The sequence below is a fragment of the Macaca fascicularis genome, chromosome 9, assembly GCF_037993035.2.
Source record: "Macaca fascicularis isolate 582-1 chromosome 9, T2T-MFA8v1.1".
Classification (NCBI taxonomy): domain Eukaryota; kingdom Metazoa; phylum Chordata; class Mammalia; order Primates; family Cercopithecidae; genus Macaca; species Macaca fascicularis.
This window is the reverse complement of record NC_088383.1, coordinates 142,718,730-142,790,579: the sequence shown is the minus strand read 5'-3', so window position 1 is coordinate 142,790,579 and position 71,850 is coordinate 142,718,730. Positions and strand designations below refer to the sequence as shown.

Genomic DNA, 71,850 nt, shown 5'->3' with positions numbered 1-71,850 from the left:
CTAACCCTAACCCTAACCCTAACCCTAACCCTAACCCTAACCCTAACCCTAACCCTAACCCTAACCCTAACCCTAACCCTAACCCTAACCCTAACCCTAACCCTAACCCTAACCCTAACCCTAACCCTAACCCTAACCCTAACCCTAACCCTAACCCTAACCCTAACCCTAACCCTAACCCTAACCCTAACCCTAACCCTAACCCTAACCCTAACCCTAACCCTAACCCTAACCCTAACCCTAACCCTAACCCTAACCCTAACCCTAACCCTAACCCTAACCCTAACCCTAACCCTAACCCTAACCCTAACCCTAACCCTAACCCTAACCCTAACCCTAACCCTAACCCTAACCCTAACCCTAACCCTAACCCTAACCCTAACCCTAACCCTAACCCTAACCCTAACCCTAACCCTAACCCTAACCCTAACCCTAACCCTAACCCTAACCCTAACCCTAACCCTAACCCTAACCCTAACCCTAACCCTAACCCTAACCCTAACCCTAACCCTAACCCTAACCCTAACCCTAACCCTAACCCTAACCCTAACCCTAACCCTAACCCTAACCCTAACCCTAACCCTAACCCTAACCCTAACCCTAACCCTAACCCTAACCCTAACCCTAACCCTAACCCTAACCCTAACCCTAACCCTAACCCTAACCCTAACCCTAACCCTAACCCTAACCCTAACCCTAACCCTAACCCTAACCCTAACCCTAACCCTAACCCTAACCCTAACCCTAACCCTAACCCTAACCCTAACCCTAACCCTAACCCTAACCCTAACCCTAACCCTAACCCTAACCCTAACCCTAACCCTAACCCTAACCCTAACCCTAACCCTAACCCTAACCCTAACCCTAACCCTAACCCTAACCCTAACCCTAACCCTAACCCTAACCCTAACCCTAACCCTAACCCTAACCCTAACCCTAACCCTAACCCTAACCCTAACCCTAACCCTAACCCTAACCCTAACCCTAACCCTAACCCTAACCCTAACCCTAACCCTAACCCTAACCCTAACCCTAACCCTAACCCTAACCCTAACCCTAACCCTAACCCTAACCCTAACCCTAACCCTAACCCTAACCCTAACCCTAACCCTAACCCTAACCCTAACCCTAACCCTAACCCTAACCCTAACCCTAACCCTAACCCTAACCCTAACCCTAACCCTAACCCTAACCCTAACCCTAACCCTAACCCTAACCCTAACCCTAACCCTAACCCTAACCCTAACCCTAACCCTAACCCTAACCCTAACCCTAACCCTAACCCTAACCCTAACCCTAACCCTAACCCTAACCCTAACCCTAACCCTAACCCTAACCCTAACCCTAACCCTAACCCTAACCCTAACCCTAACCCTAACCCTAACCCTAACCCTAACCCTAACCCTAACCCTAACCCTAACCCTAACCCTAACCCTAACCCTAACCCTAACCCTAACCCTAACCCTAACCCTAACCCTAACCCTAACCCTAACCCTAACCCTAACCCTAACCCTAACCCTAACCCTAACCCTAACCCTAACCCTAACCCTAACCCTAACCCTAACCCTAACCCTAACCCTAACCCTAACCCTAACCCTAACCCTAACCCTAACCCTAACCCTAACCCTAACCCTAACCCTAACCCTAACCCTAACCCTAACCCTAACCCTAACCCTAACCCTAACCCTAACCCTAACCCTAACCCTAACCCTAACCCTAACCCTAACCCTAACCCTAACCCTAACCCTAACCCTAACCCTAACCCTAACCCTAACCCTAACCCTAACCCTAACCCTAACCCTAACCCTAACCCTAACCCTAACCCTAACCCTAACCCTAACCCTAACCCTAACCCTAACCCTAACCCTAACCCTAACCCTAACCCTAACCCTAACCCTAACCCTAACCCTAACCCTAACCCTAACCCTAACCCTAACCCTAACCCTAACCCTAACCCTAACCCTAACCCTAACCCTAACCCTAACCCTAACCCTAACCCTAACCCTAACCCTAACCCTAACCCTAACCCTAACCCTAACCCTAACCCTAACCCTAACCCTAACCCTAACCCTAACCCTAACCCTAACCCTAACCCTAACCCTAACCCTAACCCTAACCCTAACCCTAACCCTAACCCTAACCCTAACCCTAACCCTAACCCTAACCCTAACCCTAACCCTAACCCTAACCCTAACCCTAACCCTAACCCTAACCCTAACCCTAACCCTAACCCTAACCCTAACCCTAACCCTAACCCTAACCCTAACCCTAACCCTAACCCTAACCCTAACCCTAACCCTAACCCTAACCCTAACCCTAACCCTAACCCTAACCCTAACCCTAACCCTAACCCTAACCCTAACCCTAACCCTAACCCTAACCCTAACCCTAACCCTAACCCTAACCCTAACCCTAACCCTAACCCTAACCCTAACCCTAACCCTAACCCTAACCCTAACCCTAACCCTAACCCTAACCCTAACCCTAACCCTAACCCTAACCCTAACCCTAACCCTAACCCTAACCCTAACCCTAACCCTAACCCTAACCCTAACCCTAACCCTAACCCTAACCCTAACCCTAACCCTAACCCTAACCCTAACCCTAACCCTAACCCTAACCCTAACCCTAACCCTAACCCTAACCCTAACCCTAACCCTAACCCTAACCCTAACCCTAACCCTAACCCTAACCCTAACCCTAACCCTAACCCTAACCCTAACCCTAACCCTAACCCTAACCCTAACCCTAACCCTAACCCTAACCCTAACCCTAACCCTAACCCTAACCCTAACCCTAACCCTAACCCTAACCCTAACCCTAACCCTAACCCTAACCCTAACCCTAACCCTAACCCTAACCCTAACCCTAACCCTAACCCTAACCCTAACCCTAACCCTAACCCTAACCCTAACCCTAACCCTAACCCTAACCCTAACCCTAACCCTAACCCTAACCCTAACCCTAACCCTAACCCTAACCCTAACCCTAACCCTAACCCTAACCCTAACCCTAACCCTAACCCTAACCCTAACCCTAACCCTAACCCTAACCCTAACCCTAACCCTAACCCTAACCCTAACCCTAACCCTAACCCTAACCCTAACCCTAACCCTAACCCTAACCCTAACCCTAACCCTAACCCTAACCCTAACCCTAACCCTAACCCTAACCCTAACCCTAACCCTAACCCTAACCCTAACCCTAACCCTAACCCTAACCCTAACCCTAACCCTAACCCTAACCCTAACCCTAACCCTAACCCTAACCCTAACCCTAACCCTAACCCTAACCCTAACCCTAACCCTAACCCTAACCCTAACCCTAACCCTAACCCTAACCCTAACCCTAACCCTAACCCTAACCCTAACCCTAACCCTAACCCTAACCCTAACCCTAACCCTAACCCTAACCCTAACCCTAACCCTAACCCTAACCCTAACCCTAACCCTAACCCTAACCCTAACCCTAACCCTAACCCTAACCCTAACCCTAACCCTAACCCTAACCCTAACCCTAACCCTAACCCTAACCCTAACCCTAACCCTAACCCTAACCCTAACCCTAACCCTAACCCTAACCCTAACCCTAACCCTAACCCTAACCCTAACCCTAACCCTAACCCTAACCCTAACCCTAACCCTAACCCTAACCCTAACCCTAACCCTAACCCTAACCCTAACCCTAACCCTAACCCTAACCCTAACCCTAACCCTAACCCTAACCCTAACCCTAACCCTAACCCTAACCCTAACCCTAACCCTAACCCTAACCCTAACCCTAACCCTAACCCTAACCCTAACCCTAACCCTAACCCTAACCCTAACCCTAACCCTAACCCTAACCCTAACCCTAACCCTAACCCTAACCCTAACCCTAACCCTAACCCTAACCCTAACCCTAACCCTAACCCTAACCCTAACCCTAACCCTAACCCTAACCCTAACCCTAACCCTAACCCTAACCCTAACCCTAACCCTAACCCTAACCCTAACCCTAACCCTAACCCTAACCCTAACCCTAACCCTAACCCTAACCCTAACCCTAACCCTAACCCTAACCCTAACCCTAACCCTAACCCTAACCCTAACCCTAACCCTAACCCTAACCCTAACCCTAACCCTAACCCTAACCCTAACCCTAACCCTAACCCTAACCCTAACCCTAACCCTAACCCTAACCCTAACCCTAACCCTAACCCTAACCCTAACCCTAACCCTAACCCTAACCCTAACCCTAACCCTAACCCTAACCCTAACCCTAACCCTAACCCTAACCCTAACCCTAACCCTAACCCTAACCCTAACCCTAACCCTAACCCTAACCCTAACCCTAACCCTAACCCTAACCCTAACCCTAACCCTAACCCTAACCCTAACCCTAACCCTAACCCTAACCCTAACCCTAACCCTAACCCTAACCCTAACCCTAACCCTAACCCTAACCCTAACCCTAACCCTAACCCTAACCCTAACCCTAACCCTAACCCTAACCCTAACCCTAACCCTAACCCTAACCCTAACCCTAACCCTAACCCTAACCCTAACCCTAACCCTAACCCTAACCCTAACCCTAACCCTAACCCTAACCCTAACCCTAACCCTAACCCTAACCCTAACCCTAACCCTAACCCTAACCCTAACCCTAACCCTAACCCTAACCCTAACCCTAACCCTAACCCTAACCCTAACCCTAACCCTAACCCTAACCCTAACCCTAACCCTAACCCTAACCCTAACCCTAACCCTAACCCTAACCCTAACCCTAACCCTAACCCTAACCCTAACCCTAACCCTAACCCTAACCCTAACCCTAACCCTAACCCTAACCCTAACCCTAACCCTAACCCTAACCCTAACCCTAACCCTAACCCTAACCCTAACCCTAACCCTAACCCTAACCCTAACCCTAACCCTAACCCTAACCCTAACCCTAACCCTAACCCTAACCCTAACCCTAACCCTAACCCTAACCCTAACCCTAACCCTAACCCTAACCCTAACCCTAACCCTAACCCTAACCCTAACCCTAACCCTAACCCTAACCCTAACCCTAACCCTAACCCTAACCCTAACCCTAACCCTAACCCTAACCCTAACCCTAACCCTAACCCTAACCCTAACCCTAACCCTAACCCTAACCCTAACCCTAACCCTAACCCTAACCCTAACCCTAACCCTAACCCTAACCCTAACCCTAACCCTAACCCTAACCCTAACCCTAACCCTAACCCTAACCCTAACCCTAACCCTAACCCTAACCCTAACCCTAACCCTAACCCTAACCCTAACCCTAACCCTAACCCTAACCCTAACCCTAACCCTAACCCTAACCCTAACCCTAACCCTAACCCTAACCCTAACCCTAACCCTAACCCTAACCCTAACCCTAACCCTAACCCTAACCCTAACCCTAACCCTAACCCTAACCCTAACCCTAACCCTAACCCTAACCCTAACCCTAACCCTAACCCTAACCCTAACCCTAACCCTAACCCTAACCCTAACCCTAACCCTAACCCTAACCCTAACCCTAACCCTAACCCTAACCCTAACCCTAACCCTAACCCTAACCCTAACCCTAACCCTAACCCTAACCCTAACCCTAACCCTAACCCTAACCCTAACCCTAACCCTAACCCTAACCCTAACCCTAACCCTAACCCTAACCCTAACCCTAACCCTAACCCTAACCCTAACCCTAACCCTAACCCTAACCCTAACCCTAACCCTAACCCTAACCCTAACCCTAACCCTAACCCTAACCCTAACCCTAACCCTAACCCTAACCCTAACCCTAACCCTAACCCTAACCCTAACCCTAACCCTAACCCTAACCCTAACCCTAACCCTAACCCTAACCCTAACCCTAACCCTAACCCTAACCCTAACCCTAACCCTAACCCTAACCCTAACCCTAACCCTAACCCTAACCCTAACCCTAACCCTAACCCTAACCCTAACCCTAACCCTAACCCTAACCCTAACCCTAACCCTAACCCTAACCCTAACCCTAACCCTAACCCTAACCCTAACCCTAACCCTAACCCTAACCCTAACCCTAACCCTAACCCTAACCCTAACCCTAACCCTAACCCTAACCCTAACCCTAACCCTAACCCTAACCCTAACCCTAACCCTAACCCTAACCCTAACCCTAACCCTAACCCTAACCCTAACCCTAACCCTAACCCTAACCCTAACCCTAACCCTAACCCTAACCCTAACCCTAACCCTAACCCTAACCCTAACCCTAACCCTAACCCTAACCCTAACCCTAACCCTAACCCTAACCCTAACCCTAACCCTAACCCTAACCCTAACCCTAACCCTAACCCTAACCCTAACCCTAACCCTAACCCTAACCCTAACCCTAACCCTAACCCTAACCCTAACCCTAACCCTAACCCTAACCCTAACCCTAACCCTAACCCTAACCCTAACCCTAACCCTAACCCTAACCCTAACCCTAACCCTAACCCTAACCCTAACCCTAACCCTAACCCTAACCCTAACCCTAACCCTAACCCTAACCCTAACCCTAACCCTAACCCTAACCCTAACCCTAACCCTAACCCTAACCCTAACCCTAACCCTAACCCTAACCCTAACCCTAACCCTAACCCTAACCCTAACCCTAACCCTAACCCTAACCCTAACCCTAACCCTAACCCTAACCCTAACCCTAACCCTAACCCTAACCCTAACCCTAACCCTAACCCTAACCCTAACCCTAACCCTAACCCTAACCCTAACCCTAACCCTAACCCTAACCCTAACCCTAACCCTAACCCTAACCCTAACCCTAACCCTAACCCTAACCCTAACCCTAACCCTAACCCTAACCCTAACCCTAACCCTAACCCTAACCCTAACCCTAACCCTAACCCTAACCCTAACCCTAACCCTAACCCTAACCCTAACCCTAACCCTAACCCTAACCCTAACCCTAACCCTAACCCTAACCCTAACCCTAACCCTAACCCTAACCCTAACCCTAACCCTAACCCTAACCCTAACCCTAACCCTAACCCTAACCCTAACCCTAACCCTAACCCTAACCCTAACCCTAACCCTAACCCTAACCCTAACCCTAACCCTAACCCTAACCCTAACCCTAACCCTAACCCTAACCCTAACCCTAACCCTAACCCTAACCCTAACCCTAACCCTAACCCTAACCCTAACCCTAACCCTAACCCTAACCCTAACCCTAACCCTAACCCTAACCCTAACCCTAACCCTAACCCTAACCCTAACCCTAACCCTAACCCTAACCCTAACCCTAACCCTAACCCTAACCCTAACCCTAACCCTAACCCTAACCCTAACCCTAACCCTAACCCTAACCCTAACCCTAACCCTAACCCTAACCCTAACCCTAACCCTAACCCTAACCCTAACCCTAACCCTAACCCTAACCCTAACCCTAACCCTAACCCTAACCCTAACCCTAACCCTAACCCTAACCCTAACCCTAACCCTAACCCTAACCCTAACCCTAACCCTAACCCTAACCCTAACCCTAACCCTAACCCTAACCCTAACCCTAACCCTAACCCTAACCCTAACCCTAACCCTAACCCTAACCCTAACCCTAACCCTAACCCTAACCCTAACCCTAACCCTAACCCTAACCCTAACCCTAACCCTAACCCTAACCCTAACCCTAACCCTAACCCTAACCCTAACCCTAACCCTAACCCTAACCCTAACCCTAACCCTAACCCTAACCCTAACCCTAACCCTAACCCTAACCCTAACCCTAACCCTAACCCTAACCCTAACCCTAACCCTAACCCTAACCCTAACCCTAACCCTAACCCTAACCCTAACCCTAACCCTAACCCTAACCCTAACCCTAACCCTAACCCTAACCCTAACCCTAACCCTAACCCTAACCCTAACCCTAACCCTAACCCTAACCCTAACCCTAACCCTAACCCTCACCCTAACCCTCACCCTCACCCCTAACCCTAACCCTCACCCCTAACGCTGAACCTAACCCCTGACCCTGACCCTGACCATGACCCTAACCCCAACCCTAACAGGTTTGATCCGGTTTGAACCAGTTAGAGCCGGTTTGATCCGGTCTGAACCGGTTTCATCCGGTCTGAACCGGTTTGAGCCGGTTTGAAAAAGTTTGAGCCGGTTTCATCCGGTTTGAACCGGTTTCAGCCGGTTTGAACCTGTTTGAACCGGATTGATTCGGTTTCAACCGGTTTGAGCCGGTATGATCCGGTTTCAGCTGGTTTGATCCGGTTCCATCCGGTTTGATCCGGTCTGAACCGGTTTCATCCGGTTTGAACCCGTTTGAGCCGGTTTGATCTGGTTCCATCCGGTTTGATCCGGTCTGAATCGGTCTGATCCGGTTTGAACCCGTTTGAGCCGGTTTGATCCGGATCCATCCGGTTTGATCCGGTTCTATCCGGTTTTATCCGGTCTGAAGCGGTTTCATCTGGTCCGATCCGGTTTGATCCGGTTCCATCTTGATCCGGACTGAACCGGTTTGAGGCAGTTTGATCTGGTCTGAACCGGTTTGATCCGGTTTCAACCGGTTTGAGCCAGTTTGATCCGGTTCCATCCGGTTTGATCCGGTCTGAAACGGTTTGATCCGGTTTGAACCAGTTTGAGCCGGTTTGATCCGGTTTGAACCGGTTTGAGCCGGTTTGAACCTGTTTGAGCCTGTTAGAGCCGGTTTCAGCTGGTTTGATCCGGTTCCATCCGGTTTCATCCGGTCTGAACCGGTTTGATCCGGTTTGAGCCGGTTTCAGCTGGTTTGATCCGGTTCCATCCGGTTTCATCCGGTCTGAGCCGGTTTCATCCGGTCTGAACCGGTTTGATCCGGTTCGAACCAGTTTGAGCCGGTTTGATCCGGTTCCATCCGGTTTGATCCTGTCTGAACCGGTTTAAGCTGGTTTGAGCCGGTTTGATTCGGTTTCAGCCGGTTTAAACCGGTTTCAGCTGGTTTGATCTGGTTCCATCCGGTTTGATCCGGTCTGAAATGGTTTCATCCGGTCTGATCCGGTTTGATCCGGTTTGAGCCGGTTTGAACCTGTTTCAGCCGGTTTGAACCGGTTTCAGCTGGTTTGATCCCGTTCCATCCGGTTTGATCCGGTCTGAACTGGTTTGATCCGGTTTGAACCAGTTAGAGCCGGTTTGATCCGGTCTGAACCGGTTTCATTCAGTTTGAAAAAGTTTGAGCCGGTTTCATCCGGTTTGAACCGGTTTCAGCCGGTTTGAACCGGTTTGAACCGGATTGATTCGGTTTGAACCGGTTTGAGCCGGTATGAGCCGGTTTCAGCTGGTTTGATCCGGTTCCATCCGGTTTGATCCGGTCTGAACCGGTTTCATCTGGTTTGAACCCGTTTGAGCCGGTTTGATCTGGTTCCATCCGGTTTGATCCGGTCTGAATCGGTCTGATCCGGTTTGAACCCGTTTGAGCCGGTTTGATCCGGATCCATCCGGTTTGATCCGGTTCTATCCAGTTTGATCCGGTCTGAAGCGGTTTCATCTGGTCCGATCCGGTTTGATCCGGTTCCATCTGGTTTGATCCGGACTGAACCGGTTTGAGGCAGTTTGATCTGGTCTGAACCGGTTTGATCCGGTTTCAACCGGTTTGAGCCAGTTTGATCCGGTTCCATCCGGTTTGATCCGGTCTGAAACGGTTTGATCCGGTTTGAACCAGTTTGAGCCGGTTTGATCCGGTTTGAACCGGTTTGAGCCGCTTTGAACCTGTTTGAGCCGGTTCGAGCCGATTTCAGCTGGTTTGATCCGGTTCCATCCGGTTTGATCCGGTCTGAACCGGTTTGATCCGGTTTGATCCGGTTTGAACCGGTTTCAGCCGGTCTGAACTGGTTTGATCCTGTTTGAACCAGTTAGAGCAGGTTTGATCCGGTTCCATCCGGTTTCATCCGGTCTGAACCGGTTTGAGCAGGTTTGAACCAGTTTGAGCCGGTTTGATCCAGTTTGAACCGGTTTCAGCCGGTTTGAACCGGTTTGAACCGGATTGATCCGGTTTGAGCCAGTTTCAGCCGGTTTGATCCGGTTTCAGCTGGTTTGATCTGGTTCCATCCGGTTGGATCAGGTCTGAAACGGTTTCATCTGGTCTGATCCGGTTTGATCCGGTTTGAGCCGCTTTGAACATGTTTCAGCCGGTTTGAGCCGGTTTCAGCTGGTTTGATCCGGTTCCATCCGGTTGATCCGGTCTGAAGCGGTTTGATCCGGTTTGAACCAGTTTTAGCCAGTTGCATCCGGTTCTATCCAGTTTGATCCGGTCTGAACCGGTTTCATCCGGTCTGATCCGGTTTGTACCGGTTTGATGCAGTTTGTAGCGGTTTCAGCTGGTTTGATCCGGTTCCATCCGGTTTGATCCGGTCTGAGCCGGTTTCATCTGGTCTGAACCGGTTTGATCCGGTTCGAACCAGTTTGAGCCGGTTTGATCCGGTTCCATCCGGTTTGATCCTGTCTGAACCGGTTTCATCCGGTTTGAGCTGGTTTGATCCGGTTTCAGCCGGTTTGAACCGGTTTCAGCTGGTTTGATCCGGTTTGAACCGGTTTAAGCCGGTTTGAACCGGTTTGAACCGGATTGATCCGGTTTGAGCTGGTTCCAGCTGGTTTGATCCGGTTCCATCCGGTTTGATCCGGTCTGAACCGGTTTCATCTGGTCTGAACCAGCTTGATCCGGTTCGAACCAGTTTGAGCCGGTTTGATCCGGTTCCATCCGGTTTGATCCGGTTTGATCCGGTTTGAGCCGGTTTGAACATGTTTCAGCCGGTCTGAACTGGTTTCATCTGGTTTGAGCCGGTTTGATCCGGTTTCAGCCGGTTTGAACCGGTTTCAGCTGGTTTGATCTGGTTCCATCCGGTTGGATCAGGTCTGAAACGGTTTCATCCGGTCTGATCCGGTTTGATCCGGTTTGAGCCGGTTTGAACATGTTTCAGCCGGTTTGAGCCGGTTTCAGCTGGTTTGATCCGGTTCCATCCGGTTTGATCCGGTCTGAAGCGGTTTGATCCGGTTTGAACCAGTTTGAGCCAGTTTCATCCGGTTCTATCCAGTTTGATCCGGTCTGAACCGGTTTCATCCGGTCTGATCCGGTTTGTACCGGTTTGATGCAGTTTGTAGCGGTTTCAGCTGGTTTGATCCGGTTCCATCCGGTTTGATCCGGTCTGAGCCGGTTTCATCTGGTCTGAACCGGTTTGATCCGGTTCGAACCAGTTTGAGCCGGTTTGATCCGGTTCCATCCGGTTTGATCCTGTCTGAACCGGTTTCATCCGGTTTAAGCTGGTTTGATCCGGTTTCAGCCGGTTTGAACCGGTTTCAGCTGGTTTGATCGGTTTGAGCCTGTTTCAGCCGGTTTGAACCGGTTTGAACCGGATTGATCCGGTTTGAACCTGTTTCAGCCGGTTTGAACCGGTTTCAGCTGGTTTGATCCGGTTCCATCCGGTTTGATCCGGTCTGAACTGGTTTGATCCGGTTTGAACCAGTTAGAGCCGGTTTGATCCGGTCTGAACCGGTTTCATCCGGTCTGAACCGGTTTGAGCCGGTTTGAACCAGTTTGAGCCGGTTTGATCCGGTTCCATCCGGTTTGATCCTGTCTGAACCGGTTTCATCCGGTTTCAGCTGGTTTGATCCGGTTTCAGCCGGTTTGAAACGGTTTCAGCTGGTTTGATCCGGTTTGAACCGGTTTGAACCGGATTGATCCGGTTTGAACCGGTTTGAGCCGGTTTCAGCTGGTTTGATGCAGTTCCATCCGGTTTGATCCGGTCTGAAGCGGTTTGATCCGGTTTGAACCAGTTTGAGCCAGTTTCATCCGGTTCGATCCAGTTTGATCCGGTCTGAACCGGTTTCATCCGGTCTGATCCGGTTTGTACCGGTTTGAGCCGGTTTCAGCTGGTTTGATCCGGTTCCATCCGGTTTGATCCGGTCTGAACCGGTTTCATCCGGTCTGAACCGGTTTGATCCGGTTTGAACCGGTTTGAGCCGGTTTGATCCGGTTCCATCCGGTTTGATCCGGTCTGCACCGGTTTCATCTGGTTTGAGCCGGTTTGATCCGGTTTCAGCCGGTTTGAACCGGTTTCAGCTGGTTTGTTCTGGTTCCATCCGGTTTGATCAGGTCTGAAACGGTTTCATCCGGTCTGATCCGGTTTGATCCGGTTTGAGCCGGTTTCAGCTGGTTTGATCCGGGTCCATCCGGTTTGATCCGGTCTGAGCCGGTTTCATCCGGTCTGAACCGGTTTGATCCGGTTCGAACCAGTTTGAGCCGGTTTGATCCGGTTCCATCTGGTTTGATCCGGTCTGAACCGGTTTCATCTGGTTTGAGCCGTTTTGATCCGGTTTCAGCCGGTTTGAACCGGTTTCAGCTGGTTTCATCTGGTTCCATCCGGTTTGATCCGGTCTGAACTGGTTTGATCCGGTTTGAACCAGTTAGAGCCGGTTTGATCCGGTCTGAACCGGTTTCATCCGGTCTGAACCGGTTTGAGCCGGTTTGAACCAGTTTGAACCGGTTTGATCCGGTTTGAACCGGATTCAGCCGTTTTGAACCGGTTTGAACCGGATTGATCCGGTTTGAGCCGGTTTCAGCTGGTTTGATCCGGTTCCATCCGGTTTGATCCGGTCTGAACCGGTTTGATCCGGTTTGAACCAGTTTGAGCCAGTTTCATCCGGTTCTATCTAGTTTGATCCGGTCTGAACCGGTTTCATCCGGTCTGATACGGTTTGTACCGGTTTGATGCAGTTTGTAGCGGTTTCAGCTGGTTTGATCCGGTTCCAACCGGTTTCATCCGGTCTGAGCCGGTTTCATCCGGTTTAAGCTGGTTTGATCCGGTTTCAGCCGGTTTGAACCGGTTTCAGCTTGTTTGATCCGGTTTGAACCGGTTTCAGCCGGTTTGAACCGGTTTGAACCGGATTGATCTGGTTTGAACCGGTTCCAGCTGGTTTCATCCGGTTCCATCCGGTTTGATCCGGTCTGAACCGGTTTGATCCGGTTTGAGCCGGTTTCAGCTGGTTTGATCCGGTTCCATCCGGTCTGAACCGGTTTGATCCGGTTTGAACCAGTTAGAGCCGGTTTGATCCGGTTTGAACCGGTTTGAGCCGGTTTGAGCCGGTTTGAACCGGTTTCAGCCGGTTTGAACCGGTTTGAACCGGATTAATCCGGTTTGAGCCGGTTTGAGCCGGTTTCAGCTGGTTTGATGCGGTTCCATCCGGTTTGATCCAGTCTGAAGCGGTTTGATCCGGTTTGAACCAGTTTGAGCCAGTTTCATCCGGTTCGATCCAGTTTGATCCGGTCTGAACCGGTTTCATCCGGTCTGATCCGGTTTGTACCGGTTTGATGCAGTTTGTAGCGGTTTCAGCTGGTTTGATCCGGTTCCATCCGGTTTGATCCGGTCTGAGCCGGTTTCGTCCGGTTTTAGCTGGTTTGATGCGTTTTCAGCCGGTTTGAACCGGTTTCAGCTGGCTTGATCCGGTTTGAACCGGTTTCAGCCGGTTTGAACCGGTTTGAACCGGATTGATCTGGTTTGAACCGGTTCCAGCTGGTTTGATCCGGTCTGAACCGGTTTGATCCGGTTTGAGCCGGTTTCAGCTGGTTTGATCCGGTTCCATCCGGTCTGAACCGGTTTAATTCGGTTTGAACCAGTTTGAGCCGGTTTGATCCGGTTTGAACCGGTTTCAGCGGGTCTGAACCGGATTGATCCGGTTTGAGCCGGTTTCAGCTGGTTTGATCCGGTTTGAACCGGTTTCAGCCGGTTTGAACCGGATTGATCCGGTCTGAACCACTTTGAGCCGGTTTCATCCGGATCCATCCGGTTTGATCCGGTTCTATCCGGTTTGATCCGGTCTGAAGCGGTTTCATCCGGTCCGATCCGGTTTGATCCGGTTCCATCCGGTTTGATCCGGACTGAACCGGTTTGAGGCAGTTTGATCTGGTCTGAACCGGTTTGATCCGGTTTCAACGGGTTTGAGCCAGTTTGATCCGGTTCCATCCGGTTTCATCCGGTCTGAAACGGTTTGATCCGGTTTGAACCAGTTTGAGCCAGTTTGATCCGGTTTGAACCGGTTTGAGCCGGTTTGAACCAGTTAGAGCCGGTTTGATCCGGTCTGAACCGGTTTCATCCGGTCTGAACCGGTTTGAGCCGGTTTGAACCAGTTTGAGCCGGTTTGATCCGGTTTGAACCGGATTCAGCCGTTTTGAACCGGGTTGAACCGGATTGATCCGGTTTCAGCTGGTTTGATCCGGTTCCATCCGGTTTGATCCGGTCTGAACCGGTTTGATCCGGTTTGAACCCGTTTGAGCCGGTTTGATCCGGTTCCATCCGGTTTGTTCCGGTCTGAATCGGTTTGATCCGGTTTGAACCAGGTTGAGCCGGTTTGAACCGGTTCCATCCGGTTTGATCCGGTCTGAACCGGTTTCATCGGGTCTGAGGCGGTTTGATCCAGTTTGAGCCGCTTTGATCCGGACTGAACCGGTTTGAGCCGGTTTGAACCTGTTTCAGCAGGTTTGATCCTGTTTGAACCAGTTTCAGCCGGTTTGAACCGGTTTCATCCGGTGCGAACCGGTTTCATCGGGTTTGATCCGGTTTGAACCGGTTTGAGCCGTTTTGAACCGGTTTCAGGTGGTTTGATCCAGTTCCATCCGGTTTCATACGGTCTGAACCGGTCAAAACCGGTTTGAACTGGTCTGATGCAGTTTGATGCGGTCTGATCCGGTCTGAGCCCGTCAAAACTGGTTTGAACTGGTTTGATCCGGTCTGATGCAGTTCGATCCGGTTTCAACCGGTCTGATCCGGTTTGATCCGTTCTGAGCCGGTCACAACCGGCTTGAACCGGTCTGATGCGGTTTGATCCGGTCTGAACTGGTCTGAGCCGGTCAAAACAGGTTTGAACTGGTCTGATACGGTTTGATCCGGTCTGATCCGGTTCGATGCGGTTTGAACCGGTCTGATCCGGTTTGATGCGGTCTGAGGCGGTCACAACCGGCTTGAACCGGTCTGATGCGGTTTCATCCGGTCTGATCCGGTATGAGCCAGTCAAAACCGGTTTGATGCGGTTTGATCCGGTCTGATCCGTTCTGAGCCGGTCAAAACCGGTTTGAACCGGTCTGATCTAGTCTGATCCGGTTCGATCCGGCTTGAACCGGTCTGATCCGTTTTGATCTGGTCGAAACCGGTTTGAACTGGTCTGATCCGCATTGAACCAGGCTGTTCCGGTTTGATCCGGTCTCAGCCGGTCACAACCGCCGTGAACCGGTCTGATGCGGTTTGATCCAGTCTGATCCGTTCTAAGCCGGTCAAAACCGGTTTTAACTGGTCTGATCCGGTCTGATCTGGTTCGATCCGGCTTGAACTGGTCTAATCCGGTTTGATCCGGTCTGAGCCGGTCAAAACCGGTTTGAACTGGTCTGATCCGGTTTGATCCAGTCTGATCCCGTTCGATCCGGTCTGATCCGGTCTGATCCGGTCTGAGCCGGTCAAAACCGGTTTAAACTGGTCTGATCCGATTTGATCCGGTCTGATCCGGTTCGATCTTGTCTGAACCGGTCTGAACCGGTCTGATCCGGTTCAATCCGGTTTGAACTGGTCTGATCCGGTTTGATCCAGTTGGATCCGGTTTGAACTGGTCTGATCCGGTTTGATCCAGTCTGAGCCGGTCAAAACCGGTTTGAACTGGTCTGATCCGGTTTGATCCGGTCTGATCCGGTTTTTACCGGTCTGATCCGGTTTGATCCGTTTCGAACCGGTCTGATCCGATCTGAGCCGGTCAAAACCGGTTTGAACTGGTCTGATGCGCTTTGATCCAGTCTGATCCGTTTCGATCCAGTTTGAACCCTTCTGATCCGGTCTGAGCCGGTCAAAACCGGTTTGAACTGGTCTGATCCGGTCTGATCCGGCTCCATCCGGTTTAAACCGGTCTGATCCGGTCTTAACCGGTCAAAACCGGTTTTAACTGGTCTGATCCGGTCTGATCCGGTTCAATCCGGATTGAACCGGTCTGATTCGCTTTGATCCGGTCTGAGCCAGTCAAAACCGGCTTGACGCAGTCTGATGCAGTTTGATCCGGTCTGATCTGGTTCGATCCGGTTTGAAACGGTCTGATCCGGTTTGATGCCGTCTGAGGCGGTCACAACCGGCTTGAACCGGTCTGATGCGGTTTGATCCGGTCTGATCCGGTCTGAGCCAGTGAAAACCGGTTTGATGCGGTTTGATCCGGTCTGATCCGGTCTGAGTCGGTCAAAACCGGTTTTAACTGGTCTGATCCAGTTTGATCCGGTCTGATCCGGTTCGCTCCGGCTTGAACCGGTCTGATCCGTTTTGATCTGGTCAAAACCGGTTTGAACTGGTCTGATCCGGTTTGATCCGGTCTGATCCGATTTGTACCAGTCTGATCCGGTTTGATCCGTTTCGAACCGGTCTCACCCGGTCTGATCCATTCTGATCCGGTCTGAACCAGTCTGATCCGGTTTGATCCGCTTGTATCCGGTGTGATCTGGTCTGATCCGCTCAAAACCTGTTTCATCCGGTCAGATCAGGTTTGATCTGGTCTGAACCGGTTCGATCCGGTTTGATTCGGTCCGATCCGGTCTGAGCCGGTCAAAACCGGTTTGAACCCGTGTGATTCGGTCTGATGCGGTTTGATCCGGTCTGATCCAGTTTTATCCATTCTGATCCTGTCTGGCCCAGTCTGATCCAGTCTGATCCGGTCTGATCCGGTCTGACCCGGTCTGATGCAGTCTGATCCGGTCTGAACCGGTCTGATCCGGTTTGATCCGCTTTTATCCGGTATGATCCGATTTGATCCTGTCTGATCCGGTCAAAGCGGTTCCATCCGGTCTGATCCGGTTTGATCCGGTCTCATCCGGTTTGATCCGGTTTGAACCGGTCTTATCTGGTTTGATACGGTCTGATCTGGTCACAACCGGCTTGAACTGGTCTGATCCGGTTCGATCCGGTTTGATCCAGTCTGATAAGATCAAAATCGGTTTGATCCGGTCAAAATCGGTTCCATCAGGTCTGATCTGGTTTGATCTGGTCAAAACTGGTTCGATCCAGCCGCCACCACCTGCCCGCCCCCCTGGCTTCTGGGAGCCCCATCGCCGGGGGGTCAGGCACCCCCCAAGATCGGGCTCCCAGCCGCCAACCCCGGCCCGCTCCCTAGCTTCTGGGAGCCCCATCGCCGAGGGTGCAGGCACCCCCCGCGATCAGGCTCCCAGCCGCCACCACCGGCCAGCCCCCCTGGCTTCTGGGAGCCCCATCCTCGGGGGTGCAGGCATCCCCCCACGATCGGGCTCCCAGCCACCACCCCCGGCCCGCCCCCCTGGCTTCTGGGAGCCCCGTCGCCGGGGGTGCAGGCACCCCCCACGATCGGGCTCCCAGCTGCCACCCCCGGCCCGCCCCCCTAGCTTCTGGGAGCCTTGTGGACTCACAGCCTCTTTCTGATATTGTGAGTAATATCATCTCCCCATCTGAAAATTTTCATCTCCTTCTCAGACGATTGTACACCCCCAGTGTGCACATCCTCAGAGGGAGTAACCCCCTCTGTATTAGGAGTCATATCAGCCTCTTCCTCCCTGAATATTCAGAACAGTATCCCAGGGTTGTTTCTACTTCCAGTGGTACTGATTGTCATATCCTCCTCTCCCAAGCAGAAGTTCGAAACACTATTATGGGGGGTGTACACCGTCTGTGATATAGAAATTAACATCGTCCTCTCCCCGGTGGATATCAGGAAAAAGTCTATTAATCATTAATATTAGTAATTATATTAATATTAATAATAATTATTGATATTAATGATCACAATAAAGAGAGTAAAAATTAATACTGGTTTAAAATGTTAATGATTTGTAACAATAATTATTAGTAATATCACTATTAATAAGAATATTATATTAGCAATTAATGTGACTTAAATCAATACCCAGTGATGCTGGGAATCAAATAATAATTAGTATTAGGAACTAATATTATTTGATGACATTAATATTAATAATTAATTGAAAGCATGCATAATCATGTATTTAAAATCATTATCCATAATTAATAATGGTATCCTATAAATTTTTAGTATCATTCATAATTATTAAACTCGATCATTGATGATTAATAATCATATTCTTGTTCCTAATTCCACAGGAAGTGTAAACCTACTTGTGATGCTGTTCTTAATATCCAGGGATGGAAAGCAGGATTTTAGTTTTTGGTTTTTGTTTTTTTTTTTTTGAGATGGAGTCTCGCTCTGTCGGCCAGGCTGGAGTGCAGTGGCCGGATCTCAGCTCACTGCAAGCTCCACCTCCCGGGTTCACGCCATTCTCCTGCCTCAGCAGCCTCCCGAGTAGCTGGGACTACAGGTGCCCGCCACCTCGCCTGGCTAGTTTTTTGTATTTTTTAGTAGAGACGGGGTTTCCCCATATTAGCCAGGATGGTCTCGATCTCCTGACCTCGTGATCCGCCCGTCTTGGCCTCCCAAAGTGCTGGGATTACAGGCTTGAGCCACCGTGCCCGGCCGGATTTTAGTTTTAATATCACAGTAGGTGTACGCTCACCACGTGATGCTGATCCTAATATAAAGCGGGGTAGAGTATCACATGACTCCAAACATAGCAATGAATGGATAGCTACCCGGTAATATTGCTCCTAATATTCCCAGAAGAAGCCTATGCTATTAGTCCGAATATGGCACTGAGGGTACAGCTCTTCTGAGATACTGTTCCTAGTATGCGGAGGGGGAGAGGATGATAATAATTCGCAGGCTGTGTGCTCCCGCCCAGTGATATCGTAATTACTATCCTGGGAGGGAGAGAATGATATTGCACTCTGTACAGCAGGAGGCGTACACCCAGTCTGGGATATTGTTCCTAATATCCATGGAGGGGACAGGCTGATATTACTCGCAATGTGGCACAGGGTGGACATTCACCCTGTTTCATCCTTCTCAATATTCCAAGGCCGAGAGACTGATATTAATCTCAGTATCACAGACACTGTACAACCCTTTGTGATACTCTTCCAAATATCCAGATCAGGTTCCCAGCAGCCACCCCCAGCCGGCCCCCCTGGCTTCTGGGAGCCCCATCGCCGGGGGTGCAGGCATGACCCCCTATCGGGCTCCCAGCCACCACCCCCAGCCCGCCCCCCCGGCTTCTGTGAGCCCCATTGCCAGGGGTGCAGGCACCCCCCACGATCGGGCTCCCAGCCGCCACCCCCGGCCCGCACCCCTGGCTTCTGGGAGCCCCATCGCTAGGGGTGAATGTCCCCTTTGTCCTTATCAGCATGTAGCTAGCAATATTGTGACATTTTTACTGCAGAGTGAATGATGACTGGGGCATCTTAAGAGGAGTTGTAGGGTGTTTCTTTCTGCATAGGTACCTCTTCTCCCTCCTACCCGCAATTGACAAGTGCCCATCCACTCCAGCATTAGAGATGCTACTAATATGTGAATTTTTGGTGGTCCCTCCAGGTGAGCCTTCCCAGACTTTCCCTTTTCCAGGAGCTCAACCTCCTGTTCATGTCTAGCTGTCTATCTACTCTAACAGAGCCCACTATCCTGTGTCTTTCCCAAAAATAATGAGGGAACAATGAATTGGAAACCATAGCAAATGATATACATGTAGATGAAAACTTTACAACTTACACAAATAATCACTCAAAATCATCCTTACACTAAAAATGCAAGACTATACAATTTCTAGAAGAAACTATAGAAGAAAAGCTATGTGCCTTTGGGTTTGGTAATGAATTTTAACAAATGGCAAAAAAGGTTGATATACCCAGAAGAAATGACAATGTGAATTTCTTAATATTTATAAATATTTAAAGTTTATACTCTGGAAAATACCTTGTGAAGGGAACAAAAAGACATGTCACATATTGAAAGAAAATATTTGCAAAATACAGATCTGAGAAAGACTTTGTATTCAAAATACATACAAAATTCTTAAAACTGAACAATAAGTTAAACAGCCCAATTAAAAATGCACACAGATCTGAACGAACACCTCACCAAAGATAATCTACAGAAGGCAAGTAAACATACCAAAAGATGCTCAACATAGTACATAACTGAAAACCACAATGAGATAGCACAGCTGGTCTATACCTCTTACAACTGCTAAACTCTTTAAAAAATGACAAATTGCTGGAGGAAAAACAAGAACTCTTTTCATTGCTGGTGGGACACTGTGTATAAGACCAAAATATGCCACCCTAAAATATAATGGCAGGAAACCAGAATATGCCACCCAAAAATATGTCCCTTTGGCTTAAGAATTATTCCAAGCTGATTATTTTGAAAAAAAAAAAAGCCAACAAAGGAAGCTCTGAAAACAGAGTAGAAGTTACCCTTGTGTAAGGAAAATTTACATCTATAAAGGAAATCCCCATTTAAAAGCTACCTCTCTCAGCACCAAGAGAAGGGTAACTAAATCACTAAAGAGTCTTATCAATAAGGTATACATGTTTTTAAAACTTTTCTGTTTTTCTCATTTTAATCTGTTGTTTGTTACAGAGGGTCCTATCTAAGAATTCCAAAAACACAGAAAATTGTTTGTCCTCCCCTATTACAAGTTGGGCAGTTTTTTCCAAAGCTAAACAACTCTCACCTTACAATCCAAAAATCACATTCCTAAGTATTTTGACAACTACTTTGATGTTATTTCTAAATAAAAGCTACCATGCAGTTATTTACAGAAGCTCTATTCATAATGACCAAAGGAAAAAAAGAATCAGAAAGTCTTATAGTAGATGACTGTGTGGGAATCCACTCAGACATCAAGAGTTCTTATAAAGATTATTTAAACGAAAACATTTGAGATACTGAAGATAAAGGAAGAAATCTTACCAGAACTTACTTTATCCAATTAAAGCAGAGCTCCCAGAAAAATACAGCTGCCATTAACTCCATCCAAGGAGTTTCTTGCAAATTCAGCTGCCATGAAGACAGTGTACTCTTTTCCATTAGCATTGATAAATGAAAATGAAATCCTAAGCTCCCAACTGACTGAACAGACCAACTCTTGGCTGAGGGAACCCCAGAGTAACGTTCAAAACTGAGTTCTCAGCTTGGCCAGGATGGGATGATGGGGGTCAGATACACCGCGTTATTCCCCCTCGTTTGCTAACCATGATGAGGCTTTCTTCCCTAAGGATTAAACAGAAACCAGCCCTTTCAAAGGTGCCACCACTGATATCAACCTCTCCTTTCTTGCCTAATAAGAGACCACCCATGATGGAGAGGTTCTGGCCTGTGTACAGAGGATGCACAGAGTGAGTTTTCATGTCCTCTGCTTCACCTTTTAATGTCAGAGGGCTGAAAACTCTACCCTGGGATCGTGCTAACACTGACATCTTTTGTACATGGGACCCATGAAGAAGCAAGAAACTCAATTGCACAAGCATGCATTTCTCCTTTCATAAATATTCATGACTCCTCCTAGAGTTTATTAAATATATGTTTTTGCCAATTCCACTCAGCATAAATTACTATTTCCTTTACATCTCCCTTGAAGCATCTGTTTCTGGCTTCTGGCTGGAGGCTATGCTTCCCAGCCTGTGAGAAGGACAATCCTGCAGGCTGCAACTCTTTATAGGAAATAAATCTCTCATTGGGTGTGGTGGCTCATGCCTGTGATCCCAGCACTTTGGGAGGCCAAGGCAGGTGGATCACCTGAGGTCAGGTGTTTGAGACCAGCCTGGCCAACATGATGAAACCCTGTCTCTACTAAAAATACAAAAAATTAGTCAGGCTTGGTGGTGGGCATCTGTAATCCCAGCTAATTGGGAGGCTGAGGCAGGAGAATCGCTTGAACCCAGAAGGTGGAGGTTGCAGTGAGCCGAGATCGCACCATTGCACTCCAGCCTCGGTAACAAGAGTGAAACTCTAAAAAAAAAAAAAAAAAAAAAAAAAAAAAAAAAAAAAAAAAAAAACCATAAAAATAAAGAAATGTCTCCTTTCCAAATTTATGAAATTGTCATTTTGTTAATCATTTTGGATGCTGAAGAACTTGTAATCCAATGAGTAGAAATGTTGGTAGCCCATTTATGGCTGTCAACCTGCCAATTCTCAGGAGTTTGTATGATCCTAAATCTGAAAGAATCTCATCCCATTAGGATTCTTGTCTCCTTTTCTGTTGCCTTTGCCCACTGGCTCTGCCAACAGGGGTCTTTCTTTCTCCTTGGCTATCTTTGGATAGGGGGGCTCCATCTTCTGTACCACCTTAAGGAATGCCTTTTGCATGCATGGCTAAGTCATTGAAAAGCCTACAGTTTCAGTAACATTTTGAGTGAGTACTCTGTGAAGCTGGGTTGGAATCTCAGGCTTCTTTGTCTGGAAGGTAACTCTTGGGATACAAGTTTCTTATCCTAGCTTTGGTTTTGAGGCCTCTGTGTTCTCCTCTTGGGTTGGAAGTTATTCCTGCCTTTTTGTTTCATGGTGTCTCTGTGATCTTGATCTTGCTCTTTTCATGGGAACTTCTCAGTTGACTAAATTCTCCCTTCTCAAACCTCTGCTGACTATGTGTTCCACCAATATGGAGCTAATTCTGTCTACTTCCTTTCCTGTTTGCATGACTTTACTAAGAATAAGAATTATTTAGAACTTAAATGGCTCCTTTGAGAAAATTTTTATCTTCCAAACTGCCTCCTTTTAGATCTTTCCCTTCCCATTTGAGTCTCTCAACTCCCTACAATCACTGAAACTTTAGGCACCCTGCTCCATGCCTTGGAGGCTCTCAACATGCTCAAGAATCTGCAAAAGCAAACACCTGGGGCTGAAAAATAAAACAGAAAAAAAAATTATTTCTCAGCCTCTGTAAGATTGTATGTCAAAACAAAAGAAAATCTGAGAACGCTGCTCCGCCTTCGCGGTGTACTCTGGGTCTGTGCTGAGCAGAACGCAGCTCTGCCCTCACGGTGCACCCCACGTCGGGACCTGGGCTGAGGAGAACGCTGCTCCGTCTTCGCAGTACCCCCGAGGTCTGCGCAAAGGAGAACACAGCTCCGCCCTCGTGATGCTCTCCGGGTCTGTGCTGAGGACAATACAACTCCGCCCTCGCAGAGGCACAGCGTCGGTGTGGCGCAGGCGCAGAGTCGCAGGCCGGGGCAGCGCAGGCCGGCGCAGGCGCAGAGTCGCACGCCGGCGAGGCGCAGGCCGGCGCAGGCGCAGAGTCGCAGGGCGGCGCGGCGCAGGCGCAGAGTCGCGCGCCGGGGCGGCGCCGGCTCAGAGTCGCAGGGTGGAGCGGCGCAGCGCAGGCCGGCGCAGGCGCAGAGTCGCGGGCCGGGGCGGCGCAGGCCGGCGCAGGCGCAGAGTCGCACGCCGGCGCCGAGTCGCGGGCCGGGGTGCAAGCGCAGAGTCGCAGGCCCGCGCGGCGCAGGCGGAGAGTGACGTGCCGGCGCGGCGCAGGTCCAGAGTCACACGCCGGCTTGGTGCAGGCGCAGAGTAGCAGGCGGAGGCGGCACAGGCGCAGAGTCGCACGCCGGGGCGGTGCTGGCCAGCGCAGGCGCAGAGTTGCAGGCTGGCGCGGCGCAGGCGCAGAGTCGCACGCCCGCGCTCCGGGTGGGGAGAGTCGCGGCGCAGGCGCAGAGAGGCACGCAGCGTGGGCCTGAGGGGGCGCGGTGCAGGCACAGAGACACACGCCGCCAGGGGAGCGGCGCAGAGACCGGCGGAACATCAGTAATCTGAAAAGCCGGACTCGGGTGCCCCCTGCTTGCAGCCACGCACTACAGGGCCCTCTTGCTCATGGTACTGTGCCAGTGCGCCCTCTGCTGGCAACTAGAACAACTACAGGGCCCTCTTTCTTACAGTGGTGGCCAGCGCCCCCTGCTGGCTCAACAGTGCTTTCCAGCATCCACTAGAGGGCAGCCACACCCGCGTGTATTTGTGTGGCGCTTGCTGAGTGGTAATAACAGTGCCTGCCAGCATCCACTATAGGGCAGACACATCTCTCTGTATTTGTGCATTGCTTGCTGAGTGGTGATAAGAACAGCACCTGCCAGCATCCACTGGAGAGCAGACACACCCGCGTGTATTCGTGTGGCGCTTGCTGAGAGGTAATAAGAACAGCACCTGCCAGCATCCACTAGAGGGCAGACACACCGTGTGTATTTGTGTGACACTTGCTGAGTGGTAATAAAAACAGACACCCTGCCCTCCTGGAGCCAACCTGCAGTGCCCAGGCCAGTGGCACCAAGTAAGAAAACCTCAGTTTCCATATCTGCATCAGCTACACAGTACTCTCACACAGGAGGCATCAGCCAGTTTTCTCAGTTAAAGAGCCAGAAGCAAAGTGTGTTCTCACTACTTTTTCTATATACCATGTTATCTAATGTTTTAACTTAATTGAATGAATAAACTCCCTATGCATCTGGACACATGCATGGAAAATTCACAAACACAAAAACACAAAATATTTTGCAAGAGAAAATTTCTTTGATATGTAAATTTCACTTTTTTCTACCTTTTGGTGATTTTAATGTAATGAAATTGAGAAGTCTGTGCCTCTAAAAGACTTTTTAAAGAGCATGGTATTTCTCCATTTTGAAAAAAAATGGTAAAATATCTTCTACTATAGATAAAAGTTAATTGGCTGAGAGTAATAAACAGAAGATTTTAAAATGACTTTTACCCCCGCTATTTTGTCAAGGGCTACAGTGAATTACACACCGTGGCTTGGGTTTGCACACTACATGCTGGAAGCCAGCATTCATGCAGGCCATGCTCTCCCACACTTAGAAAAAAAAGCCCATGAGAAAGAGCTCCATCAAGTTCACACAGAATGACCTTCAGCAAGACCTAGAAAATGCTCAGTTCCACAAAACACCTGTGTCTAAATCCTTTCAGCGCACAGCTCTGGCATCAGGTTCCTGTGAGGACAGACCCCGAGATGGATTTCTGGTTGGAGGCTGCTGCCAGAGGAGACAATGTGACCACAGATGGCTCATGCTGCTCCCACGCTGCAGGGACCAGTGACTTGGGGTCCTGCTCACTGTCCTGTTGGGGAACTGCAGAGATTCACCCCAGCTGGGTGGACTCTGCTGTGTCTCCTGTCAAGAAGCTCCTCAGCTTACCTTGGTTTTTCCTTTTTAAAATTCTCTGGTGTTTTCCTCTCCAGTGGGGGCTGAATCTCACCTTAGAAGAAAAGATTTTCCAGCCAGGCGCGGTGGCTCATGCCTGTAATCCCAGCACTTTGGGAGGCCGAGGTGGGCAGATCATGAGGTCAGGAGATCGAGACAATCCTGGATAACATGGTGAAACCTATTAAATATATAAAAAATTAGCCATGTGTGGTGGCGGGCACCTGTAGCCCCAGCTACTCCAGAGGCTGAGGCAGGAGAATGGCGTGAACCTGGGAGGTGGAGCTTGCAGTGAGCCAAGATTGAGCCACTGCACTCCAGCCTGGGCAACAGAGCGAGACTCCATCTCAAAAAAAAAGAAAAAGAAAAAGAAAAAGAAAAAAGATTTTCCAACTAGGGGCTGTCTTGGTAGCTGGTCCAGAAGAAGGTTTCCTCTCTCTGGAGTGAGGTCCAGCCAAGTAACTCCAGCAAGAACTCTCACTGAGTGGGGCTGCATCTGCTCTGTTCTCCTCCCATCCTCATGCAGACTGTGGAAACCCATCCATGCCCTATGTAAAGTCTTGCATCTTTGACTATAAAATGGCAAAAGCTGAATTTAAAATAGATGATTATATTGACTCTATGAAGAAAAGAAAGTTCTGAGGTAAACAATTGGTAAGCAAGCAATTATGTGTAACTTGTTAGAACACTAGGATGTTTATTTGTCTCACTGATTATTTTCTGTTTAACAGGAGGGAGCCAGAGGGAGAGAAAGGTGGCTGGGAATTGAGAGGCATAAGATCACCTCAGTCCCAACAATTCCATGTAAATGATGATGCGAGGTGGGCTACTGGCAGGCAGGAGTCCCTGAAAATCCTCACAATCTCAGCTTTTAACTTCTGTAAAATATTATATCATTTATGATCTCTTTAACAGATAACTTTTTCTAATTATAAAAGTGTATAATCTCTTTGGAGGATCTTTGGTAAATATAAAATGAGTTATAAAAGAAAGAAAAATTCATAATTTTATCACTCTAATTTTGAAAATTATATCCTTCATTTTTAACTAAATGTAGAAATTTTAGATTGTACTATACATTAAATATTGTATCTGTTTTTCATTCAATATTAGATTATAAATGTTTTACATGGCATAAACTATATATGTAAATCAGCTATTTCCACACCTGGATGCTTGATTTAACCCTCCTTATACTGTTAGCCATTTAAATGATTTCTACTTTATCCTATGAATAACACTTCAACCAGTCATTATTCTTATATATAGCTCATTTAGTCACTCATAATCTTGTTGAGCATTTATTTATAATTTAATTGCCTATTACCTGAGTGGATTATGGTTATATGTTTATATGCTTATTCCAAATACAGTGCTAAGATTAGCATTAGAGACAGGAAAATATTCAAGGCTTTTGAAACTAAAAGGAGCCAAACAAATCCATGATCCAGCTTTGCATTCTCTCACCCAGCCTTAGTTCTCTTACACAGAAAGTGAAGACAATGCTGTTTGTCTTGTGGCATCACTGTGAAGTTAAAGGAGACCCCAACTGTACTTGCAGCATTGCACGGACAGCGGGAGGCTGGGCCCCCACCAGCTCTAAGGACGATCACCAGTAGATGCCCCACGATCCTACTCTCAGGATGTTCGTATGCCATATGCCCTGTGAGTGTCACTTACCCAGTGAACACATATTTGTTGATTATAAATTACTCCCATACTCTTTTCTTTGCATGTTCACAAATCTGTTTTTAAAAAAGGTACAATTATGGAATTAAAAGTTAACTAAAGGGGAATGTTTTCATTATCTCTGAAATTTAACCCCCCACATCTAGATTGTAAAGCAAGGAAATGTGTTACAGCCCAACACTTGCCATCAATACTTTTTTGATGTTAGTGGGCAGGGGAGGGTAGTGGAAGAGAAGGAATCAGAGCTCTGATGGGTGCACATTGTCTTCCCTACAAATCCATTTCTTGTCTGGCCTTCCTTCCTCAGTGGGGCTGCTCTATCCTTTTACACATATTTGAACTGCTCCCCTGTGGGCCATTCTCATTTGCTTTACTTCCTAAATTCCATGGGACCAGCATTTAAGAGGAGAGGGGAACCACTCTGGAACTGGAGGAAGTTCGCCTTACGTGATATGCCTGCCTCCTTCCTCTACAATGAATGGTCTCTGGTGTCCCTGGGTGTTCAGTTTCTTTCCATTCATGTGTTACTGACTGTTCAGGCGGCAAATGGCCCATGATCTTTATGGTATTAAAGAGAAAAAAATAAAAAGCTGTGCTTGTTTTAACTTTTTATTTTGGGTTTGGGGGTGCATGGAAGGGTTTGTTATATAGGTAAACACATCTCACAGGGGTTTGTTGTACATGGTCCTGAGTCACACCTGGTGCCAGTCCAGAGTCACAGCTGGTGTGTGGTGCACCCACCCCGCATCCTGATAACAAGAGGGAAGCTGAGCTGAAAGAGTGCACAGGCTGCTTCCAAGTCACAGCCAGTGTGTGCAACGCCCACCCCACGTTCTGAGATTCAGAAGCACTCTCTTCCTCTTGCACCTTAGGCATTGTTTAAAAATCATTAGGGCCACTTCATGTCACCTTCATCACGATAAAAATATTTGAGGTTATTTAGTGCCACTTACTATGTAACAGATTATAGAGGACTTTCCAACAGACCCTTCAAAACTTGGGAATAATGAACAAATTTGTGTGTTTCTTTTCTTTGGCGCAGACCCTGTTGGACTGAACAAAGGGGGATGAATGCAGGAATAAAGACAAAGAGAAAAGAGCATATTTGAAGAAGGGGTCACAGGGCTACTTGCTTCTAGTGAGCAAGGGCAGCCTTGAGCTTCTATAACCCTCCATACTTATTAGCTAGAAAGAACAGGGAGGGAGAGGTAACGGTTGGTCAGCTGCTTGATTTATCACAGGTGCACATAATTGCTTTGTTGGTACAACAGGCTTCAGACGTTCCTATAGATAATCACAAGGAACACTGTGCTGGGGGCGTGACTGCCCTCAGCAATCCTTCTGGCAGCAGACGCAATTTGTCAGTTTTCCAACATCCTGATTTCATGAGAACAGTTTTCTGTTTGCTCACATAGCCTCCAGTGGTATACTGAGTTGGTAACGACCCTCATTCTTTTTGGCCTGTAACATCTCCTCCTTTTTGTTTATGCATTAATTGGATAAAGGTAATTGCAGGTTGTGCAGCTGTCAATTGCCATTTGGTGGTCCAGTTGATTTTGTAGACTATGAACAAAAAACAAAAACATAATAACATTAGTCCAATAATTACAAGAAAGACATTGAAGTGCTGTTTGAAGTAGATCCAAGGTTTAAAGCTCTCTAAACTTTGTTGGTATCCTGCTCAAGCTTTTAAAGAGGGCTGAAATGTTTGAGTCTGCTTAAGGATTTTAGTTTGTAAATCATTACTATCAAAAGTAACAGCTGTGAGAACTCCTTGTAAACGGGCCTTTACAAGGCTCCATGGATATTCACTTTGGTTGTATTCCAAATTAGTTACACAAGCATGAATATGGTTAAAATGACAGTGCAATTGCTGCTGCAACTGCAAGCTTTGTACTTGTTCTCTCAGTTGTGGGTGGAGGATTATCCAGATGCCGAGGCAAGAGACTGAAGGCACAAAGTGTTTCAGTATAATAAAGGAAACAGTTAGAATAAGAATAGTTATAATAGAAATTAGATATAGAGATGATCATGGACATTATCAATCATTAGTATAAACATTATTAATCATTTGCTTTTAATATTACTCTTTGTTGTATTACTAATATAACCAAGGTATAACCCGTGGGTATAGGGTCAGGTGCTGAAGGGACATTGTGAGAAGTGATGAAGAAGACAAGAGGTGAGCCCTCTGTCACGCCCGCATAAGGGCCACTTGAGGACTCCTTGGTCAAGCGGTAATGCCAGTGTCTGGGAAGGCACCCGTTACTTAGCAGACCATGAAAGGGAGTCTCCTTTCCTTGGAGGAGTCAGGGAACACTCTGCTCCACCAGCTTCTTGTGGAAGGCTGGATATTATCCAGGCCTGCCCGCAGTCATCTGGAGGCCTAAACCCCTCCCTGTGGTGCTGTGCTTCAATGGTCATGCTCCTTGTCCACTTTCATATTCGTCCCATACTGCTGGTTCCTCTTGGAAGTTCTTAGAAGACAGAGGTAGAAGAAATAGTGAAAGTCTTTGATCTTTCTTATAAGTGCATAGAAGAAAACGCTGACATATGCTGCCTTCCCTCTCTGCTTCGGCTACCTATAAGGGAAGGGCCCCCTGTCCTGGGATCACGTTACTTGCCTGACCTTATCAATCACTTGGATGACTCACCCTCCTTACCCTGCCCCCTTGTCTTGTATGCAATAAATATCAGCGGGCCCAGCCACTTGGGGCCACTACTGGTCTCTGCGTCTTGGTGGTAGTGGTCCCTCGGGCCCAGCTGTTTTCTCCTTATCTCTTTGTCTTGTGTCATTATTTCTTACGATCTCTAATCTCCGCGCATGGGGAGAACATCCGCCAAGCCCTGTAGGGCTGGACCCTACGTCTGGCACTCCAATGTAGGTTTCTCCCTCCCTGTGTGAAGTTGCACTTTGAGTGTAGGATTCAGCAGAGGACTTTCGACAACAGATTCCACAGCCACAGAACAGCAGTCTTTAACACTGCAACCTCCATTTGTATCTCGGTGTTCATTTTATTTTGAAGCATCCATACCTGGCCAGCTGTGTGTGTCCAATTTTTTACATATTGAGCTGTTTGAATGGAGCTGTGCATTGTTATTGAGGACACTACAGCAGGGTTATTAATGTAACTAAAGGAGAGTATAGCAAAAATTATTATGCCTAAGGCTCTATGAGCATGATGAGTAAGTTGAGTCAAAAAGGAGTTTTGTAAGATGTAAAGCAGGGGTGGCCACCCAAGGCTCGGACAAATTTACAGAAATCCATAATCCAGGAATACAACCCAGAATTATTAGGATGGATATGCTGTGTATTTGTATTGTGCGATATATAAGGCAATGATACAGTTGACAGGAATCACAAGTCAATTGGGCAGCGTCGATCTGGAGTTGGGCGTCTTTTGCTGCTAAAGAAATGTAAGGATTAAAAGCACAAATTGTAAACTGAGTGGTAATGTTTTTTTACAAGAGTAACATTAAAACTGCGTTTAGCACTGTTACTATTATTGAATAGTGATCTGACTCAAATGCTGCCATTCATAAATGCAAGTGCTGCTTTCCATATCGACTCCTGAATTGGACCTCTCTTTCCTTGATAATGCCATTGAGGCAAAGGTGGGCTAAAGCTAGTGCTGTGCCAAACAATTTGCATGGCAGATTGGGATTGAATCCCAGTGTGATATAGCAAAGAAATATTAAAGTTTCACCACCAGTGCCAGCAAAGTTCATGCCATGAGGTCTGATGCTCATCTCTCCCAACCAAAAGACTACAGGGACCCCAGTCAATAATGTCTCCTGTTAACACGGATTGTTGTCTAGTTATGGAGCCAAGACACTGGTCCAAGGAAGGGGGTTAGGATTATCAAAGGGAGGCCACTCTGTATGATTAACACAATTTGGGTGATGTGGCTGGGAGTGATTAGTAACTACACCAATAATATTAATAGAGCTAAGGCCCAATAGGTACATATATTTTCCCTGGTAACTCAACCATGCCTGGGATTGAATTGCAAGGCAACTGCAGTTGAGTGATGTATCCTGGGTGACACATAAAGGAAGTTCCTCCAATGGAGCAGTATAACTGATACCATTCTTCTGAGAGTCTACTTGCTCTGTGTCAGGGGGTTAGGGGTCCTGGTGCCCATGCTCCTTGATCATGATATATCTTAGGAGGAGTGTTGGTCCACAGTCCCGGTCATACTACCAGGGGGTTAGGAACATATGCCCAATATGCTTTTGCCTCTACACAGGGAAAACATACTGCACAGGATATTACAGCTAGCATGGCCATAAACATGGGGTTGGGGGGTTTACCTGACTCTGACACTCCAGCAGTTTCTCAACTTCCTGTGTGGTTTTCTTGATCTGCAAAACACAAGCACACTCTCGTCCCCACATCAGGAAATCCACTGGGTCTTTCCATTGTCCTTCTTTTGGAGATTTCCATAATATCTTTGGGTAAACTTTCCTCTTTTCCTGTAACATTTGCCAATGTCATTCTGCCAAAGTCTTATTATCTGTACCAGGAGTCAAAAATTTTAAAATAAATAAGGCTAAATGAAATTTTGTTTGAGGTGGTAGCTGGTCTCCTACTCCCCCTTTGTTTTTTCAACATATGTTGTAATGTGTGATGTGCCCACTCTATGATGCCTTGTCCTTGGGGAGTGTAAGGAATTCCTGTTTTGTGAGTGATTGCCCATAACTGTAAAAAATTTTGAAAATCATGACTAACATAAGCAGGTCCACTGTCCGTTTTTATTTGTTTGGGGACTCCCATATGGGTGAATGACAGCAGACAATGTCACTGGACATGGGCAACTGTTTCCCCTGTTTGACACGTGGCATGTAGCTTATAAGATTAAGTGTCTATAGTCACATGAACATGGCTAAGCTTCCAAAGGCTGCTATGTGTGTAGCATCCATTTGCCAGATTTCATTTGGAGCTAAGCCTCATGGGTTACATCCTTCTACAGGTATAACACCAGGGACGTGCTGACAAGTGGGACAGTCTTGCACAATAGCTCGAGCATGGCTGCAAGAAAGATGAAACATACGAGTAAGGGCAGTAGTGTTTTGATGCAGTAATGCATGAGAAGCTTGCGCTTGTTGAAATACATAGCCAATCAGTTTATCTGCTCCATCATTACTTAGAGATAGTGGTCCAGGAAGTTGTGTGTGAGAGCGAATATGAAAAATATGAAAAGGAGCAGCATGAGAGCAAACAGCTTGCTGAAGTCTTAGAAGCAAACTAAATGACTCTGGTTTTAGGCTGCTTTTAATAGTGGCTGTCTCAATGTGACTGGCTACATTTACAACATAGGCTGAATCACAGACAATATTAACAGGAGTTGAAGTGGTGAGCTGTAAAATCTGAGTAAGTGCCATTAATTCTGAGCATTGAGCTAAAACTCCAGGGGTTTTTATTGTTTGAGTATGCTTAGGTCCATAAACAGCTGCTCAGCCTTTGGAAGAGCCATCAGTGAAGTAAGTCTGGCACCTGGAATAGGCTTGTGATGAGTAATCCAAGAAGGATAAAAGAGTGAACTTTATAAAATTGCAACACTTTGTCTGATGGATAAAAATTATCTATTATTCCTATGCTTGAGCCAACATTGTAGAGTGATGAAGCTCAGTTCCCACATCCTGACAAGCTTTGATAAAATTTCCCAAGTTTTTTGTACATCTCACAGGTGCCAGTGCATGTTTGCAATCTATGTTTGCATTCTCATAAAGGTTAGCATTTCTCATAAAGGTTAGCATTTCTGCATTTCTCATAAAGGTTCTCATAAATGTTAGCATTTCTGCAGCTGCAGTATGAGGAATCTGATGCTTCACTGCCTCTTGTAATCTTTCAAGAAATTGCACTTAGGGCTCCTGTGACCCTTGCATGATATGTAAAAAGGCTTGTACTGGGACTCCCTCTTCAGGAATTGTGGCCCAGGTACATTTAGCGACCTGTGCACACTGCTGATAAGCAGCATCTGGGAGTGTCATTTGATGTTCCAGGTCTGAATAAGGGCCATTACCAACGGCATATCCTCTGTAACGTTTCTGTGTCCGGCAGCATGATTCTGTCTAGCCTGGTCTGCACACAGTTCTTGCCAATTTAAATTCCATTTCAGATATGCACTAGCAGACAAACAAGTGTGAGCCAAATGTTTTACATCAAAGGGTAGAAGGCACATAGCACCAAATATAGATTCTAGCAATCCTAAAGTGAATGGGCTCTGTATTCCATCATTAACTACACTAGCTTTTAATTCCTTCAACAACTTAAACTCTAATATGGTGTGTTCATGAATAAACTGCTGTGGATTGTTTGGATCAGGCCTTACAGAAATAGGAAAAGCGCAAGGTCCTAAGGGCTCTCTAGCTATGGCAGCAAAGTGTAACATTCTCTGTATCGGGGTCTCTATTTCTGCTACCAAAGGAGGCAGAACAGATATTTCTGCAACTGGAGGGGGTGGTATAGGCCAATTTTTATCCTCCCTTTCCTGTTTTTTATTTTCAATTGGTGCTGTGGGTGGGACAACAGATTCTCTCAGATTTTTAGACTCAGAACATGACTCCTGTTGTCCAGCAGAATAAGAAGGAGATAATGAAAGAAGGACAGTATAAACTAAACTTCAAGTGGAGAAAACAAAAGAATCAACTTTGAGATATTTTGAGCCCGTTTTAATCCTTCTCCAGCTCTGTCCCAATTTTCCACATCGAGAGTGCCTGTCTGTGGAAACCATGGGTTATGTGTAATAACCTCTGCAGCATCTTCATTCATGTGTGAGAACTAACCTGAGCACCAGATTGTTTCAACAAAACTTTAAGCAACTGCACATAATGTTTTTCTTCAATAGACAAATTCTTCCCCATGTTACCCTCATTCAGAAACTTCCCATTCCCAGTACCTCTTTAGGGCACGACATTATAACCACTGCCAGGAGACTCATCCTGGTTCATCTTGTCAACTTCAGTTCCTCTGCTACAGCAAACCTTCTTTGTTCATGTCCTCATGTCCCTGTGTTTGGGCACCACCTGGGCATGGACCCTGTGGGACTGAACAAAGGGGGATGAATGCGGGAATAAAAACAGAGAAAAGAGTATATTTGGAAGAAGGGGTCAGGGGGCTCCTTGCTTCTAGCAAGCAAGGGCAGCCTTGAGCTTCTACAGCCCTTCGTATGTATTAGGTAGAAAGAGCAGGGAGGGGCCAGGTGTGGTGGCTCATGCCTGTAATCCCAGCACTTTGGGAGCCTGAGGCAGGTGGATCATCTGAGGTCGGGAGTTCGAGACCAGCCTGACCAACATGGAAAAAACCCCTCTCTACTAAAAATACAAAATTAGTCAGGCATTGTGGTACATGCCAGTAATCCCAGCTACTCAGGAAGACTGAGGCAGGAGAATCACTCGAACCCGGGAGGCGGAGGTTGTGGTGAGCTGAGAATGCGCCACTGCACTCTAGCCTCGGGAACAAGAGCAAAACTCCGTCAAAAAAAAAAAGAAAGAAAGAAAGAAAGAAAGAAAGAAAGAAAGAAAGAAAGAAAGAAAGAAAGAAGAGCATGGAGGGAGAGGTAATGGTTGGTCAGCTGCTAGATTTATCACAGGTGCACATAATTGCTTTCTCGGCACAACAGGTTTCAGAGGTTCCTATCGATAATCACAAGGAACACTGTGCTGGGGGCGTGACTGCCTTCAGCAATCCTTCTGGCAGCAGATGCAATTTGTCAGTTTTCCAACATCCTGCTTTCATGAGAACAGTTTTCTGTTTGCTCATATAGCCTCCAGTGGTGTGTTGAGTTTGGTCACGACCCTCATTCTTTTTGGCCTGTAACAACCTTTGATACAGCAATTCAATTACTAGATATATATCCTAAAGCCATAATCAGGTACATAACAAAAGTTTTCTGTATAATGATCATTTTCATAGCACTATGTGTGATAGCAAAAAGTGAAAAATAATGAAAATACCCAACGATAAGGTATTGGTTAAGTAAATTATGGTGTATTCACAAAATGAAAAAGTACATGCTAGTTAATAACAGTATAAGAATACCAAATAACCTGTGAACAAATCCATGATACATCATCTAGTGAAAAACTAAGGTTATGATGCAGTGCAATTAGAATATTGTTTGCAAAATGTGCACACACATAAACAGGAAGAGGGTGGCAGGAGACCAGCCCAATACAGTGCAAAACTTTTTTCTGAATGATAGGCTTGCTACTGAATTTTTAAAATTTTATCTTCACAATTACATGCATTTTTCAATAGGCCTGTATTATCCTTCAGTCAAGGAAGCTACTACATGAACATGAAGCAATGGGATGGCGCCTCTGCTCCTGTATCTGCTGTCCAAGCCCGGCAGAAATTTCCTCACCCTCCACCTCCATGTGTTTCAGTGTGATGGGGACCGTCTCTGTGCTGGCAGTAAACAGACTCAACGTAGTACATGTGAAGTTCTCCAAATTAAACTCAGAAGATGGGTTGTGGTTTTCCTGTAGATAATGGAGTTAGCAGTTACATGATTTCATAAAAGGACACTTTTCAGTAACATTTTATTTGTGAATAGGAGATTCCCAATCAAAATTAATGGTGGCTATAAATGAATAACTTTTGTGGTGATTTTTTGGTCTATGTGATTTTCATTTGATGTCTAATTTGTATTCAGCAATGAAATATTGACACTTTGCATAACAGAAAACATCTTGTAAGATGTTTCACTTTTGACAGACTTGTGAAAAGGTAAAAACGGTACATGCTTGTGTACACACAGGCACGCATGCATACAGGCACATGCACACACATGCACAGGCATGCCTGTGTGGGGATAGAGAAGCACGTATTCAACACCTACGAAAGCACTTATTGAGTATCTGTTACATTGCAGGCTCTGTCTGGGTGTTAGGGAAAGAGACAGTTTACACATCAGGCAGCTTACGCTTCATCTTCACTAATGGATTGTGAGCTCTTTGGGGGCACACAGAGTCTCTGTCATGATCGATTTGCCTAGCAGGTGCTCAGTAAACATGTGTTTAATGAGCCAGTTAATGAAAAAGGTAAAACACTCCATTTAGAGGTCCAATGGTAGTAAAACGAACAGTTTCAAGGCCAGAAGGGATTCTACGTAGAAGACTGGTGAACACAGAATATAATTCATGTTAAGTGTGCGTGTGCTGGCTGCTCTCTGCAGAGGTGTGAGAGCAGCGTCTTCTTCTGTCCTGGTGCTGTGGGGACACTTATACTGAGAATGGCACAGCCAGATCCCTGGTGAGGACAGTGTTGTCCGCTTACACCCACCTCCTCCATGTCACTGAGAAAGCAGTCGATATAATCCCCGGGGCTCTCAGGGTCCCGAGTCCCCTGATGCTCCTTCACTCTCTCCAAAATTAAAATTTTTATTTTCTGAACATTTTAAAAAAGATTATGGCTGTCGTCGGGAAAGCCTGAGTCCTGTCGTCTTGCCTTCCTCCCACACAGCATGAACTTCACCACTCGCTCCACCTTCTCTACCAACCACCAGTCCCTGGGCTCTGTCCAGGCGCCCAGTTACTGTGCCCGGCTGGTCAGCAGCACGGCCAGCGTCTATGTAGGCGCCGGGGCCTCTGGTTCCCGGATCTCCGTGTCCCGCACCACCAGCTTCTGGGGCAGCATGGGGTTCGGGGGCCTGGCCTCAGGGATGGCCAGGGGTCTGGCAGGAATGGGAGGCATCCAGAATGAGAAGGACACCATGCAAAGCCTGAACGACCACTAGCCTCTTACCTGGACAGAGTGAGAAGCCTGGAGACCGAGAACCACAGGCTGGAGAGCAAAATCCGGGAGCACTTGGAGAAGAAGGGACACTAGGTCAGAGACTGGAGCGATTACTTCCAGATCATTGAGGACCTGAGGGCTCAGATCTTTGCAAATACTGTGGACAATGGCCGCATCATTCTGCAGATTGGCAATGCCCGTCTTGCTGCTGCTGACTTTAGAGTAAAGTATGAGACAGAGCTGGTCATGCGCCAGTCTGTGGAGAACGACATCCATGGGCTCCGCAAGGTCATTGATGACACCAATGTCACTCGACTGCAGCTGGAGACAGAGATCGAGGCTCTCAAGGAGGAGCAGCTCTTCATGAAGAAGAACCACAAAGAGGAAGTAAAAGGCCTACAAGCCCAGATTGCCAGCTCTCGGTTGACCATGGAGGTAGATGCCCCCAAATCTCAGGACCTCGCCAAGATCATGGCAGACATCCAGGCCCAATATGACGAGCTGGCTCAGAATAACTGAGAGGAGCTGGACAAGTACTGTTCTCAGCAGATTGAGGAGAGGACCACAGTGGTCACCACAGTCCGCCGAGGTTGGAGCTGCTGAGACGACGCACACAGAGCTGAGACATAGAGTCCAGTCCTTGGAGACTGACCTGGACTCCACGAGAACTCTGAAGGCCAGCTTGGAGAACAGCCTGAGGGAGGTGGAGGCCCGCTACACCCTACAGATGGAGAAGCTCAATAGGATCCTGCTGCACCTGGAGTCAGAGCTGGCACAGACCCGGGCAGAGGGACAGTGCCAGGCCCAGCAGTAAGAAGCCGTGCTGAACATCAAAGTCAAGCTGGAAGCTGAGATCGCCACCGACTGCCGCCTGCCGGAAGATGGCGAGGAATTCAATCTTGGTGATGGCTTGGACAGCAGCAACTCCACGCAAACCATCCAAAAGACCACCACCCGCCGGATAGTGGATGGCAAAGTGGTGTCTGAGACCAGTGACACCAAAGTTCTGAGGCATTAAGCCAGCAGAAGCAGGGTACCCTTTGGGGAGCAGGAGGCCAATAAAAAGTTTAGAATTAAAAAAAAAAAAAAAAAAAGGTTGTGGCTACTTCCAAGGAGATAGTGAATGAACCAAGGCCAGAAATTGTAGAGCTGTGAAAGAAATACTCTTACAATACTCTCCCTTCTGTCAACCAGGATGAGAAAAGTGTAATATTGTGTAATATTAAAGGCATCTCTGTGCTAAAGGGGAACATGCTCTCCCCAGCCCCTACTATGGTTTCTAGCTGCATTTTCCTATTATGTAAAGCAACTCACTGGCTGTGCTGCAGGGATCTTAAGGCAGGGCTGCCTTGCACCTTAAAAAGAGCAAGGGGAGCTTGTCAGCACTTTAGAAGAGGCAAGCTGACAGAGGAGAGAATTAACATCCTTCCATGAATTTCAGCTGCATTAAGTAAGTAAACCTGTCGCTTCTCCACATCTGCCACTCCATCTCCTCTGGTGTGCTGGGCTCTGCCCGTCTCCCCACTTCCCAAGGTGGGGCTCTGCACTTGGACTGACCCTTGGCACGAACATTTGGTTAATCCAACAGCCAGACACAGTCATGGCTTTACCTGGGTCCAGGAAGAGTTCAATATTGAAAAATTTTCAGACAACAACCTAATCAGGTAGAGCAAATCTTCATCTTCATAGTCAAAGTGCTCATAGAAGATGATGGAGCAGATCAAGTTGCAGGAAGCACAAGCGAGGACAAGATGGGGTCAGAGCTGGTGAGAAAGTCATTAAAAAATCAAGGAAAACTTTGACATACACATGTCCCATCTACTGTTCCCTTTAAATCAAAATTACCATAAATAGTTTATACTTCCATAACAGAAAAGAGGGAAATTATTTCCAGTAGGGTTGTCACCAGCCAAGGAAAAGAGCAGGAGCAGTGAATGTAACTCCCCACCCAACTGTGCAGTAGGCACTAATTGCAAACCAGTTCTTTGTCTTGGTGAGGGACTCCACCAGGTGCTGGACTTCCTCCTGGACATGCTCCTTAATGCTCCTCCTCCCGGTCCCAAAGTTGTGCAGGATCAGGAGAGTAAAGAGTCGCATCTGCTTCCACCACTCTCCATGGACCAACACGAGGCCTGGAGTAAGAAGCAAATGATAGGAGCTCTGTCATCCACTAAGCAAAAGGTAGGTACAAAAGGCTAGAGAAGGAGGACCACAGGCGTTTGACAGGGACTTGATACTACAGGGGCTGCCTGCAGCTCTTAAGAACTTTCCTCTTCCACAGACCAACCAGCACCATTTACTCTCAGACTAAAGCAGGAAAGTTAGTTTTAAAAAGTTCAGTCTTATCCACAGAGAGTGCTCAAGAGGATGTTGAAGCTGGGGGAAAACAGCTGGAGAGATCTAGAATTTCCTTTTCTTTCTTTCTTTCTTTTTTTTTTTTCCCATGACAGGGTCGCATTCTGTCACCAGGGCTGGAGTGCCATGATGCAATCACAGCTCACTGCAGCCTCTACTTCCTGGGCTCAGGTGATCCTCTCACCTCAGCCTCCCAAGTAGCTGAGACTACAGGCATGTACCATAATGCCTGGCTAGAGTATTGGTTTTTGTTGGTTTGTTTGTTGCATTTTTGGTAGAGATGGAGTTTCTCCATGTTGCCCAGGCTGGTGTCAAACTATTGGGCTTGAGTGATCTGTCCTCAGCTTCCCAAAGTGCTGGGACTACAGGCATGTGCTACCGTGACTGGCCTGGGATCTAGAATTTCAACATCAGATCCCAAGAGAGCTGAGGGGAGAAATGATCTGCCCTGGACGGAGTTTGAGGAAAGGACTTCACCCTCAGACCCATCCTGACTCGATCCAGAGGAGCTTCCAGGCAGGAATTCTTACTCTTCCCCTGCATTCTACAGGAGAGCCTCCAGGAAGAGAAGCCCACATCCAGCTGGACGAATCAGAAGTAAAGTCTGCTATCCTCACTTGAGATTGTTGGCAAAACAGACTTGCACAACTGCAGACAAACCTTGCATCAGCTACGCATGTCAATCAATGGGGGAAAAGGAGGTAATTCACATCACTGAAAGATTTCAAATTACAGTGGTCCCCCTTATCCATGGGTTCAGTTTCCTTGGTTTTACTTTCCAGGGTTCCAGTTACCCGTGGTACACCACAGTCTGAAAATATTAATTAGAAAATTCCAGAAATAAACAATTCATAAGTTTTAAGTGGCATGTTGTTCTGAGTACTGTGATGAAATCTCCTGCCCTCCTGCTGCACCTCACCCAGGATGTAACTGTTGTCCAGCATATCCCTGTTGCACACACTTCTGCCTGTCAGTCCTTCAGTAGCTGTCTCAGTTATCAGATCAACTGTTGCAGTGCTTGTGTTCAAGTCACCCTTATTCTACTCAAGAATGGACTCAAGGAATAAACAGTAAGAGATTAACAATAACTAATATAATAAAACAACTATAACAATATCCAGCATATTCTCTTCCTGTCTAACTTATACATTAAATTTAATCATACGTATTTGTGTGTAGGGAAAAAAACATAGTATATGCAGGTTTAGTACTATCGATGATTTCAGACATCCCCTGGGGGACTTGGAACACATTCCCCACTGATAAGGGGATGTGGGATACGATGAGGTTTCTCTTCAAATAATCTGATCAATCTTTTATTCTTTAATTCATAGTACCACCCCCTTTGTCATTTTTCTCCTTTTTTTTCCTTTTTGCCTTGTTAGATGTCCAGGCATGCCACAGTACTAGGTGTTATCAGTACCAGCTTACATTCCTTTCCTTATTTAGAAAGAGGACTAACTTTCTAGCTCATGACAGACACCCCTTCCCCTTTCCTCTCCACTTTCTTTTATGTACCCACCTTACCTAAAAAAAATTAAAATGTTTAGCCAACCAGGATTAATTTAGATTGCATGACCCAACCCCGGCCAATGGGGAAAGGGCACAGGGGAGGATTTGCATCAGGGATAAAGGCTCGTGTGCCCCTCTGTTCAGGTGTGCTCTCGTGGTGACTGGCCAAGGAGGCGCCCCTCTGTGCAGAAGTAAAATGGCTTTGCTAAGAATCCTTTGCTTGAGTGTTCAATTTCCCTAGGATTTTGAACGTTATTCCCAACAGTGAGAATACTGTAATATCCTCAGACTGATTTAACAGGATCTTAGGACCACAGCAAAATAAAAAGAAGGAACTCATAGAGAAGATTTTTTAAAAGTTAAAAATTGGATTGCCTCTCTTCTATTTCTGGCAATGATGGACTAGGTGATTCAGAGTAACTCTTCTGCTAAGATAAGGTGGAAACGCTGCATGCAATGTATGTAAGAACCTGTATGAAAGCATTGAAAGGCTACCAAGGGAATGAGGAGTTGTAGGGACACTTTCCATGAAGCATTTGGTGATTCAAAAAAGCACAGATGAGAGAGAAAATCTCAGCAGAGCTATCAGCAATTTCAGAGGTCTCGGGAACAAAACCAGGAATCAGAGGTGTTCAAGGAGGAAGGTCTCTGTTAAGTGTTCAGGGCTACATCCTCGGAGTGAGGTGAACAGGAACCCGACCAGCCCCCACAGGGACCACAGCCCTGCTTCAAATCCTCTGAACAGCTTGGAGTCTCTGAACAGCTTGGAGTGGTCATGGGGTGCTGACGCCTAAGGCTGCCTGAGGGAAAAGCAAATCCTCTCTGTAAGAAGGTAACATTATTAGAGCCTCAAATTATATCCGTAATTTTTTTCAGATGAGGCATCTAGAACCTAACAAAAAAATTAGCAGACCTTCAAAGAGATAGTACTACATGGCCCTAACCAAGAACACATGGATTATAAAAACAGACTCATTGAGAATCGATGCAGTGGTGACATCAGTCACGGACTTTAAAATAACAGTGATTACTATGTTCAAAACATCTCAAACTAAAACACAGAATAATGAAATTTAAAATTCCATGAATTATACACAGCTGAAGAGAGAATTAGTGAACTGAAAGATAAGACAAAAATACCTAGGCCAAACAATAAAAGTTAAAATTCCAAAAGAACATAAGAAATATTTGGGATAGAGTGAAAAGACTGGACATGTGTAGTTGAAGTTCCAGAAGGAGAGGAGAGAGGAAATATGGCAGAAGCAATACTGGACAGGATAATGACTGAATTTTTGCAAATCAACACTTATTTTCTTTAATGAAGCAACTAGATAAATACAAATAAAATCAAATTTAGGCAACTCACGTGAAAACTAACGAGAATAAAAAAATAAAGAGATAAAAGCATCCAGGGAAGAAAATATACAAATCACCTTCAAGAGGGCGGCAATAAGATTTACTATGATTTTGTGACAGAAACAATAGAAACCAGAACTCAGAAAAAGGAAATATCTTCACATGCTTGATAGAAAATAATCACTAATCTAGGATTCTATATTACTGAAAATTTCTTTAGAAATTACAGTGAACTTAAGGCATTTGGAGGCAAGAAGTATCACTAACTTTGTCAGCAGAAAAACAGCACAAAATATGTGCTCTTAAAGGTTGTATTTTAGGTAGAAGGAAAATGATTCCAGTATTTCATGGGGGCTTATGTGTTCATTTGTGTCTGAGATAGACCTGGGGATAACATTACTGGCCCAAGGATATTTGTGTCTTCTGCCTTAGCAGACACGGCCCAACAGGAGGACATGTGTTTAAATGCATTCCCAGCAACATTACTGGTCATAATCAAACTGAAAACAATCCAAATACCAATCAATAGTCAAATAGAGAAGTAATGTCCATTGAGTAGAATATTATACAGTAATGAAAACGAATGTGTCACGCCTATGTACAACGTGGATGAATCTCACAGACACACTTTTGCACTGAGGCCAGATCCTAAGGAGTGCCCACTGTTTAATTCTCTTTAAGTACAGTTCAAACCCAGGGAAAATTAAACTGTGGTGTTAGATGTCAGAATATTTGGCACCTATGAAGAGGCAAGAGGAGACTTCTGTTCCTTGATCTAAGTAGTGGTTACACGCGTGTGTTCATTAGTGATCATCCATTGAGTTGTACACTTATGGCTTCTGCACTTTTCTGATTACCTTTTATACTTCAGAAAAGGTTTATGAAAGCTGACTGGTGAGTAAAATGGAACAGAGGCAACAAGGCTTAACACTAAGCTGGTGATCTAAAAGACAAAGTGAAGGACATTTCCCCTAATAGAGAAGTAAAGATGGGGTGACATGGGAGAAAGAGGGAGCACATGAAGGTGTTTATGCATGAGTGAGAGTTAAAGGCAGAAAAAGAGCATGGATTGAATATCCTCCCTATAGTAATTCTAGAAGCAGAGAATAGAGACAATTTGAGAAAAAATCACAGTATAACAGGAGAAAATTTCTTCAAGTTAAAGAGACAGGAGTTGTCAGATTTTAAGCAAATGCCAAATGTCAATCACACCTCGGACACACACTGATGAAATGTCAGAACAGCTAAGAGAATGTTCTAAGAGCATCCTCGGGGAATAAAAACCATGGTTCCTTATAAGACAGCAACATGGGCACATATTGCCCACCAGCCCTTCAGACACTGTAAAATTTAGCAGCAGTGAAGTTGGTTTTGAACCCTGTGCTCACCCACCTAGCAGCTGGGCATGAGGGAAGATGTATGAGAGCACTCAGAACATATCCATGCTTTCCCCAATAGCATCACTAAGATTGCGCTTGAAGTAAAAATCTGCAAGGCAGTATGGGGGTGGGGGGGTGCGGGCACTGAGAGAGCATATCTGAGTGTCCACTCCTTTCTTTCCTTGTCCAGTGCAGGGGCTAACGAGGCTACTTGAAGTTGTCAAATCAATCCAACAGATTTCATCCACAACCAAATCAATAGAGTATCTACCATTCGCTTAGCACAACTCTGTGGAGAGTGGACATGTTAATCTTTCTTTAAAGATGAATATGAGACTTCAGAAAGTGCAAGTAACTTGCACAAACCACAAGTGTAAATGAGCAAGGGTAAGATGGAGCCTGTCGGAGCGACACCCCCTCACGTTCTTCTCCCTACATCACAACCATACACTGCACCCTTGCAGCTGGCCTCTTTTGCCCTCAAAAAGCCAGGCAAATTGGCATGTTCAGAAAAAACGAATGGAAGGGCACAAGAGAGAAAGAGCTGGTGGATCTGAGTGAACAGAGGCACAGTGCCGGTTGGCTGGGCTATGCCAGGGTAGTGATGACTCAGAGTCTGGAGTTAGTGCCTAGCACCACATGCTCCAGCCACACAGGAAGGGCTGTTTGCAACAGAAAACTGAAAAATCTGAGGCCCAACTGAGGAGTGCTGAGGCTGGAGACAAACTATCCTTTGAGGATGTCAGCTAAGATTGGGAATCTCCCTTTGCCTCCGAAGTCGACGGCCTGGCCACAGAGGACGTCCTTCAAGGGTTGGTACCCATGGAGCATGACCACACGCTGGAGCCCAGATGCAGTGAGTACACGGGCCCGTGCTTCTCAGCCAGCTGGGGGGGAGAAGCAAGAGCCCTCTTTTTCATGGTTCACGGGTGGACGTCAGAGGCGTAAACCACTCCCTCTTGCCTCCCCTGGAGGCTGATCCCTCCATCCTACCCACCACCATGGGCTTTGTGCTGAGTGAACTAAGCCACAATGTAGGGCTGCAAATATCTGGGGCCACAGAGGGGCGGGTGGGTGACTGGAGAAGGCCCAGCACATGGGGCTCTTTCTTTTCTATGCTGGGGTCATCTTTCTCGTCTCGTTTTCTCATAATTTGGTTCTATTATCTGAAGTTGAACAAATCACTTATTAAGCATTCAACAAAGATTTCTGAGCACCTAGTCGGTGCCACACGGTATTGCTGACTGGGAACAAACCAGGGAACAGCCAGAACCTTGCCGTCTTTGAACCTACATTCAAGTGTGGGAGACAGACCACTCCACCCAAAAAGAGGATAGCGAGGTGCAGGGCATGCTCATGAGAACTCTGAAGGGCAGAGGGCAGGGAGGTGCTGCTGGCAGGGGCTGTGTTCAGGCAGGGGAGGAGGAGAGGCAGGAGACAGGTCCCACGGAGCCTGCAGCCACCGAAAGATTGGGTCTCCTCCTGTGCGGTGGTCGGGGACCTGTGAGTGCTGAGGAGGATGAGGCCCATCTTCTCCAGAGTCCCGCTGGCCACTGTGTGGCCTGGGCATGGGTGGAGGGACAGGCATCTGTCTGAGGCTACAGCCACAGCAGCAGAGGCAAGAAGTGGTGCTGGATTAGTCAAGGGACCTGAGATGAGTGATTCAGCTGTAATGTATTTAAAAGGTTTCACCAGCCTCCGGTGAAAGGAAGAAAATAGTGACATATGGGTCAAAGGATACAAAGTAGCAAATGTGCAGGACAAAGAGGTTAAGCGATCCCTGTACAGCAGTAGGAATACAGTTAATAACAGTGCATTACACCCAGGAGTTGGAAGACCCAGTGTGCAGCAATAGGACTGCAGTTAATAACAGAGCATTGCACTCAGTACTTGGAAGGTCTAGAGTACAGCAATAGGATTACAGTTAATAACATTGCATTGCACTCGGGAGTTGGAGGATCCAGTGTACAGCAATAGGACTACACTTAATAACAGAGCACTGCACTCGGGAGTTGGAGGATCTCTTGTACAGCATGAGGACTACAGTTAATAACGGTGCATTGCTCTCAGGAGCTGGAAGTTCTAGTGTACATCAGTAGCACTACAGTTAATAACAATGCACTGAACTCAGGAGTTCGAAGATCCACTGCACAGCTTGAGGATGACAGTTAATAACAGTGCATTGCTCTCAGGAGTTTGGCTAAATGTGAAGCTTATATCTAATGCTTCCACAGAGGGGAAAAATGGGTAACTGTGATGTCATGGATATGTTAATTTGTTCTGCTTATAGTAATTATTTTACTACATATATCACGTTGTATACCTAAAACATACACGTTAAATTTTAAAAAGACAGAAAATAAAACGAGGAGGAAATCTCATGTCTAAAAATTAAATAGATAGCAGGTGGCAGAGCATGGACCCACAGGAGCTTTCCTTATTGTGAGAAGACTGGGGGTCCTGAGAAAGGGATGCTGCTTCCCCATTTCTTTCGCATTGAGCTCCTTTACATTAAGTCTCTAGGGCAGGGTCTTCTATGGGAAGCCCCAGACGGAGACAGAACCTTGGCAAAGGCATCCCCTAAGTCCAGGAGCTGCCAGGGAGACTGGACAATGGCTCAGTGAGCAGGCAGAGTGGCCGGACCAGGTTGAAGGTTTGGCAGGTGTTGAAAGAGAAGAATTTGTGGCCATTTAAGAAATCTACCACACCACCTCACACCATAAACATTAACACGTAAATGTGATATGGAAAGATTTAAAAACAGAAGAAAATACAGGAGGATATTTTTATTATGTAAAGATAGAGAAAATGCCTGAAGTAGAGCACAAACCAAAGTCATTAGCTATATTAAAATGGAATATTTTTATTAAATAAAATTGTAAGTGCCATTAAAATATAAGCCACATATAGGCTAAAGAGACTATAATTATATATATGAGACAATATAGGGGTAGGATGCATAATTTATAATAATCTCCTGCAAATTCACAATGATAAAAAACTCAACACTAAACACACACCAAGATTTAAAAAGGTAACTCACATACCGTAAAACCTCCAAGACCAACAAACACAGGAAAACGTGTCCAACGGCACCACTCATCAGGGAAATGCAAGTAAAATAATAGCATAACATTCCTACTCAGAAAATGGCCCAAAACTTCAAGGTTTGTCAATAAAAAATAAGCATGGGAGAAGTGGGCTTATGACCCCCTGGTGGGCATTGACATAAAGGGCCTTTACCTATATTTGTAATAATTTGTTTCCTTGGAAAATCTGATATAAATTTGGCAAATATTAAAATTTGATAAAGCTAGATGGTAGGTACACAGGTATTTGTTATATTTATCTTATACTTGTCTTCACATGTGAAATAATTTACAATAAAATGTTTAAAACATTACAGAAAAAGAGCTAATGTCACGTGCAGTCATCCAGAGCATATTGTTAAAAGAATGAAGAAATTAAGTAGCATCCGTAGAATGACTGCATTTTTGAAATGATGACAATTAGTCATCTGCAAACCTAAATAGCAGAGGGTAAGCACCAAATGGGAGCTGCCTTTTAGTGCTGGGGTTTGGGAAACTTTTCAATTTTTCTTTTCCTTTTTGTAGTTTTTATTTCCTCCTTCTTTCTTATTTCTGAATTTTTAAAGTTCAATTTGTGTTGCACTTTTAAAATTCTTACTTTTTTTCCAGAGTACAATTGCATTCATTGAAAGTCTGTACTGCACCAACCCTTTCTTCCATTCTCAGATTGTAGAGAAAAATGTGATGCTGGAAGTTTCATGTACAAACAAAACACAGGAAACAATTCTCATACAAAGGAAGCAGTTAAATCCTCACATTTATGTTTGAGGAGGATACCCCAAATAAAGGCAAAGCAGAGTAACTGTGTAGCTATAGACTTCAAAGAACAAAATGGGGTCAGTTAGGAAACCAATTTGAGATTAGAAAGATTTCACTGAGATTACTGTAGCAGGGTTTAATTAATTGAATTTGTGGATTTCTGAATTAAAATTGTAATCACATTTCAAGTCATATTAGAGCATTTAACTGGAAGCTTTTATTTCTTAACAAAGTCATATTCTATAAGTGTTAAGGGTCAGCACCTATCAATGTTCTCCTTTGATGCCTGTGCTGAGATAACAGAGTAAGAAAAGAAATTCTCCCTTGCACTCAAATATTGTCAACTTGACTGGATTGAAGGATGCAAAGTCTTGTCCCTGGGTGTGTCTGTGAGGGTGCTGCCAAAGGAGATTAACACTCGAGTCAGTGGACTGGGAGAGGCAGACCCAGCCTCAACCTGGGTGGGTACCGTCTAATCAGCTGCTAATGTGATTAGAATAAAGTAGGCAGGAGAAGCTGAAAAGAGCAGACTTACTGAGTCTTCTGGCCTTCATCTTTTGCCCATGCTGGATGCTCCCTGCCCTCAAACATCAGACTCCAAGTTCTTCAGCTTTGGACTCTTGAACTCACACCAGTGGTTTGCCAGGGACTTTCGGGCCTTTGGCCACAGACTGAAGACTGCACTGTACTGTTGGGGTTTTGGGACTCGGACTGGCTTCCCTGCTCCTAAGTTTGCAGATGGCCTATTGTTGGACTTCACCTTGTGATCGTGTGAGTCAATTCTCCTAATAAACTCCCCTTCATATATACATCTATCCTACTGTTTCTGTCCCTTTAGAGAAAACTGACTAATACAAATTCCCCACCTCAATATGTTTCTGACACTGAAGTGATTGATCCTAGATTGAAGAGCTTTTCAGTAACATGAAACTTACATTACAATTTAATATTAAAAGAAACATATATTTAAAACCTCTCTCTGGCTAGGCATGGTGGCTCACACCTGTAATCCCAGCTCTTTGGGAGGCCGAGGTGGCGAGTTACCTGAGGTCAGGGGTTCGAGACCAGCCTGACCAACATGGTGAAGTGCTGTCTCTACTAAAAATGCAAAAAATTAGCTGGGTGTGGTGGTGGGTGCCTGTAATCCCAACTATTTGGAAGGCTGAGGCAGGAGAATCGCTTGAACCCAGGACACGGAGGGAAGCAAGTCTGAGCCCCAAAACCCCAACAGTAGGGAAGCCGACAGTGCAGCCTTCAGTCTGTGGCCGAAGGCCTGAGAGTCCCTGGCAAACCACTGGTGTAAGTTCAAGAGTCCAAAAGCTGAAGAATTTGGAGTCTGATGTTTGAGGGCAGGAAGCATCCAGCACAGGAGAAAGACATAGGCCAGAAGACTCAGTAAGTCTGCTCTTTTAGCTTCTCCTGGAGAAAGCCAAGGTAGCACCACTGCACTCCACCCTGGGCAACAAGAGTGAAACTGTCTCCAAAACCAACCAAACAAACAAACAAACAAAAACCTCTCTCTGTGAGAATCACTTTAACAATTAAGGTATTCCATGACTTCATGTGCAGGTAGCATAATCATGTGATGATTTATTTATATTCTGGGAAAATATTTATTTTCAAATATTCATAGGCAAAGAAAGGAATCGGTTTGAGGAAAGCTGACCTCAAACCATTTGAAAACTTGTTTGAAATCGGAGGGATCAGGGCGACATCCTCACACTCATGAACAGGGAATGACACAGAGTTTGAAACGTGGTGGGATGCAGTTAAACCCAATGTTTCCAGGGCTGAAGTCGATATCCTTTCTGTCAACGAGAGGCTTCAAATTAAAATGCTGCAAAATGGCAGAAAACAATGGAAACAACTCCATGCGAGCCAGACCTTCTCCAACACACACTCGTTTTCCTAGAAGTAACAATGGTATTGATGAGACACTGAGGGAGTTTCAGAGACACGACGCTGTCAACAGTGAGACTAGGGGAAGCGGGGAGGAGGCTGTGGGCAAACGGCCATGACAAGGCAGGACTCACTCCTCTCTGTCTATTAAAAGAAGCACAGAATGTACTTGAGTGGAAGAATACCAGCGACACTGACTAATTCAGGGACCAGCCTTCATCAACCTCAATTATCCAGAGCTCAATTGCAAAACCCGTGTTAAGTTGGGAAGACAGTGTCTGCCCAGTAAAGAAGCCACCCCCAGTGCTCACCAGTGATGCCTACAGGAGGGAAGTAGGGCCCTGTTAGAAGCTGGGGCCCCAGCATTGGGTGTGAAAAGTATGGAGTTGGTTGTGTGATCTTCCCACAACAATCCCTAAGATGAGGCCCTGGGAAGGACAAGTGCCTCAAAGAGAGTCACTGAGTCACATCCCAGGAAGGCTTTGATGCTTCCTGTGATGATTCTAGGTAACCAAAGCTTAGGTTTTGTTTAGTAGCTCTGGTTTACAATTAGGGAGAACTGGATAATATGGCTTTGAGAGCTTTTCACTAAGTCTTGTTAAAATAGGAACAGAATTTAGCAATGAATGATGTAAAATATCTAGTCTTTGGGGAAAAAATCCACCTACAACACTTCATTCCCAGGATTGCTGCTGAAAGATGTTCCCTGCTGAACAGGGAAGAGTACATGTGGGTCATGTTGTCAATAGAAACAGGACACACAGTGAGGTCTGGGGTGTCAGTGGGTGCCTGGGACGAGGGCAGAGCACACGTGGAGTGGACATGAGGAGTGTGGGCTGCTCCTCTAGGGAAGGTGCTGCCTCTGATCGTTCTCACCTGCGGAAAATGGCTTGAAATAGTCACTGTACTTGAACTTCCCACTTTCATCCAGGAAGTGTTCTGGCTTAAACTTTTCTGGATCAGGAAATTCTTGGTTGTCATACAAAACAGAGTCCAGAGTTGGCACTATGACCGTGCCCTGTAAGAAACAAAGACTTGTCTCAGTGAGTCATGTTAACAAAATGTGGGCTTTCACCTAGAAACCCCCAGTGACGAATGCTGTTTTGAATATTATGCAATAGAGGATAGTATATTTCCAGCTGAGGGAGTTGCTTAGTGAAGGATTAGATAGAAAGCAGTCAGGGGTCAGGTCTAAATGAAGATGAAAGCCCTAATCTCACAGGATTAACCCCAGAACTGGTTGTGATTTTTCCTGGCATTAGAATTCACTACAGTCCCAGACATTAACTGCTGAGGCATTTTCCAGATTTCCTCCACCTCTCTGGTCACCCCTGCCAAAGGGAGGGGTCTTGGGGCCCCCATCCTGCTCCCTGGCATGAAGGCGATTAGCTGATAGGATGGCGTTCATGCTGTGTGCTCCAGGCTCACGCTGGACCTTGGGGATGATGTATCCTCTGAAAATGGTGTCTCGGGTTGCTTCATGGGGTAGGTTGGAGGGCACGAGGGTGATGAACCGCTGAATCTCATGCACCACAGCATCCATGTAGGGCATCTCTTGCCTATCCTTGATGGCAGGGATTCGGCTTGGCCCAATCACCCTGTCAATTTCTTCATGGAGCTTCTCTGCCAGGATATGAATGGGACAAATTTAAGGGATTGGTTCCTGGCCAGTTGGACATCCACCCATCATCCACCCATCTATTCAATCACCCTTTTACCATCTGCCCACCTACACATCCATCCACCCCTCCATCTATCCACCCCTCCATCCATCCATCCACCCTCTATCCATCCACCACCCACCCACCCACCCATTCATCCACCCACCCCACCCAGCCAACAAGCCATCCACCCATCCATCCAACCACCCACCTATCCATCCAACCACCCATCCATCCACCCTCCCATTCATCCACGTACCAGTCATTCATCCAACCATCTGCCCATCCACCTATTCATCCACCCTCCCATCCACTCCCCTACCCACCCAGAAGATACTTATGGAGCATTCTAAGCAGTACTTATGGTTCCCTAGGTCCTTTGAATTACTGGAAAATTCTCCAAAATGTTGGTGAGAGCTAAACTCTATGAGGTTATTTACAGGATGTTTGGCATCCATTATCTTAGTTGATGATGGCTTATTCAGTTCTTCTCTTCATGTCAAGAGTACAGAAAAATGAACATGTTTTGGACATTTCTTCTAGGAGGGAAATCTTTGCATTGGTAACTACCTGCGGCTGGTTTATTGCATGCTTCTGAGTATGAAGGGGGTTTACAGAACAGAATCAGACATGCAGGGTCTACTTCTTGAAGTCTGAAAGTCTCTGTCTTTCTGACAGAGGTAACAGATGCCTTGGGCAAGTTGCCTAGACTTCCCGTGTTTGGACTTTCCTATGGAACGTCATCATACATTGAGTGAAAAAAAAAACAAGCTGTGAAATTTTATGTACAGTACCCAGGTAAAATATTAAACACATACAGCAATAATATGAATGTTCTGCTGATAATTAATAACTGTTAAAGGTGCAAAGCCACACAGCAATTCTGGAACCATCTTGGGGGAAAGAGGTGGGGAGATGTGAGGAGGTGGACTTTGGCTGGCTCTGTAACACGTTTTCTTTTTTTTTTTTTTTTTGAGATGGAGTCTTGCTCTGTCACCCTGGCTGAAGTGTAGTGGTACGATCTCGGCTCAATGCAAGCTCCACCTCTTGGGTTCACACCATTCTCCTGCCTCAGCCTCCCAAGTAGCTGGGACTACAGGTGCCCGCCACCACGCCTGGCTAATTTTTTGTATTTTCAGTAGAGACGGGGTTTTACCGTGTTAGCCAGGATGGTCTCGATCTCCTAACCTAGTGATCCTCCTGCCTCAGCCTCCCAAAGTGCTGGGATTACAGGTGTGAGCCACTGTGCCTGGCCCTAACACGTTTTCTTTTTAAGAGTTCTGACGTAAGTATCACAAAATGTTAATAAATGTTAAGTTTGGCAATAGATATAGGCATGTCAATCATATTTATTTTCCTTTTGTCTATATTGGAACCTCCTCATAAGTAATAATTTAAAACATTTTTTGAGTCCATGGTTCCCCTAGTGCAGAGTAGTCAAAAGTTCTCTTATAATCGCTGCAGATCCATGCAATGATTCCTTCCCTAAAGTTTTGGCTCCTTGACCCTTCACATTTCCATGTGATTGAAAAAGCAAAGGCCAGGGATGGGGCATGGTGACCACACCTGTAACCCCAGCACTTTGGGAGGCCAAGGCAGGAGGGTCACTTGAGCCCGGGGGTTCAAGACCAGCCTGCGAAACGTAGTGACACCCTGTCTCTACAAACAAAAATTTTTATTTTGGAGACAGAGTCTTGCTCTGTCACCAGGCTGGAGTGCAGTGGCGTGATCTCGACTCAGTGAAACCGGGGTTCAAGTGATTCTCTTGCCTCAGCCTCCCAATTAGCAGGGACTACAGGCGCATGCAACCACACCCGGCTACTTATTTTGTATTTTAGTAGAGACGGGATTTCACCACGTTGGCCAGGATGGTCTTGATCTCCTGACCTCATGATTGGCCCGCCTCAGCCTCCCAAAGTGTCAGGATTACAGGTGTGAGCCACCATGCCCAGCTAAAATATTTTTTAAAAATTTTTTAATCAGCTGGGTGTGGTGGTGCACACCTGTGGCCCAGTTACTTGGAAGGCTGAGGTGAGAGGATCACTTGAGCCCAAGAGGTAGAAGCTACAGTGAGCCATGACTGCATCACTGCACAGCCTGGGCAACAGAGTGAGAACCTGTCCCCTCAAAAAAGAAAAAAAAAAAAAAAGAGGAAGAATAAGAACAAAGAACAAGAAAAGCCTAGGGTCTGACCCTGGATCTGTCACATGTCGACTTTCTTGGGGGAAATAACTTCATAGCCTGTAATTCCTGCTTTCAGGAACTGACGAGACTTAAGACCACAAGTGACCATTAGCAGCAGCTTTCTGAGGAGGGCGGCACACACCACTCCGGCTGTGAACTGCCTCGGGCAGAGGCTGCCCAGCCCTGTGTCCAGACCAGCGAGAGGCAGGGGCTCTGGGCCCCCGGGCAGTCTCCAGCCAGGCTGCAGCTCCCTTTCCTGCCCTTTACTTGGAGCCAGCCCTGACTGGCCTGTTTGCATGCGGGTGCCCTCACATCACCTCTACTTGGCCCAGATGGGTGCTTCTCAGGGCACGACCCTCTGCCCACCTAGGCCCAGACCCCTCACACCTCCTCCAGGCACAGAGTTCCAACTGCCCCAGGTACCGCTGGGAGGAGACCTGTGGAAGGAATGACGAGGGTCCAGGGCAGCTGTAGCTGCTTCTTGCTGGACTTCCCTCCTCACATCTGCATTTGAGGAAGATGCCCCAGCAAGGACCCTCCCCTCCAGCTCCAACCTCCCCACCTGCTCTGCCTAGAAGACCAGGTCTTACTCGGGGGAACTGGGACATTATCTTCTCTGTCATAAACAGGTTATTTATGGAGCAGAATGCAGACCCTGCCACCTCCCTCCACTCTGGTGTTGGGATGTTTCCTGCAACCAGGGGCTTCTTCGTGGGGTATGGACCAACTAGTGTACAAGAGTACCAGGTGTCCAGCACAGACAGTAACATCTCCCCTCAAAGCAGTGCACCCAGCCATCTCACCACATCACCGTGAGGGTTAACAAGCAGCTTCAAACAGAAAGCTGCAGCCTAAAATGCGCAAGGCTGGCCATCCAGGGAGATGCATCCGCATGCACAGTGTCCCTCCAGTCACTTGCCTACCTTCGATCTCAGGGTATTTCATGAGAATCAGGAGCCCATATCTCAGAGTGGTGCTGGTGGTCTCTGTCCCCGCAAAGAACAGGTCGGCCACAGTCACGGTGATACCGTCCATTGTGTACAAGCGCTCTGCACTGTGCTTTTCCTGTGATGCCAGAGACAGACAGGAGAAGGGGCTGCTTGTCTCCTTTCAGCACAGAACCAGCCACCTCCCAGCTCCACAGGGACACAGGAGACAGTGTCCAAGAGGCTCTCCCAGCGGAACTGTGACTTGGAGCTGTGACAGACAGGGTCGTTTCCCCCGCACAGCCATGGAAACTGAGGCTCCCTGGAAACCTGCTGAGGGCAGGACAGGGCTCTGTCTCCCTCAACAGCATGAGGGCCACCCTGGGAGAGGCGACATCCCCCTGACCTTGGTCATAGCTCAGGCAGGAGCTAAACGGCTCCTGCTGACCCCTCCTGCTACAGGGCTAGTGTCTGCTGCCATGAGGGGCCAAACTGGTAGAAGAGATGCTCAGACAGTCCCGGGAAATCAGGGTGGGCTCCACATGTTGTTCTTGAGCCACAAGCCACAGGAAAGGACAAGACAAGGACACAAGAAGCTTCTCCAAGCTGGGAAGGAGGCAGGGGATCAGGGTCCTGAGCGGCTGCAGGTGGATGAAGCTGGGGAGGGCTGGAAGTCTTGCACCTGTGCACTTGGGGAGTACATGCCCACAAGGAAGGCTGAGGGCTTCTCCTCAGACAAAATGCAATTCTCAAAGTCTGTGGACTAGAAAGGGTTGAGCAGCGGGACCTGGAGAGGGCTAAGGGGCCCACCCACACCACCCCAAAGCCCCAGGCCAGCTTGGCAGCCAGGCAGGCTGACTTGCGTCCAGTGGTCATGCTGAAGCCAAGAGTGTGTGTGTGAAACTAAGAGCGTGCTGCGCTGGAAGGCCTGGACACCAGCGAGTGCAGGTCACACTGTAAATCTGAAATCGTGCACTCTCTGCCCACCCCGGAGAGCCCACATCATGGGAGGGCCGAGCCTACCTTCTCCATTTCCACAAGCAGGCAGTCGGTGAGATCCCGGGGGCAGTTGGGGTCCAGAGATTGAAGGTGCTCCTTCACCCTTTCAGACACATACTCTTTTATTTCAGCCACATTTTTTATGAATTTTCTATGGCTTCCAGGCAAGTAGTATAATAAGCTGGGGAAATTATTGTAAAGCTAGAGAGGGAAAATATGTTTTACTATTTCTTTCTGGATGCAACATAATTGTTTGTGTTGGACCAACAACTTTCTCCAAACCTGAATTTGTGACTGTAATCACAGTTTATTTGGAATATTTTGGGTCAACAGTGTCCTTCTTGGGCACCATTCTCCTCAGCAGTGCACACTGCACGGCAAATATGCACACACAGGTCAATACGCATCCTGACGTTAGGAAAGGGGGTGCGTAGGGCCCCAGAGATGACTCTGGGAGTAATATTTGGGCTGTCTAATCAAACACCCCTTGAAGCTATGTTCTTTGGCTTTTGCAGGCCTGTCTATCACATATAACCTGAATTTTCCTTCTTTTTCTAATGTAAACTATACAGTTGATGATTGATGAAAGAGGAAAGTGGCTTCACCTGGAGCCAGGGAGTGCTGAGCAGCTGGAAGTTCTCATTAAACAAATACAACAGTCTCACAAACTTCTCATCATTGTAGTCAAAATGCTTGCGGAAGAGGATGTCGGCTATGACGTTGCAGGGCGCACAGCCGATGAGGAAGGTGGGGTCGAAAGGCTGGCCTAGAAAACAGGCAGTCGGGGCAATCAGAAGATGGGCACAAGGAGACTCCTCCACCGGCTCAGTCACCCGCTGAGGTTCACCAAGGCCTGTGAGAAGGTGCCCTGATAACTGGCGATTTACAAAAGATAGTGAATGTCTGAACCTGTTTGAGTTTCCTTTGCTTTTCAACAGTATCTAGGATAAAAGTCACATGTTTAATGGCCACCCTTGCTCCCTGAACTGTGTAGCTGGAAACTAGAGTTCTAAAACACAGTATCTGTGGACTCACGTGACCCTCTCCTTGTCCGTAGTTCCCTGTGGTTCAGATGCAGTCTAGGAGTCCCAGCCAGGGCTCCCTGCTCCCCTGGTCTGCATGAGGACTGGGCCCTGCAGCAGATACGCACCTTGGGTCTTCCTGAGCGCTTCCAGCAGGAAGTGGGCCTCCCTCTGGATCCGGCTCTCGTTGCCCTGTTTCCCCATCCCATAGTTCCGGAGGGTGGTCAGGGAAAACCGCCGGATGTCCTTCCAGGTAGGTCTGTTATTGAAAATAATTCCTAAGGCAGAGGGGACAAGAGAGGGTTATTCCAAGTACCCATTCTGGGGAGAAGCGGGCTAGAGAGGGCCTGGGAGAGCACAGCAGGGTTTGCAGGGGTGTAAACAAGCGACAGAGGGGACAGAGGGACAGAGAGACAGAGGGACGTCCCAGCCTGGGAGCTGCCAGCACCAGCCACTGGTCAGGTTTTGGGGAGGAGCCTTTCTGGGGCCCTCAGTCTGCACTGTGGTTTCTTCATCACATGTAGCCTCTCCTGGGTGCTCTTCTTCATGCTGTCAATTTGCCTTCTTTCTTTTTCCTTTCTGCTGAGTCTTCCCCATGCTACATAAAACCACATATGGCCGCTCCAAAACAACGCCCACCTCTTTCCTGTCTATCAACAACATCCTTGAAAAGCCATTCTGTTCTCACAGATTTTGAACCCTCATACCACACACACCTCAACTTGCAGCTTTCCGACTCCACAGCAAGTTTCTTCACTAAAATCTGACAGGTCACACAAGTCCCTGACTGTGCAAAGCATCAGAGCTGGGAGAACCAAGAACTGTCCCTTCTGCGCCCTTCTGAGCTGCCAAGACCTGGCCCTGCCCTGTCTCTCCTCCCAAGAGTTGCCTGCTGGATCCTCCTGGGAGTATGAACACATTTGGAATCAACGTATCTAAAGCTAAACTTTTTATTATTTGAAACTGTTCACTTATTCCCACCCTTATCTCAACTAACTACAAACCTTTTTATTTTCCCCCAGAGAGGAATCTTGAAATTATCCCTGTTTCCCTGCACACTCCCAGCCACAGCTCATTTACACCTCAGGGGCCCCTTCCCCCTCTCTCCCTCGCTCTCTGTCTTCCTCTTATCCATCATCACTTCCTGGATAAATACATTTTGGGTACCTCCCGCATATAAGACATTCTGCCAGCTCTGGGCATTCTGCAGTAAACAAGGGTCATGTCCTACGCAGCTTCATTAGCTGATTGACCACTGACCACTCCTAGGAGGCGCCTGCAGGGCACTCAGAAAGTGCCTGGCAAAGCTGTGCTCACGTGCTCCAGAAGCAAGGCTGTCCGGCCTGAGAGGAGCGGGGCCACATGAGATAAGGTGGGAGGGGCAGGGGTGCAGCTGGACTGAGGGCTTCATCTCATCCTGAAAGGTGTGGAGGAAGGACTGAGGAGACAGGTGGGGCAGGGGGCAGACGTGGTCATGTTGAGTGGAGGGCACCCCGAGATGACCCATTTAGACAGCATTCAACAGGTTAAAAATCTAGATTGGGAATGAAGCTTTCTCCGTTTTATGAACTTTTTCTGAAAGGATGTGTGCAGTTCCCTTGACACCTTGTCACACAGACTGTGCTCAGTTTTGTGCTAATGAGGAATATTTCCATCATTGTCCCTCAACGGCCAGGTGCAGCCCATGCCCAGGGCTCTGCTACTTTTCCGCCAGTCTGAGCCCTGTGCGTCATGTGAAAATGAAGCTTTAGAGCCCCCAGGCAGAGGCAGCAAAGTCCCCTTGGGCCCGATCTGTGTTGATGTGAGTTCGGCTCCCCGCCCTGCTGCCTAAGACTGTGCCTTGGACCCGTGGGTGGCAGATAAGGGCTCCCCGGAACCAGAACTGAGCTCCTCAACCACAGAACCCCAGGGCCTCCTCCAGTAATGCTCCTCCTGTGTTAACGACAAGGTCTGAGATGGTTAATTTTGTTTTTGGCAACCCCAGAGAAGCAAAACAAACCCACAATGTAAAAGAAGGAAAACCAAATGCCACTAATGGTGATACAACCACCCCGTTGCCCGCTTCCGGAGACAAGGTTCTGGACGCGGTTCTGGCCCAGGAGCCTGAGCTGGAGCCGGACCCCGCCCTCCGCCATCCCGCGCCCCGCAGAGCGCACGCCAGGAGCGCGAACACCAGCGCCTGCTCTGTGCTGACGGCCTTCTTTATCAGTTCGTTTAATTTTCAGATTTGTTGGCCCATTCAATGTTCACAATTTTCAGGAATGTAGACTGGACAACTAAATAGGGCAAGAGCGTGAGCTCACCATGTAAAAATCCCACACAGCATGCCAAAGGTTTTCTGGAGCCTCGTCATCAAAGTTGACTCAGGAGGAACTAGAGGCTTCCATGTGGGACACGTGTTATTTCTAATCTACTTTGAAACCGAGGGGCAGGGAGGGAGGAAAGAGAAAGCAGCAGCAGGCCGGGTCTGCAAGCAGGAAGAGGGGAGCCGGCCGGCAGCCCCGCCTCGCTGGGGTCTGAAGCCAGGAGGCTGGGAGAATGCTCAGATAAAGACCAGCCAGACCTCCAGACCCCAACCTTCCTCTCCCTAGAGAGACAACAGGCCGCTTTCTGGATTTGCTGAACTCGGGGCTCTGGAGACAGGAAATGTGGAGGAGACAGCAGAGGTGAGACTGGGAGATGGAATTTCAGTGGGTCTCTTCCCCCTTCCCGGTCTCAGGACATCCCCCCAGCGGGACATCAGAGTCTCCCTCTCTGGAGGTCACCAGCTGCAGCTGAGCAAAGCCCCGAGGCGCGCAGTGTCCGCAGCTTCCGACGCCTCAGCGTGGGTGAGGGGACCTCGGTGGACGAAGCCACCTGTGCCCAGGCGGTTGAACACGAGGCGAAAGCGCTCCCAGGAGGAGCCTGCGGGCCCAGAGGCGGAGCGGTGGGGGTGCGGGAGGCGACTCCTGCTCAGAAGCAGCCCCGCCCATCCCTGTGAACTCGCCCCGTCGCTGAGAGGCCGGACTCCTGGGCGACTCAGTGCGCCTCCAGCCGCAGGAAACGCGCGGGGCCATCGCCCGAATCCCGGTATCATCCTTCGGATGCTGTTACTGTAACGTTACTGTTAGTTTAGTATTTGGTCATCGCCAAAGTGGCTGGCGCCCGTAACTGTCCCGGGGCGTGGTATGCGCCCCCCGCCCCGTGCCACGGACGCGGACTCACCCCTGTCCCTGTGCGCGTGGAACGCGGGGATGTCGCCTCTGCCCGAGAACTCGTCCTTGTGGTCCAGCAGCACTTCCCTCACCGCCTTGTAGCCGTGCACAACCACCACGCGCCGCGAGCCCACGTACAGCGTGAACACCGGCCCGAAGCGCTGGGCCAGCTGCGGAGACCCGAGGCTGGAAGTCAGGCCCGCGGCCCGGCGAGGAGGTGCGGGGCTCTAAGCCACACCCCTGCCAGGCGGGTATTGCTGTTGCTCTAGAGAACCCAGAGGGACGTGGGGAAAGGCTGCCTTTGTCCAGCCCGAGGTGGGGGAGACCCTCCCCACAAGACGCTGCTGCCTCTGCAGGGCGCGCGGGGGGCTCCAGCTGCCCCGCACCCCACCCGCCTGGATTCGGACAACTCCGCGGACTCCGGCTCAACTCCCTTCCCTAAGGCGCGCCCACCAACCGCCCAGTTGCCCGCTTCTGGAGTCGCGGTTCTGGACCCGGTTCCGGCGCGGGAGCCCGAGCTTCAGCCGGCGCCCCCCGCCCGCCGCCAGCCGGCGCCCCGCAGAGCGCACGCCCAAGAGCGCGAACACCCGCGCCTGCTCCATGCTGAGGGCGTTCTTTATCAGTTCATTTAACGTTTAGATTTGTTGGCCCATTCAGTGTTCACAACAGTCGTAGGCGGCAGGTATTGGTGTCACAGGGGCTGGCCCAACACTTCACGTTTCATCTCCTGCTTTGGCAAACACAGGCTGACGCCCAGCGGGTGCGCATCTGGCCGCCAGCGCGGTTATCCCGGCCTCGCAGCAGCCCGGCCTCGCCGGCCTCCCCGTCATCAGCCCCAGGACGAGGCACCGGCGGGGGCCTCCAGGGCCTGGCACGCGGGCTCCGGGCTCCAGCTGCACCGCAAGCAACACATTTTGAGTGTCGCTCCAACGTGCTATCAATTCCGTTAACTCACAACAGGCTGGTATTGAACAACCACAATTTGTCTGCAAAGCACTTGAATACACACATACCAGATCCAATTCCTGAGTTATTCTCCCTCAAATCAACACTATTTCTCTTACCCGGGTGAAGGACTTGGGAATATTCTTCCATTCCAACTGGAAGAGGTTCCCGATGATGGGAAGTGGGAAAGGGCCTGGGGGCAGATTCCAGCTGCTGTGCACCTGCCTCCAGATGGACACCAGCAGGAGGACGGCCACCCACACCAACAGGGCCACGCTGACTCCGAGGGCAGACATGGTGCCGCTGGGGTCCCGCTGCCAGCCTGGGAGGACAATCCTGTGGAAACGCAGGGCTTTTTATAATGTGTTTCGAGCAGGAGGGTGACCCACCAACCAACGCCTTCTTCCCTCTCGTGTAGCCCAAGTTATTAGTTTATTATTAGCTGCTGTTGGCCATCGTTTCGAAGGCTGATTCCCGCAGTGGTGGCCCCCAGGGTTTCCAGTCAGTGACCTGGTGAGGACGAAGCTGGGCCATGTCAACACCCTGGTTGCTAGCACCTGACAGTGTGCGAGTAAACACATCCAGGGACATGTTGCCAACCCATAGTTAAGAACGTGGGGTGAGGGACTGTCCTGCCCTTTGGACAAAGGGGAACTCCAGCCGTATTGCCATGAATTTGTTTGGAGTAGGGTTTAATGTAATACAAGATCAACCACATGCCAGCCACCTCTAGACAGGGTACCGGCCCTCCTGGTGCAACAGCCTCTTGATGTCTGATGAGGAGGTTTGTCTGAGTAGCCCCCAATAGTACCTGAATCACCCACCTGCCACATGAGTGGGGCCAGAAGGAAAATTCAACATTGGAATTCTATTCCACTTTCTCAAATTCACTGGAAAATTCCATGAAAGAAAAATAAAAGGAAAGAAATAATGGACCAATTCTGTGAAAGTTCATCTCTGTTTTTATTTTTTAGAAAGTTACATATTCTGGCTGTAGAAAACTAAGAAAAAATTATTCTTTGGAATTATTACAAATTTAAATTCTTAAAAAATTACATTAGGGTTTTATTGGATTTGTTTTACATTAGGGTAAATTTGGAAGATGGTTTTTTTGGGTTTTTTTTTTTTTTTTTTTTTTTTTGAGACGGAGTCTCGCTCTGCTGCCCAGGCTGGAGTGCAGTGGCCGGATCTCAGCTCACTGCAAGCTCCACCTCCCGGGTTCATGCCATTCTCCTGCCTCAGCCTCCCGAGTAGCTGGGACTACAGGTGCTGCCACCTCGCCCGCCTAGTTTTTTGTATTTTTTAAAGTAGAGACGGGGTTTCACCGTGTCAGCCAGGATGGTCTCAATCTCCTGACCTCGTGATCCGCCCGTCTCGGCCTCCCAAAGTGCTGGGATTACAGGCTTGAGCCACCGCGCCCGGCCTGGAAGATGGTTTTAAAGATATCTTGTCTTTGTTGATCCCGGGACACAGTAGAGCTCAACATTGACTAGTTTCTTCTTTCATGTATTTATTATTTTCTTCATACAGGCCCTCTTCCACCTTCTATGAAGGTAGTCTGTAGGTAATTTGTGGAGCTTTTTTGTGTGTGTGGTTAGAATGAAGAGAATGTTTTTCATTCTGTCTTCTAACTGGCAATATATAGAAGGTTTTTTTGTTTTTTTTGTTTTTTTGAGATGGAGTCTCTCTCTTCACTCTGTCTCCCAGGCTGGAGTGCAGTGGCGCGAATTTGACTCACTGTAACCTCCACCTCCTGGGTTCACGCCATTCTCCTGCTTCAGCCTCCCGAGTAGCTGGGACTACAGGCACCTGACACCATGCCCAGCTAATTTTTTTTGTAGTTTTTAGTAGACACGGGGTTTCACCATGTTAGCCAGGATGGTCTCCATTTCCTGACCTCATGATCCACCTGCCTCGGCCTCCCAAAGTGCTGAGATTACAGGCGTGAGCCACTGTGCCCGGCCTAGAAGTTCTTAATTCATAGGTTGCAATTTTGTAGTTTTATATAAGCAATGAATATGTATAATAGAAAATATGATGAGAAATGAAGAAAATAAAAGTCATTTACAATCCAACCAAATGACTTGTGGATTTTGAGTTATGCCATTCTATACTTGTATTTATACAAAAATGAGACTCCATACTATATATTGCATTGTAACCCAGTTTTTCTCCTGACAATTTGTTAGCCACATGAGCAAGTCATTTGTTGTGCTGCACCTAACGCTGCACCTCTCCTGAACCAAGGAGGGGCATTGGCCTCTGTTAGAAGCTTCAGGGGCCTTTGCTTCTCTCTGGTTTTTTGTACCCCTCGAGATGAGAACTGACAATGTAGACTCAACCGGCTCGTGGGTGGGTTAGCACATCCCCTCCTTCTGTCTTTCTAGTGGCCAGTGTGAGGTGGCAGGGACAATTCCCTGGGTAAAAACTGAGCTGTCCAGACCCCTGCACTCTGTTCTCCTGTTGTGGGCCCAGCCAGGCCTGGCTGAGACAGACAGCCATTGGGGTCCACAAGTTTCCTTGCTTACTGATTCCTTCTCCTAGTGTTTGAGAGGGGCAGAGTCAGCTCCCCACAGACTGAAATTGAGCCTTGGCTTTGGTGGAGTGAGAACAGGAAGCATCAGCGTGGAGACTCAGAGCAGGCCTCTGGCTCCCCTGGGCTGAGGATAGCCTCATCTGTGCAGCTTACCTGAGTGTGCACATCCCACGTGGGACCCACATGCCCTGGAGAGTCTGTGCCTCACAGGGATGCAGCTGTGGTCTGAGTCCTCTGGCCATAATACTGTTAGATGTCCAACCAACATCAAATTTTAAATACAGGAACATGTTGTTTGAAAATAATGACATTTCTGTGTACTTTTCAGAAGCCAGTGCTTTTATTTGTTTTGCATCTATCCAATTGGCAGGATACTCTAGGAAAAGGTTAAATAATCAGGATGACAGAGTGCGTGTGCCTGTGCCAAGGTTAAATAATCAGGACGACAGAGTGCCTGTGCCTGTGGCAGGGAGTTCTTCAGGCTTCTGTCACTGCTGCTGTTGGCTGGGTGTGGCAAAGAAGTGACTCTATTGGGACACTTTTCTTCTTTCTCTAGATAACAGTGTTTATTAGGGATGAGAGTTGGGTTAGTGAAATGTCTTTTTGATTGAGAGAATTCCGTGATTTTTTTCTGTAGACCTGCTAGTATGATGCTAGATGAAAACACTGTCTCACAATGTACCATAAAATTACCATAAACATTTATGTTATATCATAAAAGTACCTCATAGTTCCACATCACAACCAACTCCTTCATGGAGTGATAGTTTTAACACTCTAAGGATTCAACTTGTTAATAGTATTTTTAGTAATTTTGCATCTATACCCACAAATAAAATCAGGCTATAGTTTTGGTGTCATATTAGATTCTCACACAAAAATTGCAGTATTCTAGAAACCATTGCAAAACTCCTGTCTTCTCTGTGCCTGGGGATACTTTATACTGTAGGGGAATTATCTGTGCTTCAAAATTTTAACAGAACTCACTAGTAAAGCAATATAGAGAAAATTTACTGGAATTAAATAATGGTTTATAAAGATTAGAAAGATAATTTTAATTGGGAAAGTAAAATACCTCCTTTTAACAAATGCAAACAACATTGAAGTGGGTGAAGTGAAAACTGAGAGTCCCAAATTCACCCTACAAAGGCAGCTTCCATATTTTAAACCCCATTGAGAAGGAAAAATTATGCTAATTCTCTTTATTATTTGTAGGTTTCATTTTATACCTACTAAAAAGTTTTTGCACTTACTTTAATTCTGTGTATAATGTGGATTTGAGTTACTAGTGTTCATTGACTTTGGTCCAAGAGACTTCCTTTAGTATTCCTTAAGACAAACTTATTAATTCTCTCGGTTTTGTTTATCTGAGAATGTCTTAATTTCTCTTTCTTTTTGACATTTGATCTTAGCCAAAAGGCTATGTTTTAAATTTTAACTAATTAATTAATGCTGGAGGGTACCAGAAAACCTGCTAGACAAATTCTAAAGAGCTGTAATACTTCTCTCTTTTTGAAAACATATTTTCTGGATACAGAATTCTTGGTTGGCAGTGTTTTCCTTCAGTGCCCTTGTAACAGGACGAGCCACAGACAAAACCCCTCAGACAACAGATTAAAGAAGGAAGAGGCTTTATTCAGCTGGGATCATCAACAGACTTGCATCTTAAGAACGGAGCTCTCCAAAGAAAGAGTTCCTGGCCCCTTTAAGGGCTTACAACTCTAAGGGGTCCACATGAAAGGGTCGTGATAGATTAAGAGCACATGTGGTTACAGTGAGGGGTTAATCTTTAGCCTCAGGTTTTTCAGCTTCTCCTTCTTTTCAGAGACAGGAGACAGTAGGAGAAATGGCCTCTCTCCTCATTCCCCGCTTTGAGAACCTTACTCACTAGGGAGTTCCCACTCTCATCTTCACTACCCAGGTCCTCCTGTGAGACAGCTGGTGGATACTGCTTTTTTATGAACTAAGGTGGAACTAAGGTGGTAATGAAGCCTCTTAGTAACTGGAGAAATATGGGTAACATACAGGGGAGCAACATGCAGGTTCCTAACACTATTATCATTTCTATTAAAAGAGTTTTAAATCCTCCTAGAGCTGGAAACCATTTTCCAAAAAGGGATCCAGGATCAAACCCATGCCAAACATGCATGGGCACATGTGCCAGCTTTGTCGTGTCTCTAACTATCCTCATGCTTCAGCCATGTATGGACCAGTCAGCTTCTGAGGGTGACTGGAGCAGGGCTTGTCATCTTCTTCAGAGTCACTTTGCAGGTGATGTCCGGGTTTAGTCTTGCCTCCTAGGTCTCAGGTGCTGCAGGTTTTACGTGGCTGTGGTGGATCCATGCTGGGATTCCCCCTACCTTTACAGCTGTGGGAGTGGTCAAGACAACACTCTCAGATCCTTTCCACTGTGGCCACAAGGAGGCTACATTCCAATGCTTGATCCACACCTGATCTCCTGAGGAGAAAGGGTGAACTTGAGATAATAAACTAAAGGGGCATCTCTCATTTACCCAGGCTGAAATTGTGTAATTTTCCTTAAAGCCTGTAGCTGTCACTGTAACTCAATTTCACCTAGCTCTCGAGGAGTGTCTGGGAGTCGCCATAGTATGGCAGGGTGCCTATGATATAATATTTCATAAGGGGAATATCCTGTTCTTTTAGAAGGTGTACATCTAATCTCAAACAATACCATAGGGAGAGCTTGTACCCACTTTAATCCTGTTTGTTGACACACTTTCCCTAAACTATTTTTGATAGTCCGATTCATCCACTCCACCTTTCTGGAACTCTGTGGTCGGTAAGCAGTATGTAGTTTCCATGTGATCCTCAATACCTTTGCTGTCTTCTGTACCAAGTCAGCCACAAACACTGGCCCATTGTCTGAGCCAATTCAGAAAGGCAGTCCAAACCCAGGGATGAGATCTCAGAGAAGCACACAGGTTACTTCATGAGCTTTCTCAGTCCGTGTTGGATAGGTCTCCACCCACCCAGAGTATGTACACACTAGAACTAGCAAATACTTGTTACCTCCACATTTGGGCATCTCGGTGAAGTCTACTCGGAGATCTTCGAAGAAGGCTGCTCCATAAGCTTGTGTGCTGGGCAGCACTGTTGGACACTGCCTAGCATTGTGCTGCTGGCAGATGACACACTGCTGTGCCACCATTTTGGAAAGGGTTGACAGATGTGAGATGTAGAAGTACCAGCCCAACAACTTTTCAAGTGACTCTTGGCCTAGGTGGGTGGTCTTATGCACAGTCAGTATGACTGCGGCTCCTAGCAGCTGCGGCACAGCTATTCTTCCGTCCGATAACCAGATCCATCCCTTTTCTATCACCTGCCCTCCCTTTGCCTGGAGAAAGTCCTTCTCTTCTTTGGAATAAGTAGGTACAAGGTCAGGTGCCTGAGGGAGCAGGGAGGCTGTGACTGATGCCCGGTAGGGGGTGGATACTGCTTTTAGAGTCTCTGAGTCAGCTTGGGACTTCCCCAATGCAATCGAGGTGGAAGCTCACTGGTGTCCTCTGCAGTGCATGACTGCCACCTTTTGGGGCTTCCACACTGCCTCTAATAATTGCAGGACCTCTCGCTGATACTTTATGTCTTTTCCCCAAGAGCTCAACAGGCTTTTCTTTTTTTTTGTTTTGTTTTGTTTTTTGAGACGGAGTCTCGCTCTGTCGCCCAGGCTGGAGTGCAGTGGTGCGATCTCGGCTCACTGCAAGCTCCGCCTCCTGGGTTTACACCATTCTCCTGCCTCAGTCTCCTGAGTAGCTGGGACTACAGGCGCCCTCCACTGCGCCCGGCTAATTTTTTGTATTTTTAGTAGAGACGTGGTTTCACCGTGGTCTCGATCTCCTGACCTTGTGATCCGCCCGCCTCGGCCTCCCAAAGTGCTGGGATTACAGGCGTGAGCCACCGCGCCCGGCCAAGGTACAATGTTAGATTGTTTATTTGAAATATTTCTCTTTCTTGTTGTAGATGTTTGTTGCCATAAACTTCCTTCTGAGTACAGCTTTTGCTGTATCCTATAGGTTTTGGTATGTTTTTTATTTTCATTTCTTTCAAGAAATTTTTTTTATTTTCTTCTTAATTTCTTTGACTTCATGGTCATTCAGGAGCGTGTTAATTTCCAGGTGTTTTTTTAGTTTCAAAAGTTATTCTTGGTGCTGTTTTCTAGTTTCACTGTGGTCTGAGAAGACACTTGATATGATTTTTATTTTTAAAAAGTTATGGAGACTTGTTTTGTGACACATCATACGGCCTATCCTGGAGAATGTTTTATGTGCTGATGAGAAGAATGTGTGTTCTGCAGCTGCTGGATAAAACGTTCTATAAATTTTTGTTAGGTCCATTTGGTCTATAGTACAGTTTAAGTCCAATGTTTATTTATTGATTTTCTGTCTCCACTGTCTGTCCAATGCTGAAAGTGGGGTACTGAAATCCCAAACAGTTACTATATTGGGATCTAGCTCTCCTGTTAGCTCAAACAATATTAGCTTTATATATCTGGGTTCTTCGGTGTTGGGAGCATCTATATTTACAACTGCTATATCCTCTTGCTGAGTTGAGCCTTTTGCCATTATTTAAACACCTAGTCTCTTTTAATTGTTTTGTCTTAAAGTCTGCTTTATCTGTCATAAATACAGGTTCTCCTGTTCATTTTTTTTTCATTTGCAAATAACATATTTTTTCATCCCTTTACTTTCCATCCACATATGTCTTCCAAGGTATAGTGAGTTTCTTATAGTCAGCATATAGTTGAGTCTTGTTTTTTTAATCCATTCAGCCATTCTAGATCTTTTAATCGGGGAATTTAAACTGTTCACATTCAAGGTTTTTATTGATAAGTGTAAACTTACTCAAGTCATTTTGTTAATTGTTTTGTTATCATTTTGCATATCCTTTTTTCCTTTCTTCCTCTCTTATTGTTTATCTTTGCAGTGTGGTGGGTTTTTGTAGTGATAAGATTTGATTTCTTTCTCATTCTCATTTGTGTATCTTATTTCCTAGTGATTTTCATTCTTTTGTGAGTTTTTATCATGGTGGTTAACATCCTTTCACTTCTAGATGTAGGACTCTCTTAAGCATTTCTTGTAGGGCTGAGCTAGTGATGATTAATTTCTTCAATGTTTGCTTGTCTAGAAAAGACTATTTCTCCTTCATTTCTGAAGGATAGATTTGCTGGCTATAATATTCTTGCCAGCCAGGTTTTTTTCCTTTAGCACTTTGAATGTAGCATCCCATTCTCTCCTGGCCTGCAAAGTTTCTGATGAAAAATCTAATGTTAGTCTTACCGACATTCCTTTATATATTACTCAACACTTTGGCTGTTTCTGGAAGTTTCTATTTCTCTTTGACTTCTGATAATCTGACTATACTGTGCCTTGGAGATAACCTTTTTATATTGAATCTATTTGGAGATATTTGAGCTTCTTGGATCTGGATGTTCATATCACTCCCCAGACTTGAGAAGTTTTCAGTTATTATTTCAATAAATGGGTTTTCTATCACTTTTTCCATGTCTTCATCTTCTTGACCTTCCATAAAGTGAATATTTGTTAGCATAATCTTGTCCCATAAGTTCCATAGGCTTTTTTCAAATTCATTTTGTTTCGTCTGAAAAGTTTATTTCAAAAGATCTGTCTTCTTCAAGGTCAGGAATTATTTCTGATGCTCAGTCTAGTCTATTGTGGAAGTTCTTGATTGTATTTCTGTTAATTGAATTCTTCAGTTATGAGACTTTTGTTTTGTTCATTTTATGACATCTCTTTGTTGAATTTCTCCTTCATATTAGGAATTGTTTTTCTGGTTTTGTTGAACTGTTTCTCTATATTGCCTTGTTTCTTGCTGAATTCCTGTAAGGTCATTATTTTGAATTACTTTTCAGGCATTTTATAGATTTTCTTTTTTTAGGGGTCTGCTACTAGAGAATTGTGTTCCCTTGAAGGTGTCATGTTTCCTTACATTTTTGGGTTTCTTTTCATGTTCTACATTGGTGTCTGCACATTTCACAGAATGGTTGCTTTCTTATAGTTTTCATAGGGACTTTTTCCTGCAGATGTATCCTATAATGTTGGTTGGATAGGGTGTTTTGGCTTTGGTTCTGAGTGGGCACTGTAGTGTAGTCTCTGTAAGACTTCTACTGTGTTTAATGTCAGCAGTGTCTACAAATGCCTGAGTGGCTTAGATTGTTGGTGTTTTGGGGGGATATGGCATGGCTTTCCTTGGGGCAGAAACTGCTGGGTGGGCCAGTCCATCCTTGAGCACAAAGGGGAATGGGGCATGCAGGCACATGGTGGCTCTGCCACTGGAATGGGTGGGGTAATCAGCATCATCAGGCCCTGGTGGAGGGGACATGTGGATGCTGGACAGCTCTGCTGCAGAAGTGAATGAGAAACAACAGTTTTTCTGCTGAAAGAAAAGATCTGTCATCCCTCAATCCTATATCTGGTGAAGCCATCTGCTGGGGTGATCAGACCCAACACAAGGCCATAGGGGGCTACACAGTCCAGAAGAGTCAAAGGAATGAGAAAAGACAGGTTAACAGTGCATAATGTGGATCCTGCAGGCCAATGCTAGTATGGAGGCAGTGAAGGCCCTGAGGTCAGGGAGCCCACACTATTTATTGGTGATCAAACAAAGAAGCAGGTGGTGAGGACCTGCGGATATGGGGGTAGAAAAGTAGCGGTGCATCAAGTGTGGCTGTGACAGTTTCGCATTTTCTTTGAAGTATATGGAACATGCTCTGCTACTTGAGATAATGGAGAACATGTTCTTGCAATTCAAGACACAATCAATTTACGATCCTGGGAGAGCAAGCAGCAAGGAGCCAGCAAGTTGGTGCACATTCTGAAGGCTACAAGGGATTTTATGGCCTAAGCTGTGGATCCCATCAAAGCCACGAGTGGTTTTATGCCCTGAGCTTAGATTGTGGTGCTGCAGGGCAGCCTTCCACCCTTTGGCACAGAGTTTGGTGTTCCAAAGACCACGAGGGGGTTTAGACCCTGGAACCGGGACATGTTCCAAGACTCTTTTACATTACGACAGACAAGCTAGTCCTGCTTCAGCTCTTCTACCAACATGCCTCCCTTTTCTTTTTTGCAAAACCGCCACAGCTATCATTGCTTGTTCTCAGCAGGCGCTTTCTGTCCAGAGGTGGCTTCCACATCTGCAGACTAAAAGGAGACAGCACAAGCATATAATTATTAGAACAAAGTTTACAAGTGTAGAGTTTCCAATGGTCTTAATCCATTTAAGAGGATTGATTGCAGACAACCCATTGGCTGCCTTGTGTAAAATATCAGTTCCAGGGAGCAGGGCTAAGTGAGCCTGAGAGGCTTCAAAAACCTGCTCTTTCAGTTTTACAATATTGAAGGTGAGATTTTCCTCTCTGCCCTCTAGATGGCATTTAATTCTTTCCCATTGGTTTTCTGTCTCATTGTAACTATGAGGAGTAATGCAAAAATCGGATATATTCCAATCACATTGCATTTGAATTCTAGTTTCTAAACTTAGGATGTGATCTCCCAGCGAAATTACTGTCTGACAGAGATCATTAATTTGACTATCTTTTGATCTATTTGGTCTTGAGAGTTCCACAATTTCATATAATTATTTTGCCATTTATCAACAAATTCAACAGTTTGCACAGATGAGTGTAAAGCCACACCCGCTACTACAGCAGTAGTGGTAACAGCAATGAGGCCAATTGTAGCAAATATAAGAGTAACTATGAATCTTTTTGAATGGGATAGGAATTTTTAAAGGATCTCACTTACAATATGAGTAGATGGTGATGCCTCCCATGATCTACTTAGAGACACAAGTATCCAAACTTTTTCTCTGTCACTAATTAACAAGATAGTTTGATTCTCATCAAAGGTTGAGTTAATGCAAGTGAACAAGTGACATTCAGGGCATGTGATAGAATGGGTATTTATGTCAAGAGTAACATTTCCTATTGCTAACATAAAAGGTGGCTGGACACAACTTTGAATACAAAAGGTCTCCCAAAGAGAGGACTGCCAGCATGGACCCCTTTAAGTTACTGTTTTTGGTTTGTTCTGTATTCTGAGGGTGTCCTCTGCCATCTGCACCAATTTCTTGATTTGTCCCCATGTTGGAGGATATGCGAGTTTTAGTCTTTTCCTTTGTCTCTGAGATGTTCATTTGCACCATCACTCGTATAGGGAGCTCTGGCTCTTCCCAGAGTCCTCTCTTCCTGGTGTGGCTCCTGATAGATCTTCAGATGTCTGGTGGGCACCCACACAGGTAACTGATTGTCACCTGAAGAGACACAAGCAAATCCTCTTCCCCACGTAATTATTTTTACTTTTTCCCAGGTTTTTGTATATGCATCCATCCACCATGTATCTCATCCAGCGTTTTTATTTTCCTTTTATTCTGTCAGATGTTGTTCAGCTGCAATCATGGGTTGATCTTTTTGTAAATTAAAAAAATTTAATGTTAATAAAGCTGAGTGCAATAGCATATGCAGTGTTTTACATTCCTGATTTCCCCCTTTTGTTTTTGTATTTGAGTTTTTAAGATATGATTAGCTCTTTTAACTACGGCTTGACCTTGTGAGATTTACAAATACCTGTAGTGTGAATAATATTTCACTGTTATAAAAACATAGCCATGGCTTTGCTGCAATACCCTGGGCCATTATCAGTTTTGATTTTTTCTGGGATTCTCACAACTGCAAAGCAAGATAAAAGATGTCTTTAAACATGAGCTTTAGCCTCTCATTTGATATGTGGCCCAAATAAAATGTGAATAAGTATCTACTGAAACATGAACAAAGGACAATTTTCCAAAGGTAGAAGCATATGTTACATCCATCTGCCAGACGGAATTTGGAGATAAGCCTCTAGGGTTAACTCCTGCTCCTTGATGTGGTAGATGTAAAACTTGACAGGCAGAGCAATGTTGTACAATTTCCTTAGCCTGTTTCCATGACAAATTATATATTTTTCTCAGACCTGCAGCATTAAGATGTGTTAAATAATGGAATGTTTGTGCATCATCAAAAGCTGCAGAAACCAGTGCATCTGCCCTTTCATTAAGCTTAGTTAAAGGGCCAGGGAGGTTAGTATGTGCCCTTATATGAGTAATATAGAAAGGCAAATGTCTTTCACTGTTTGTTGTAAAGAATGAAATAAAATATTAAGCTGTTCATCAGTTACATTGTGAATTAAAGCACACAACGTTTTGTGTGGCTTCCACCATATAAGCTGAATCAGAAACATTATTAACTGACTGTTTAAAAGATTTCAATACTGTAATTACAGCCATAAGCTCAGCCCTCTGAGTGGAAGTCAAGTCAGTTTGAAAAACTTGCTGTTGAGGTCCTGCAAATGAGACTTATCCATTACTAGACCCACCAGTAAAGGCAGTAATGACCCCTTCAATAGGGGCTTTTTGAGTAATGGAAGGCAATATCCATGATGCCCATTTTAGAAACTGGAAGATTTCAGATGTAGGATAATGATTATCAAGAATGCCAATAAAACCAGCCAAATTAACTTGCCATTCCTGGGA

The 71,850-nt window shown here is 46.8% G+C and overlaps 1 protein-coding gene and 2 pseudogenes across 2 annotated transcripts; 1 reads left to right on the top strand and 2 right to left on the bottom strand.

Moving 5' to 3' along the window:
• The first annotated feature begins 36,219 nt into the window (after positions 1-36,219).
• On the top strand, positions 36,220-37,556 carry LOC102138580 (keratin, type I cytoskeletal 18 pseudogene; annotated as a pseudogene).
• A 10,974-nt stretch (positions 37,557-48,530) lies between these two features.
• Positions 48,531-60,103, bottom strand: LOC135965219 (cytochrome P450 2E1-like). Of its 2 annotated transcripts, XM_065521680.2 has the most exons (9): positions 59,891-60,103; positions 58,837-58,996; positions 55,761-55,910; positions 55,216-55,376; positions 54,635-54,811; positions 53,609-53,750; positions 50,276-50,463; positions 49,717-49,858; positions 48,531-48,849 (listed from the first exon to the last, which is right to left on the bottom strand). In XM_065521680.2, exons 1-9 carry the CDS (start codon positions 60,065-60,067, stop codon positions 48,665-48,667), a joined length of 1,482 nt encoding a protein of 493 aa, XP_065377752.1. In that variant the 5' UTR covers positions 60,068-60,103; the 3' UTR covers positions 48,531-48,664. The 2 variants fall into 2 exon arrangements, with proteins under 2 accessions (XP_065377752.1, XP_073859245.1); XM_074003144.1 differs by lacking the exon at positions 58,837-58,996.
• A 3,659-nt stretch (positions 60,104-63,762) lies between these two features.
• LOC123566985 (U7 small nuclear RNA) lies at positions 63,763-63,811 on the bottom strand (annotated as a pseudogene).
• Positions 63,812-71,850: the final 8,039 nt, after the last annotated feature.

Bases quoted from the DNA above. Each gene is read 5' to 3' on its own strand.
- LOC135965219 (XM_065521680.2), bottom strand. From the start codon at position 60,067: ATGTCTGCCCTCGGAGTCAGCGTGGCCCTGTTGGTGTGGGTGGCCGTC. The intron at 53,751-54,634 runs GTAGGCTCGGCC...CTGGCATCACAG, and splicing joins TGCTTGTGGAAATGGAGAAG to GAAAAGCACAGTGCAGAGCG. The intron at 49,859-50,275 runs GTCCAGCGTGAG...TGTTTCTTACAG, and splicing joins GAGGATACATCATCCCCAAG to GGCACGGTCATAGTGCCAAC.